Genomic DNA, 72,089 nt, shown 5'->3' on the forward strand with positions numbered 1-72,089 from the left:
GTTGTTGGTGGGCATCTAGGCTGTTTACAATATCTGGTTATTATGAATAGAGCAACTCTGAGCATGGTTGAACAAGTGTCTCGGTGGTAAAATGTGGAGTCTTTTGGGTATATGCCAAAGACTGGCACACCTGGATCTTGAGGCAGACCAACTTCTAGCTTCCTGAGGAAATGCCACACTGATTTCCATAGTGGCTGGGTAAGATTGCTTCCCCACCAGAAATAGATTAGTGTTCCCCTCACTCCACATCCTCAACAAAATGAGCTGTCACTTGTTTTTACTGATCTTAGCCATTCTGAGGGTGTAAGATGAAATCTCACAGTAGTTTTGATTTGTATTTCCTTGATGGTTAAGTATATTGAACATTTATTTAAATGGTCCTTGCCATTTCAGTTTCCTCTTTTGGGAGTTCTCTGTTGGGTTATTTGTGTTTCTTGATGTCTAGTTTTTTAACTTCTTTATGGATTTTGGATATTAACCTACTATTGGTGTGGAGCTGGCAAAATTTTTCCCATTCTTTAGGCTGACGCTTTTCCAAAATGATGGTACCCTTTGCCATGAAAAAGCTTCTCAGTTTCATGAGTTACAATTTATTATTTTTTTAACCTTACTGCCTATGCTCATGTTGTTTTGTTTAGGAAGTCTTCTATTCCAATGAGTACGTGGCTATTCCCCACTTTCTCTTCTATCAGGTTCTGTGTATCTGGTTTTATATTGAGGTCTTTGATCCATTTGGACTTGAGTTTTGTGAAGGGTGATAAATATGAATCTATTTGCCTTCATCTACATGTTGACATCCAGTTTGACCAGCACCATTTGTTGAAGATGCTTTCCTTTTTCCACTGTTTATATTTAAAAAATCAGGTGTCCATAGGTGTATGAAATTATGTCTGAATCTTCAATTGGATTGCATTGAGCCCAACATGTCTGTTTGTGGCAATATCATGCTGTTTTTATTAATATAGCTTTACAGTACAACTTTAAATTGGGGATAATGATAAGTTCAGCAGTCCTTTTATTATTCAGAATATTTTTATTTATCCCCTCTCTCTCTGTGTCTCTGTCTCTCTGTCTCTGTCTCTCTGTCTCTCTCTGTCTGTCTGTCTCTGTCTCTGTCTCTCTCTCCTCTGTGTGTGTGTGTGTGTTTCACCATATGAAGCTGTACATTTTCCTTTTAAAGTCTGTGAAGAATTGTGTTGGAATTTTGATGGGAATTTCATTGACTCTGTAGAATGCTTTTTTGGTAGGATGACTGTTTTCACTATGTTAACCCTACTGCTCCACAAGCATGAGAGACCTTTCCATCTTCTGATATCTTCCTCAACTTCTTTCTTCAAAGACTTGAAGTGTTTATCATACAAGCCTTTCACTTGCTTGGATAAAGTAACCTCAAGATATTTTATTTTATTTAAGATTGTTATAAAAGGTGTTGTCCCGCGATTTCTTTTCAGTCTGCCATTTGTTTACAAGATAGCTACTGACATTTTTGCATTAATCTTGTATACAGCCACTTTGCTCAATGTTTATATCAGCTGTAGGAGTTCCCTGGTGGAATTTTTAGTGTCACTTATGTATACTATCGTATCATTTGCAAATAAAGATACTTTGACTTCTTCCTTTCTAATTCGTATCCCCTTGATCTCTTTCTGTTGTCTTTTTGCTATAACTAAAACTTCAAGTGCTATATTGAATAGACATGGAGAGAGTGGAGAGAGTGTATTGGTCCTGGTTATGGTGGCATTGCTTTGAGTTTCTCTCAATTTAATATCAACATGTTCACTAAGGGTTTTCTGTAAACTGCCTTTAATGGATACCTAATCTCTCCAGGACTTTTATCATAAAAGGGCATTGGATTTTGTCAAAGAACTTTTTTTTATCTAATAAGATTGTTATGTAGTTTTTGTCTTTTAGTTTTTTTATATGGTAGACAACATCTATTATGTTTGTATATTGTGCCATTCCTGCATCTCTGAGATGGAGCCTGCTTCATCATGGTGGATGATCTTTTTGATGTGTTCTTAGATTCAGTTTGCAACTATTTTATCAAGTACTTTTGCATCTATGTTCATAAGGGAATTTAGCCTGTAATTTTCTTTCTTTGTGGTATCTATGTGTGATTTGCTTATCAGGGTAACTGTGGCTTCATAACATGAATTGAACAATGTTCCTTCTGTTTCTATTTTGTAGAATAATTTGAGGAGTATTAGTGTTATCTCTTCTTTGAAAGTGTGGTTGAATTTTATGCCTAAACCACCTGGCCTTGGGCTTTTGTTTTCCATTGGGAGATTTTAATGGCTGCTTATATTTCACAAGGGCTTGTAAGTCAATTTAAATTGCTTATCTGATCCTGATTTAACTTTGGCAAGTGGTACCTATTAAGAAAATTATCCATTTCTTTTAGATTTTTCAATTTAATAGAGTATGGTTTCTTAAAGCGTGTCTTTATTATTCTATGAATTTCCTCAAAGTCTGTTGTTATGTCCCCCTGTTTGTTTCTGATTTTCTTAATTTGGGTGTTTTCGTTCTTCTAGCTGGTTTAGATAAAAGTTTGTCTATCTTTCTGATGTTTTCAAAGATTTCAATAACAGTTTCAGCTCATGCTTGGGAGGACGTGGAATAAGGGTAATTAATTGTGGGAATACAAATTTATACAGCCACTATAGAAATCAATGTGGAGGTTCCTCAGAAAGTTGAGAATCAATCTATCTCAAGATCTAGCTATACCACTCTTGGGCATATACCTAAGGACTCTTTATCCTACCATAAGGACACTTGCTCAACTGTGTTTATAGTGGCTTTATTCATAATAGCTAGAAACTGGAAACAACTTAGATGTCCCTTAACAGAAGAATAGGTTAAAAAAATGTGGTACATTTACACAATGGAGTATTACTCAGCTATTAAAAAAATGACATCAAGAAATTTATACGTCATTGGAAAGAACTAGAAAAAAATCATCCTGAGTGGGATAAAGCAGACCCAGAAGGAGAAATATGGTATGTATTCATGTATATGTGGATATTAGCTATTAAATAAATGACAAACAACCTACAATCCATAGATACAGAGAGGCTAGGTATAGAGGAAGGGACTAGGGGAAGATACATGGATCTAACTGGGAGAGGAAAATAGAGTAGATTGTTATGGGTAGACTAGGGGAAGGTTGTGAAATGAATGGGAAGATCAGGTGGGGAGCAGGAGAAGAGATAGGCTTGAAGGAGAGAATGAGGGAAAGACAGCTAGAATGCAGGGACATTTGAGGGATAATATGGAAACTTAGTGCAGTGGAAACTCCCTAAAATATATGAAGGCAATCTTAATGAGGTCTTCTAATAATGGGTGACAGAGTGACAACTGACCATCTCTTGTCACCAATGAGTCTTCCAATACTGGAACTAGATTGCATTCAGCTGAGTTCTTGGCCAAAGGGGTCCCCTGAAAATCCCCCAAATAACCCAGGCTTTGTCTAAGACAATGGGTTGCTCTCAGCAAATAGACTACAGGGCCCCATTGATGAGGACAACACCCACATGACTTATTAAACATGTAGAAGTTGAGTTAGAGCCTACATGGAGCCTTCACTTCTACATTCTTGTACCTTTGGTGTGAAAGGCGCTCTGTAAGTTACCAAAAAAGAGAAACATAAGCACCAACCCAGCCACAAAACCTTTGACGTACAATATGTTCTATCTGCAAGATATGCTAGGGCAGTGGTGGCAGAGAACTTGTGGGAGTAGCCAACCAATTTTGTTTTGACATAAGGCCCAATCCATGAGACAGAACCCATACCCAGCACCATTTGGGTAATCAAGTATCAGAGACCAGGAAGCACAGAGACCTAGGGTAAAACCAAATACAACTGGTCAAAAAAAGAAAAAAAAAAGAAGTGAAAATGAAATGATTTCTATCGATTTTTGCTATTCTTATAGGTCAGTGCCTTATTCGGCCATCATCAGAGAAGAAGGTTCCTCCTGCTCCAGATGGGAACAAATAGAGACTCATAGCTAGACACTACACAAAAAGAGAGACCTTGGAACACACAACTCTAATTGGAATGTCTCCATCAAATCCTTCCCCTTCAGAGCTCAGGAAACCCCTGCAGAAGACCAGGCTGAAAGAGTGTAAGAACCAAAAGGTTTGGAGGACAAGGCCCTCTGAATCAGCTGTGCAAGGCTCATAGGAACTCACAAAGACTGAAGCAGAAAGAACAGTTCCTACATGGGCTGATAGCCTTTCAGCTTAGTATTTTTATGGGATTCCTGAGTGAATGAACCAGTGGTGTCTGATTCTTGTGCCTGCTTTTGGGCAATTGCTTTTGTTGGCGTTGTCTTGTCCAGCCTCAATGTGATGGTTTCTGTTTTATCTTATTATATTTTATTTTGTCGTGTTTGGTAGTTATCACCTAGGAGCCTACTCTTTTCTAATTAGAGACAGAAAAGGAGTAGATCTGGAAGAGAGGGGAGGTAGGGAGGAAGTGGAAAGAGAAGAGGGAGGGAAAACTGTAGTCAAGATATACAGTGTGAAAAAAGAATCTATTTTCAATAAACAAAAACAAAATAAACAAACAATGAATGTGTAGTGGCCATGGTTTCCTGGTAGGAGTACTTTTGAGTCCCTGCCATGTGTGGCCACTAGAGGTCCAAGGTAGAATGTGCTTCTAGGTATTGGGAGCTGGTACAAAGGATTGCTTCTTTATTTCTAAATCTTTTTTCCGTGTGTCAATTAATAGTCTCTGAAAGTCACTTTTAAATAGATATGGATAATATGGGCTTGCTTGCATTATTCCTCATCTTCATCAGAATGAGATCACTCTTTTACCATTAAGAATAACAATAGCCCACTTTGGCCTCAACAAAGAATTATAGGAAAGTGAGGAATGTTGGGGGAAATATTCTTCAGAGAAGAGCACACCAATCGGTTATCAAATGATCGTCTCTGAAAATACACATACAAATAACATTATATGGACCCAGAAGGTTGCATTTAGGAATTTGTATGTATATACATGCACATACATCACGTAACAACAGTTATCAAAAAAGAAGCCATCAATTTGAAAGACTGAAAGAAGAGATATGCAGGATAGTTTATAGGGAGAAAAGAGAAAGGACAAATATACTTATATTAATCTCAAAAAACAAACAATACTACTAACATCATTGTTAATGTTACTATCCCACTAGTGTGAAGTGTTATCACAAATGCATGCTGAATTGCAGCATATGAATCTAATTAAATTTATATTTTTCTAGTAACCTAGTAAATCTATCTAGTAAATAAATTACTTATCCTCGGCATAATAGCTATAGAATGTGTAGTATGAATGCCTCCCTCTTTCATGAGATTAATAGGCTTCCCCCTTTTATTCTACCATTCACTCATTCATTCATTCATTCATTCATTCAGTTTTACTTTGCTTAGTCTCTTGCAAAGTATCATTGTGCTAATGTATTCTTTATATCAATAAATTATAATAAATACAAATTATAAATAAAATAATAATAAATATTCAATAAATAAATTTTATTCACTCACTATGTTTTTATATCTATACTATTTAGGATATCTTTGGGGTTTATTCACTGCTAGTATATGCACAAACAAAATAGTTGCATGTATTTAGAATTATATTGCTTAACTTAGTGTGTTTTCCTAACTGTATAACATAGAATGCTAGATTATTGATTTCAGTCTTTTCTCCATTTTTTAAAATTTTATTTTATTTATGTGTACAAATGTGTGTGTGTGTGTGTGTGTGTGTGTGTGTGTGTGTGTATGTGTGTACGCGAGCGCGTGCGCGCACATGCATGCAGAAATTCATAGAGGCCAGAAGAGGATGATACATCCCCTGGAGTGGTAGTTACATGAAAGTATATGGTTTCTGGACACCAAGCTTTGGTCGTCTAAAAGGCAGCAAGAACTCCAGCTGTCGAACTATCTCTTCATCCCCTTTTCTGCTTTTATAAGTTAAATGTTTGCATTTTTATCTATACCTCACTTACTATTTTTATTTTTGCTGTTACCATTATTTTGTAAATTTAACATCTTTGCGTGTAAGTACAATCATATTCTTTTTTAAGAAATAATGGGGAAAAAAACCCATATATCATTTGCCCAGTATTTCTCAATGGAAATACTATAATTGGTTAGTAAAATATCACATTTGAGACATAAGATCCTGTAAAAACACCCATTTCTTCTGCCATAGGATCCTTGGGTTTCTATTTAATAGCTATGCAATTGTCTCCTATCTCTTGACCTCACCCCAGCTTAGGTCAAAGCAAACACTAATCTGTGGCACATTTACACAGTTTTAACCTTTGAATATTTCTATATGAGTAGAGTCATATAATATATACCTTTGACTGATTTTTTCCCTCAAGATAATTCTATAGATATTCATGTAAGTTTTGTACATAGTTCAGTATTCCCTCTCTGTGGTGGTTTTAATGAGAATGACCTCCAAAGGCTCATATGTTTAAATACTTGATCTTTAGTTAGTGGAACTGTTTGGGAAGATTAGGAGGTGTGGCCTTATTGGAGGAGGTGTGTCACTGGGGAGTGGCTTTGACATTTCAAAAGACTCATATGATCCCTAGTGTCTCTTTCTCTGCCTCAAGGTTGTGTATAAAGATGTGCTGTCACCAGGGCCATGGTGGCTTATGGTCCCTAGCTGCTGAGTTGGTGTTCCTGCTACAGCTGGGGTCTGTGATGATATCCATGTGTTGTGTTACCACAGGGGGGTGGTGTAGGTCATAGGAACAGTAAGTGTTGAAATCTGAGGGTGGTGCTGAGCTATTTCCACCTCTCACTGGCCTTCATTATGACAGCTGGCCCTGCCCCTCACTGGAAACTGCAGCAGGAGAGCTGGCCCCATCCCCCAGAGGAGAACTGGCTGCTGCACTCAGGAGAGATGGTCCAACCCCTCACCACAGGCGTGGAAAAGCTGACCCCAAAGGCTGGCTCTGTTCCTTGCCTGAGGGGAACAGACCCAGTGCCCCAGAAGAACAGCATAGCTTATTTGCTATGTATAAATGCACCATCTTTGGTGAAATGCCTACTTATATCATTTGTCCATATCTAATTTGTTTCCTTATTCTATTTGTGTTAAGAATTGAATTTTAAAAATAATTTTAAATTACAGAAATTTTGCTTAGGTAGTTTCCCATATAATCTAAACACACTTTACATATTGATAACATCTTAGAAAATTTGGTACATTTGTTATAATTATTGATTCAATGTTGAAACATCAGTTACAACTGAAATTACCACAATTTTGTCATGAGATATCTGAACTAATAGAAGATAACATTTATCTGCCATTACATTTCTATATATTTGGATGTCCACAAGATATTTCTTAATCTTACTTAGTTTCTTTATATATGTGAAATATTTCATTGATTAAAAATTGAGACTCTATAAGGAAGCAATTAACATCAGTTATACCAGTTTTAAGAATTAACATACTCCATTCATTTTAAAAACTGGTCTTTAAATTTTATATAGATTTTCAAGAAATAACTATCTATAGTTCACAGAAATTGACCACTTGATTAAGTATTTTAATTATTAAAATGATATGTAATCATGGAAAAGTTGAAAGCAGAATTAAATTTAGAAAACAAAATATATCTACAGCTGTAGACATCATACCCTCCATCTAAAGACAACAAACATCATACCCTCCATCTATAGACAGCAAACATTAAACCCCTCCATCTAAAAATGACAAACATCATTCCTCTCCATCTATAGATGACAAGCATTATACACTTCTGTCTGTAGACAACAAACATTATATCCCTCCATCTATAGATAACAAACATTATACTCCTCCATCTAAAGATGACAAACATCATATCTGCCCATCTATAGATAACAAACATTATACCATCCATCTGTAGATAACAAACATTATATCATCCATCTATAGATAACAAACATTATACATCCATCTATAGATAGCAAACATTATACCATCCATCTGTAGATAACAAACATTATACATCCTTCTATAGATACTTCTGTCTGTAGATAACAAACATTATATCCCTTCATCTGTAGATAACAAATCTCATATTCCTCCATCTACAGATAACAAACATCATACCCTCCATCCATAGATACTTGATAACAAACATTATACTCCTTCACCTAAATATGACAAACGTCATACCCCTCCATCTATAGATAAGAAACACCATACACTTCTCTCTGTAGACAACAAACATCTTTCACTTCTGTCTAATCAATAAGCAACACACCCCTCTCTGTCTATAGACAACAAAGATCAAATTCCTCCATCTGTGGACAAGAAACACCATTCACCTTTGCTTGGTTTTTAAAACATAATTCCTTATTGATTCTTTGGGAATTTCACACCATGCACCCCAATACTGTCCACCTCCCAGTCCTTTCATATCTACCCTTCACCCCTGCAGTATGGCCCCAGTGGCAGTGAGGCCCTCAGATACCAACATTGTCTTAGGTGGCTCTCCAGACCCCTGGCATCTGCACAGACCTCAGTGGCAACAGGAGCCACAGACATCAACCCAGACCCTGCTGGCTGCCATTTCAGGGACATAGACATGGCCCACAGCAGTGGAAACACCATAGCTTCCTGTGGAAATGCAGGTCACCCAGATCAACATGACTCCAGTGATGGCATGGCCCTCAGACACCAACATGGCCACAGGTTGAGGATCAGGTCCTGGGCATCCTTGTGGCCTTTAGTGGCACCATGAGCCATGGACATCAACACAGACCCTGGCTGTGGTAGAATCAAAGACCCAGACATGGCCTCATCAGCAGCTCAGGCTTGGATGTCACCTTGGCTCCAGGTGGTAGTGCAGGCCACTCATATTGGCATGGCTCCAGTGGCAATATAATTCTCGGACACCAACATGGTCCCAGGTGGTGGCCCAGACCCCTGGCACTGGTATGGCATTTGATAGCACCAGGTGTCACATACATCAACACAGACCTTGGCTGCAGTAGGGCCACAGACTCAGACATGGCCTTCACTTCAAGCCTTTGGCCCAAATATCACCATAGCAACTTGGGGCAATGCAGGCCAGTCAGATCTGTTTGGGCTTGGCTGCAGCATCACCCTTAGGTCACCACCTGGTGTCAGGTGATAGTCCAGACCCTGGGTATTTGCACAGCCTTCAGTGGTATCAGCAGCCATGAATATCAACCCAGACCCAGGCTGCAGTAGGGTCACAGAACCAGATAAAGCCCTACACAGCAGCCTGGACTTGGATGTCACCATGGCCCTGGGTGGTAGCACAGTCCATCCAGATTACTATGACCTCCACTCCCACCCACATCAGCAGGGACTCAGGTGTCAGACCAGAACACAGTCATACCCAAGGCCTTTAGTGGTTACTGAAGCCATGGACATCATCACAGACCCTGGCTGCTGCAGGGCCACAGACCTAGGCATGGCCCCCAGCTGTATCTTGGGTCCAGATATCATCATATTCCCTGGTGGCAACACCGGCCACTCAGCTCAGCATGGCCCCATTGGCAGCATGGCCCTCAGACACCAAAATGGCAACAGGATTCCTCTCTATTTGTAAACAAAGGTAATTCACTTCCACCTGTAGACAGATGCTGTTCACTTATACTTTTATTTGTTGGTTGCTTTTTTCCTTGAATAGTTGACAATATAATTCATATTCAATATCTTAATATGATGCTAGCTTTATGCTAAAAATCAGTGTATAATCACTGGAGAAAATGAGGAACTGTAAATACACTAACATTTTAATAATCATTACTATTTTTCTGTATTTCATTTAAACTGGATAATACAAATTATAGTTGAAGTAAATAAATATTAAAACACTTATAATTTTATTCCTTCTCTATGTATTAACCATATTTCAAGAACTATTCTATATTCACAGCATCTAACTGGTTAGGAGACTGTGACAGCCTCATATTCTACTCACTAAATTAGGAGAAATTTTCTTGTTATAGGTGCTATTACATACTTGACAATCGAACAAAGTATTTTTCTTAAGTCAAATGCAGTTGCTGGATAAAATATTCTTTTAAGACTACCCTTAGGCTGAGGAGATGACTCTGTTGACAAAGTGCTTACTGTGAAGTGTGAGACCATGACTTCATATCTGTAGCACCCATGGAGACAGAAGGATTACTAAGGCTTGCTGACTGCCAACTCATCCTCAGGATTAGTGGGAGACTGAGACTCAGAGGCACAGTGCAGAGAGTGATAGAATGAATACCTACCATCCTGTCTGTCTTCTGCATGTGTGCACAGGAATACACACCCTTGTCACACATGTGCACACATACACATATAAATAAAAATGTAAGTAGAGAGTGAATGATAAAAACACTGGACAAGTGTTGTAGGTAGAAATGTGAAACATATTTTTAATCTGAGGTGTTTTGTCAAACAAAAAAATGAGAATTTGATTATTATGACCTTAAGAATTATCTTAGAGCCAGGAAGTGGTGGTGTATGCCTTTAATCCCAGCACTTGGCAGGCAGAGGCAGGCTGATCTCTGTGAGTTCGAGGCCAACCTGGGCTCCAGAACAGGATACAGGAAAGGCTCTAAAGCTACACAGAGAAACCTTGTCTCAAAAAAAAAAAACCCAAAAAAATACAAAACAACAACAAAAAGAAATATCTTAGTACAAAGGACAAATGTTAAATCCAAAGAGAAAGGTGAAGAATTAGATAAGAACCTGTAAAGAAAATGTTTCTTCTACCTCTGAAGGCAAGAAGAAATATCTTTTAAATAATTTATAAGATATGATATCAAATTTGCTTAAAGTATTTGAAAATACAAAAAATAATGTGAAACAATAATGACTAAATGTGTTTTCAAAATGTGAAGCAAATTTTTAGACAAGAAAACTAAAATAATTAAAATAATTCAATATGGAATTTTCAGTAATTTATACCCAGTTAAGGAGAAAATTACTATACAGGAAACTGTATTTCAGAGACTAATCAGACTTTTACAAGGAAAATAAGGAAAGAGAAATGAGGAAAACAGTATAAAACATAAATAATATCTTGTTGTGGAATATTACTTTAACTATGTAAAGATATGTTATATTTGTTTATGCTGCATTTGTTCAACTAGGTACAGATTTGTTGCATTTGTTTCACTTTGCCTGCCTAAGGCATCTGATTGGTTTAATAAAAAGCTGAACAGCCAATAGCTAGGCAAAGAAGGGATAAGCAGCCCTGGCAGGTAGAGAGAATAAGTAGGAGAAGGAATCAAGGCTCTGGAAGGAAAGAGGAAAAAAACAGTGAGGCAGAGAGAGGGAGAAAAAGAGAGAGAATATTGGAGAAAGAAAGAAAGGAAGAAAGGAAGAAAGGAAGAAAGGGAGAAAGGGAGAAAGGGAGAAAGGGAGAAAGAGAGAAAGAGAGAAAGAGAGAAAGAAAGAAAGAAAGAAAGAAAGAAAGAAAGAAAGGAAGGAAGGAAGGAAGGAAGGAAGGAAGGAAGGAAGGAAGGAAGGAAGGAAGGAAGGAAGGAAGGAAGGAAGAAAGAAAGAAAGGAAGAAAGAAAGAAAGAAAGAAAGAAAGAAAGAAGAGGAGATGCCTGGCACTAGCCAGGCAGTCAGACATGGAGTAGGACATACAAAATGAAAGAAAAGTAAGAAGCCCTTACCTTACCTTCAAAGATGAAGAGAAATAGGTTAATATACATTATTAGAGCTAGTGGAGCAAGCATAAGATAAGACTATGCATTCATAATTAATAAAAAGTCTCTGTGCCATGATTTGTGAGCTGGTTGGTGGCTCAAAAGAAAGCCTGCTATAATATCTAGTATATTTTCTTGCCCCTGCCAAAAATGGCACCACCACTTAAAGAACCTATTCTTAAATAAGTCATTTCTAAAGTATCTGTCATAAACCACAAACAATAGGTGACTCTGTGTGTGTGTGTGTGTGTGTGTGTGTGTGTGTGTGTGTGTGTGTGTGTGTGGTGTCTCAAAAGAAAGCATAGAAAATAATTCCAATAGGCTTCCATTATACTGAAACTACATAACTCTAAAAGAAAAGTTCCTAAAACCTTTATGTGAAGGAAAGTTATATTGAGAGTTGATGTTTCAACTAAATCTTGGGAGGTATAATCAATTTCTAGTGGCATACTGACATTCATTTTTATTTTTATTTAAAAAAAGAAGCATCATGTTTAAAACCAATGTGATCACTATTGAGGAAACCCACAATGACCCTGCATAGGTTTAGATAGGGTAAAACATGTAAGTTGATAAAAATATGAATGATTCTAAAAATATTGACAAAATAACTGTAGACTTAGTTAACAATTGAAGAATAGAAAACAGTTGAGAGGAGGATCCCCAAGTCCTTGTGGTGGTATGAGAAAGAAAAGATGCTAACTGCTTGCTATCCCCTTGCTTCTCTATATGATCCTACAAGACCTTCAGGAACTTTGACTTACCCAAAGTGAAAGCAGAGGTATATGACGAGGTCCTCAGTCCTTCTCTGTCTCCCCATGTATGTCAGAACCTGTAGGGTCTCAGAATGACTCAGAGTGTAGTCAAACACCCTTGAACTGGTTCTCTAGCCTCTCACTCATCTCTATACTCCTGCCAGGATGTAAGATTATTCTAACTGATCCAGTGTGAAGTCAGAGACTCATCACCTAAAACTCCACCCCTTTCTCTACACTTCTGCCAGGTATCATGGGGATTCTCAGTTCCTCAGGATGAGATCAGAGATGTGTCACCCAGAGCCCTATTCCATCAACTAGCTCCAGAACACTAATAAGTCTTATGGAGTCTCAGATTGGTCAGAGATCACAGTCGTCTCTACTCACACATGTCTAGGCTATTGCTGGGCATGTGGAGCAATCCAATCAGCCCTGGTGAGATGTAAAAGAGCCCTATCTCATTTACTCATACCATGGGCCAATCTAATGAAGTCAAAGGTTGTGAAAACTTGGATATAGCATGCCTTCACACACACTTTTGATTCTCTGTGAGCAGTTAACAATTGAAGAATAGAAAACAGTTGAGAGGAGGATCTGTGAGTAGCGGGGCTACACACCCACGCTAGTGGAGTGGCAGATTACCTCAACTACCCCACTCTTGAATCAATATTGAGCATCCCCATAAATGGATTCCAAGCATCACTCAGTCAAGCTGACTCGACATCAAACACCAATCCAAACACCCACTAAACCAAAGGATCCCAAAGGGCTCAGCCAATCAACTCCAAATGGGAAACTCCCAATACAAAAACACAAGCAACAGGAAACACTGTCAATGTGTGTATTCTGAAAACTACCAATACCATAGCAATGGTCCCTAATGAGAGATACTTAAAATTCCAGATGCAGAAGTCAAAGGAATGATTATAAATAGATTCATAAAACTCAAAGATGGTGTAAATAAATGCTTCAGTGACTTTAAAGAGGGGAGTAATATACCCCTGAATGAATTCAAAGAGAACAAGAGAGCACAACTAAATGAAAATAATGTCAATTGAAAATGCAAAAACAAGAGTTCAACGAAGAAGTAAAAACTGCAAAGGAAAATTAAACTCAAGTGAAGTTGGAAAGGAAAAATTGAATAAGTCAACTCAAAGGCTTGTTGGAAAGACCCAGTAATAGGATGTATTATGTGGAGGACAAACTATCAGAACTTGAAAACAAAATAGAGGAATTGAATCATTCAAACAAAGGAGGAAAATATTTGATTAAAGGATACAATAGAACAAAAACATCAGGAAAAATGCTGAAGAAGTAGGCCATAGACTTGCTTTTAGGAATGGCACAGAGAACTAACACCACTGGAGTGGCATTTCTAAGTCAAGACTGATTAGGATGTCACTGGCTTCAATGTTACCCTTCCAGTTTTCTAAAGACACACAGGACAATTCACCTAATAAGCAGATACAGAAAGGAACAAGAGCTCAAGTGTTGGTCATTTATTAAAATGAAAACACAAAGGTGGCTCCGGATGCTCATAAAATGGTCCTTCACCCTTGACTAACTTGATCTGTTCGGACATGAAGTTAGCTTCTTCGTGTTTTTTTTTTTTTTTTACAGCTTGTAATCCAGATGCAAAATAGAATTTGCTAATTGGGTGTCCTTGTGGAATGCAGAGCACACAAATGAGAACAATTGCTGGCATTTTCTAAATCTTCTGCCAGCATCCATAGTAAATAAAGCAGAAAACTACTCCTCAGTGGAACTTTCTGGTGTCAAGATGAGATACCGTTCTACTAAAGAGAATGGGGAGCTGACAGTTGACATTCCTTACCCCAGAAGTTTTACCCTCCTCTCTCAGCACTGGAAAGTACCAGTGGCCACAATTTCCAAGAAGAATGGCTCTCATTCTCCTTCAGCCAACAGCCCCCCAGTAAGGGCTGGGGCCTGAAGATCATGTCCTCTACTTGTCAGGGGTTTTGGCTGGCTTGTACACTGGTTAGTCTTTACAGGGTAATTTAAATTTATTTTAAAGAAGAGTTTTTAACTGCCCCCCCCCAAACTGTGCGTGTGCGTGTGCGTGTGCGTGTGCGTGTGCGTGTGCGTGTGCGTGTGCGTGTGTGTGTGTGTGTGTGTGTGTGTGTGTGTGCCAACAGAAACCAGAAGAGAACTATGATCCCCTGGAACTGGAATTACAGACACCTATGAGCCATCTGACATGGATGCTGGGAATGGAGCTCATGTCTCTGGAAGAATAGCGAGTACTCTTTACTACTGAGAATTTTCTCCAGCTCCTAGGCAATTTTATAAAAACGTAAACAATGCTTTCTGGGAGTTTCTTCAGAGCCCATTGGTGGAATGTGCTTTTTATTTTATTTGTCTGTTAATAATTTTATTTTGATCATATTGCTGATAGACAGTTGCACCTTTTATAGATTTCAAGCAATGGATTCATTCATTCATTCATTTATGTGTTTATTTATAAGCAGGGTCTCATTATGTAGCATCAGATGGCCAGGTACTCACTATGTAGATCAGATTGGTTTGAATCTTCAGAGATCTCAGGATGCTGAGATGAAAAGTGGATGATACTACACTGATTTAGTGAAAAATTATCTTTACAAAAACATCACTACATCATGTCTTAGATCTTAGAATTATTTATATATAATTATAGATAGTTTATAGTTGATATAGTTTAACTTTGGCAGCTTTTAATATCTTCTCTGGCATTTGAGTGGTTTTGTACTGTTTTACTTGCTTGTTTTCTAGGACAAGATTCTCACTGTAGATCAGTGGCTAATAACTATGTATCCCAGGGCCCAACCATTGTATTTTGTCCAAAGTTGATGGTGCTGTATTTTGGAGCTCTAAAATGGGTTATTTTTGGACAGTGTTACTCTAGTAAGTGTTCCTTTTTTTTCTGTCTACTTTCTCATGTTCTGGATTCAGCTTAGTTCCTTGATGGCTATTTTCCATGCTGCTAACAGATTTTCCTGCTATAATATATTCATCAGTTGCATTTCTATGTCATTAAATTCATTTGTGAACCTTACTTTTTTTTCAAACATGGCTGTACTTTCTAAAACAATTTTTTTTATTATAAAACATGTTAATTACCCCAGTAGTTCAGCATTTGCAGCCTTTCTTGACCAGAACTGAGACTTTATCCTATTGTTTGTGCATAATGATTTAAATTATTTGTGTATGTGTTCATTCTACTGTAATCTATGGGAATCTTTTGGGTCTTGTTTTAAATGCATTCTTCCAGCTGTTTTTGTTTTGCCTTTTCCTGGAGTCTGTGGCTAACAACTACTTGGAAGGACTTTAACGACAATTTTCAGGATTTTTTTCCCCCGAAGAGGTGAGAAATAGGACTTACAAGTAGTGCTGGCTGCTGTGAAAACTCTAAGAAGCCGTCATTTTGTTTGTTTCTTATTTAGCTCTACTTACATCAAGGACAGACAGGCGAAGATGTCTACACATCTCTAGCCAGGCTTTGGCTTTCTGAATTGTGATTGTTTAGAGTTTCTGCGTTTCTCTGAATTTCTCAGCACTCAAGTGCTGTTTTGTTAGCACTCTCAATCCTCCCTCCTCTCTCCAAGGCTGATGAGAGGTGAGGTCAGCTGTTGGCCACAGTTTAAAATAAGCGTCACTGCTCACAGGATGCTTGCCTGATCTGAGGTAGAATCTTTGTTGTTTCTGCACTGCGTGTGATGAATGCTGGGAAGCTTACAGAATGACAAGACCACTTTAGCTACACTTTTATGGAAGATGATGCATTTATTATCCAGTCCGCCCTATTGCTAGCAAATGGAATCCTTGGTATTTTTTTTTCTGGTTATTTATTTATTTATTTATTTATTTATTTATTTATTTATTTATTTATTTTGTGTCTGAGTATAATTTATATATAATGCTATTTAGAGATAACCAAAAGAAATAGAAGATAAAAGCCTTTTATATGGTAGTACATAATATCTGATTTTTGATGTTAATCAAATGTTACATTTTGTTGTATTTACCAAGTTACACTATTTTTCTAGTAATGACTAGAGAAATTACTACAGCCAGATTCATGGCCTGTTTCAAAGAGGCAGACTATTTTCAGTTACTTTACATGACAATGGTCACTGTTTCTTCTACTTAATTTTATCTTTAAACCAAATTTAAAAAATGGTTTGACGCAGTATCTTATTCTTATAAGAAATAAAACACACCAGGCGGTGGTGGCACACGCCTTTAATCCCAGCACTCGGGAGGCAGAGACAGGCAGATCTCTGTGAGTTCGAGGCCAGCCTGGGCTACCAAGTGAGTCCCAGGAAAGGCACAAAGCTACACAGAGAAACCCTGTCTCGAAAAACCAAAAAAAAAAAAAAAAAAAAAAAAAAAAAAAAGAAAAAGAAAGAAAGACAGAAAGAAAGAAATAAAACACATAGTAGAGATCGTAGTAGGCAAGAAAACTATAGCACATAACTTTATCTGCACATTAAATATAAGATTAATAATGCCAGAATGGCTACATTAAGGATGCTGCCTAATTATTGTTAAATTTTCTTAGGAAGTTTCTGGGTTTGGCTTATGTTTCTGTGCCATGATGATTCCTTAAGCAGAAATTGTGTATCACTTTGTAAACTAATAGAAATGTTTAGAAGCTAAGATGTAGTGCTATCAATCAAGACAGGCCCTAAAATACTTCATTGTGATTAGTCACCCTTTTAACCTCTCTATTGCAGAACATTTAGTTTCATCTTTTCAATAATCATTTAGAGTAAACTAAAGCTCAACGCTTGACAAAATTGTGATTTATATGTGAAATGCCCCCTATCCACCTATGTGCTTGACTGAGTCCTTGGTTCCCAGGTGGTATCACTTTTGGGAAAGTTATGTAAATGTCAGGAGGCAGAGAATCGGTGGTGGTAGTATGTCAGGAGGAGTGGCATTTGAGATTTCATAGCATGGCTCACTTCTGGTTCTCTCTCTGCTTCTGAACTCCAAATGCAATGTAACAGGTCAGACACATGCAACTGCCACTCTGCCTTCATCACCATGATAGACTGCATCCTCTCTGGAACTTTTAAACAAAACATACCCCTTCTCCCTTCAGCTGCTGCTGTCTGGGTGCTTTATCACAGTACCAGAAAAGTCACCAATGCACAATTTCTCTTCTGTTATCCTATTAGTCTATTCCATGTAAGTACAGAAGTGGCAAGTGTAAATTCCATTTCTTCACAGAAAACAGAAACAAACAAAGATTCCAGAAAAAAAATAATTAAAGTAATTAGCTATAGAACACACAGGAGTTAATGGGTTAGGTAAGCATTGTTATATTATCACTGAGACGCTACTTTAATCATTTAAAAACCACTATATTGTGCTGAGAGATATTTATGAAGACACCATTATACCCATAATGAAAACTGGGAAATTTGTAGTTTGACAAGACCATATGTATATATATGTATATCTTAAATGTTAAGGAAAAAGTTAATGGCAAGTAGCTGGTTACTAGCTACAGGAGCTTCTTGCTTCCAAGCTTCATCTGTGGTAACTGCATCTTCTAATGTGCAGTATTTTAGGACAGTGCTTCTCAAATGTCAGTGTGATATGATCAAAGCGTGACCTTGAATTCCTTAGCTTTAGGATTCCTTGCTTGATAAAAGGAAAGATAATAGCTTTACAGCATATTAAAACACAGGCATCGTGACTACAAAATGAAAAACAGTGCCCTTCTTTGAATAAAGTCAGAAATTTATTAACTTAAAAATAAGTGTCTAGATGAACTTATAATATTTAGCTGTTGAGTTGAAACATGCCATCTTGTTGCCTTTTGGAAGAAATCCATCGGGAGCTTCAGAATTGCTTTCCTTGGTTATGAATAAAAGCATCGGATACAGAGCAGTTTTGATCAAAGAAATGCAGACAAATTGAAAGGAGGTAAGATGTGAATTACATCAGCTCCGCAAGACAAGTGTCAGGTTTATTGAACTCAGCAAGGGCAGCCTGTGAGCATCAGGGCGTCATCTCCGAAGTGAGTGGGGAGTCAGCTATCCTCCTCTCCATCTTAAAAATTAAACATAGAACGTTATTAATTCTTTGATTTTTGAATTTTATCTTAGGGACAACGTGTAGTTGGCCTTTATTTTTCTATTCATTTGAAAACAAACAAATGTGAATTTTAAACACTCAAAATTGTGCTTTTTTTTTTTTTTTTTTTTTTGAGATAGGGTTTCTCTGTGTATGCCTGGCTGCCCTGGAACTCACTCTGTAGACTAGCCTGGCTTTGAACTCCGAGATCTGCCTGCCTCTGCTTCCCGAGTGCTGGGATTAAAGGCACGTGTCACCACACCAAGCTAAAAATTGTGCTGTTTAAGAAATAAATTATAGCCGGGCGGTGGTGGCGCACGCCTTTAATCCCAGCACTCGGGAGGCAGAGCCAGGAGGATCTCTGTGAGTTCGAGGCCAGCCTGGGCTACCAAGTGAGCTCCAGGAAAGGCGCAAAGCTACGCAGAGAAACGCTGTCTCGAAAAACCAAAAAAAAAAAAAAAAAAAAAAAAAGAAATAAATTATAAGGTTGCTCTTCCATCCTCTCCTTCTCCAGCAGTCATTCTCAAGCATCATTAAGACTGATTCCAAAGCATTTGCTATTTAATAAACGAGGCAACCAGAGACTCACTCTGATCAAGCAGACAAGCCAGTGAGTAGGAAAAGAAGGGGCAGAGGAAAACATCCAGCCTGCTTGTATTTTCTCAGAAACTGTTTAAAGTACCAGGTTTCATATGCAGGGGGAATGTCAGGGCTACATCTATTTCACCTTCACTGAGGATTCTTGGGGTTTTGTTGCTGTTGTATGTTTGGGGTGGAAAAGTAAATATGTTGCCAAGAGGCACAGACTGGGACGGAGTGCTGCTTATGGAGACCCTGCTGTTACAATCATCCTGTGCTGCTTATGGAGACCCTGCTCTTGCCACTATCCAGGTGACTGCTGCAGAAAAACTTTACCCTGAACTCCAATGACTGACTTGTACCAACACGAACACTACCATCTTGCTTTGTTTTTAAAGAAAGAATCTGCCACACACTTTGCAACAGAACATCGAACCACATTCAATTGATATAGAAGAGTCTGGATATGATAGATAAGTCATTTTAGCTGAAAGACTGTCACTATGCAATGTCATGTAAAGTCACTAAGTCTTCATCCAGAGGTTTTCAATTGCTGCTGAGTGGGAGGAGTAATTTTTCCTCAGGAGAGCTGTAATTTCACAGTGGTTAGAAGATTAGAAGTCCTTCTTGATATTGTTTATATATTGCTTTTGGCATAAACTTCAAAAGAGCCACTCTAAAGAAATAAATGGCCAGTGATTTTCATCTAATTTGGGTGATATCCAGGCTGCTGGGGTTCTTTGAAGGCCAACAATATTTAAGTTAACTAAGTCTAATTTCAAAAGCAATCAGCCTTAAGGTCAAACACTGTCAGTGGCTAGACAATATATTCTGAGTCGTAGTGTAACATTTATTTAAACTGAGAATTTAAGTATTTTTTATGCTTTTCAAATTTGTCCCTTTCCCCTTAAATGTTAGCCTATTTTATTAATTCATGTCTGATACCCAAGAAAGCATTTGCAGCTCTGAATGTTACTATAATGCTGTACACACACACACACACACACACACACACACACACACACACACACACACACAAACACACACACTGAATAGAATAAAAGGGAAGGTCTAAAGCAACTCTTAAAAGCAAATGCTGTAAAGAGGAGGTTCTAGACGTTCTCAGGAATGGACAAGTTGTCACTGATTTTTCTTTCTGCCCTTCACTCAACAAGCCCCAAATCTGTTGTCATTGAGAGTATGGGCTTAGACATTCTTTCCAAAAGTAATTGATCACTAAATGATGTATGAGTCATATACAAGCTTCAGTTTGTACTTTATAAGCTAAATAAATTATGTGTAAGTAAATATAAATAATGTAAACATTATTTCTTATACTCAGGTTGTATAGATAGAGCTATTATCAGAGAAAATGGACATTAGGGAGTTGTTTACCAATTCTACAATGTCAATGTCATTAAAAGTAATACAGATATATTTTTTTAACAAGTAAAAGATGTACACGACCTGAAGAGAAATGGGAAAATCACAGATATTTTTAGCAGACGTCACCTAATGTTTTCTTTGAGAACACACCTGCTATGCATCCACGTAGATATCTTCACTTTAAAAGTTAATTAGAAACCATGTGCTTCTTTTTCCCCTTTTATTTAAAATAGATTTTTTCTCACATAATATATCCTGATTACAGTTTTCCCTCCTTCTACTCCTCCAAGTTCATCCCCACCTTCCCTCCCACCTGGATCCACCCCCTTTCTGTCTCTCACTAGAAAACAAACAGGATAAGGATAAAATTATATAATAAAAGGATAATAATGAAATAAAATATAAGACCCAAACTAACACATTAATATTGAACAAAACAAATAGATGGAAAAGAGCCCAAGAGAGGGTAGATGAAACAGAGACCCACTCCTTTACGCACCCACAAAGGACCTGGTTGCAGATCCTTGTAGTCCCCATGCATGCTGCCTCAGTACTGCGAGTTTATTTGAGCTTTGCTTGTGGTGGTTTAGAAGGCCTTGTTTTCTTGGTGTCCTCTATCTTTTATGGCTCTTACAGAGTGTACTCTTTCTACCTCTGCTTTCATTGGGGTTCTCTGAGACGTGAGGGGAGAATCTGATGGAGACATACTGTTTAGGGCTGAGTGTTCTAAAGTCTCTCGCTCTCTGCATAGCGCTTAGTTGTGGGTCTCTGTACTTGTTCTCATCTGCTGTAAGAAGAAGCTTCTCTGACGATGGCTGAGCAAGGCACTGACCTGTGAATATAGCAAAATGTCATTAGGAGTAATTTTATTGCTATGTTTCTTTTAATTATCATCATCATCACCATCATCATCATCATCTTTAGAACAGTAGTATTTGTTTTTGCTCCAGTTCCCTGGGCTATCTAGTCTCAGGTTCTAGGTCACCCAAAAAATGTCAGGTAGTTAAGGGTTCCTTCTCATGGAGTAGGCCTTAAGTCAAATTAGATACTGGTTGTTACTTCCACAAGTTTTGTCTCACCATTGCACTAGCATATTTTAGAGGAAGGACACCAAAAAGAAACCATGTGAACCGGGCGTGGTGGCACATTCCTTTAATCCCAGCACTCGGATGCAGAGGCCAGATCTCTGAGAGTTAGAGGCCTACAAAGCCAATTCCAGGACAGCCAGGGCTACACAGAGAAACCCTGTCTCAAAAAACAGAAACAAAAGCAACAAAAAAAAAAAAAAGAAAGAAAGAAAAGAAAAAAGAAAAATAGTAAAGAAAACACGTGTTCCTTAATGATCCTTTATCTGGTCAAGATAGAGAATAATCAATGGATTTAATAGTGTTTTCTTCAAATCCACCCAGAATTAATATTTTGCATAAAATATTTAGAAACTTTTTGCATGTTTTAAACTGTGTATTTTTTCTTACATAAACTAGCTAAACTAAAAAATGTTGATGAATTATAGGCAACCATGACATTTTAGATAGATTGCTTCTCCATCTGGCAATAAATTTTACAAACCCCATCTTCTCTTTTGACCTATTTAGAATTCATGTTTGAATGTAAGTAAGTGTGCTATTATTTAAAGTAATGACCATCATCATAGTCAGTTATAAAGTATAAAACAGATTTTTTTATGCTTGAACATATACCCCCAAACAACATTGTTGGATTACAAAGTGGTTCTATTTTTATTTATTTATCTTGTTATTAAATGTATTTTTCATGTTGTGTAACACAGCAGTGCTCTTGAATTCATACTTCTGATTTGATACTTTGCTTCAATTAACCTGTCAAGTCTTCTTATAACAATCCTAAGGATGTAGGACCATGCATGTGCTAAATAATTTGATATAGACATTCATTGTTCATGTATCTTGTTGTATGCAATAGATAAATGCATATTTCCTTGTTAATAAATTTCAAAAATCATTGACTAATTGGAATGAAGTGTTGGTTATCTCTCCGCTTGTTTCTGTCGCATGGGGCAAGGTCTGCTTCCCTGGGTCTCTTCTTTAGTAAGATAAAAGTTTTGAACCGGATGAACTTTAAGGTTGCTTTTAGGTCCTTAGAAAATCCTGAGAGAGAGATTTTCTAGAATACATAAGACGAAAAAAAGACATGCATACAACCTTTAACAATCGCAATCAAAGATATTTTCCAAAACATATAAATTAGAAATATAAAAATATAAAGAAGAAATACTTGCTTGGGATCAGAAATAAACTGACCACATATTTTCTTGATATTTTTATTTTAAAAAAATCTCTGAAAGATACCTTGGTTTAACTCTTCCATTTTATTTCAGTAAATATTAAGCATCACCACAAAAGGTAACATGAGATTACATAATAGTACATAATGATATATTAAAATTTCTTCATGCTCATCTTGATTATCTTTCATTTCAAAATGGTTACATAGAATAGATGAGAAAAAAATCTCTGTAAGTATGGTTCCTATTATGATAATTCAAACTCAGTGCAGTGGGAAACCAAAGAGCTCCTAAATCCAACAGAAGTTTTCAAAAGTGAATTTCTACTGGGGTGGTGGTGGCACATACCTTTAATCCCAGCATTCAGGAGTGAAAGGCAAGTTGATCTTTGAATTTGAGGCCAGACTGGTGTATGGAGCAAGTTCCAGGACAGGCAGGGCTACACACAGAGAGACCCTGTCTCAAAAATAAAATAAATTGCTAGTTGATAGACCTGAAAACTGAATTCTAAATTGATCATGGTGAATAACCTTTTGATGTGGTCTTGAATTCTTATAATGAATCTAAAACTGTAATTACATATTTATAATACAGTTAGAGAATTTTCTTCCTGTGTTTGATCAGGTTACAGATTAGACAGCTTACCAAGTTCCCCATGGATATCAAAAGATTATTATATCTTCCTTAAGAGTAATTTGATGATGGAATCTGCCATGTTAATCTCTGAAGATTGGTTATTATGATGGCAGTATCAATTTCCTATACATAGAAGGAGTTTTCATGTCCTGCAGTGGCTCCCAAATAAACACACTGAGGCTTATATTAATTACAAATGCTCGGCCAATAGCTCAGGCTTATTACTACCTAGCTCTTACATTTTAAGTTGACTCATATTCCTCATTTATGCTCTGCCGTGTGGCGGTACCTTCATTAGCATGGCACATTCATCTCCTGCTCCCTCTGCATCTGGCTGGCAACTCCCTTATTCCATTCAGCTGTTGTCCAGTCAGCTTCTTTATTAGACATAGTGACATATATTCACACAGTGTAAAGGAATACTCTGAAGCACCCATATTGATTTATTTAACTTCAAATGTACAGAGATTAAAATTAGATAAACATCAGATGGAGGTAAAATAAGCTGGGCCCTCATATAATTCTGGTGGAAGTGTGAATTGGTAAATAATTTTTAAAAGTAAATTTGATGAGCTGTCAAAACTTTTTAAATATTTCACACTTTAGATCTACTAATTTTATTCTTAGAGGGATTACGAAAAAGATAAAAGAAGGTTTAATGTTTAAAAAAATCTAAAATGTTAGTTGAATAATGAGAATAATACAGACAGTTCTGATGGATAGTGCTGTCTCCATTGAATATTCAAGATTTTATATTAGCTTACTGTAGATATTTAATGTATTTTCTATAAGCAGTATGTTCATTTTTATACAAATATTGAAAGACAAGTATAATTCTGCTGATTTTTTTCAACCTAGTGCATGCTAAAATGCCTTAAAAGTTGAGATATTAAAGTTCACTAAAAAATAAGATAAAAATAAAAAGGTAAAAGAAGATGTGAATATATAGTTATGTATAGAAATTTTTACAGTTATGAACCTTAGAAATAAAATAGTTATTGAGCAAAGTTCATTTAAATGTAAATATGAACATATAATCATATAATGCTTTCACATAACTATAATGTTACATTTGCAGGGTTAAAGGGAAACAACTAATCTTATAAACTGATCATTTTATATATATAAATTCATACAAATTCACTGGGAGGAAATTACGTAGATCATTAAGATATCACCAAAATTAAAATGCAAATATGACTTAACAATTTCATTTTTAGGAATTTGTCTCATAGATATTATAATACATACTCAAAAAATGTTTACAGCAACATTATTTCCATTAGGGGTGATAGGAATATAAATATCCTCCCAATAATGAGCATATTGAATAAATACAACAGTTAAGGGAGGATAATCTGCATGTTAATTTTCAAAATATAGTAAATAAAATTGAAAATGTAAAGTACTGTCTGTAGGCAATCTTCATTTATCTGCAATTGCAGAAATAGGTTTGCATTAAGTAGGACTTTCCTGGAAATATATATATATATATATATATATATATATATATATATATATATGAGTTGTGTAGCAGGCAGGAAGGCTAATCATTAATGCTGCATTCTGATTTTTCTCTTGGACATTTGGAAGTCATAATTTTCAATCATTGCAGTGGCCCAGAGCTATGGAACTAGTAAGAGAACATAAGGTATTAGTGGGATTGACAAAAATGACGAGCTCCACTGAACCCCGCCACTCTTGCCTGTGGTGGTATTGTGTTCCCCAAAATATTGTGTACTCTAATAAATTTATCTGGGGTCAAAGAACAGACAGCCACTAGATACAAAGGCTAGAAAATGGTGGCACTCACACCTTTAATCCTAGCATTCCAGAGATAGAAATCCCTCTGGATCTCTGTGAGTTCAAGGCCACATTGGAAATAGCCAAGCATGGTGACACACGCCTTTAATCCCAGAAAGCCAGCCTTTAATTCCAGGGAGTGGTGGTAGAAAGCAAAAAGATATATAAGGTGTGAGGACCAGAAACTAGAAGATTTGGCTGGTTAAGCATTTGGCTGGTTGGTTAAGCATTTGGCTGGTTAAACTTTCGGGCTATGGAGCAACACAGTTCAGCTGAGATTCATTCTGGATGAGGACTCAGAGGCCTGCAGTCTGAGGAGGCAAGACCAGCTGAGGATCTGGCGAGGTGAGATAGCTGTGGCTTGTTCTGTCTCTCTGACCTTCCAGTACTCACCCCAATAAACGGCCTCGGGTTTGATTTTATTAATAAGAACTTTTAAGATTCATGCAATACTTGCCTTATCTCATAGTCTCCCTATGAGGGTCCTGTGCTGAGAAAGTAGAGCTATAAGACAAAGCGAGCTGAGACGGCCGGCTTGGTTATGGGGAGAGCTGTGTGAGGGTTACAAGGACACACGAGAAGTTTGCAGATAAAACGAATTAAAACTTTTACTCTTCCATCCCTGTAGCTTTGGTGTTTTGCAGAATTGACTATCTTGCTTTCTTTAAAGGTTCATTTAGAGAGCCAAGCTATATAAAATCAGCTTCCTGCTATTTTTTTTTTTTCCAAGACAGGGTTTCTCTGTGTAGTTTTGATGCCTGTCCTGGAACTTGCTCTCTAGAACAGATTGGCCTCGAACTCACAGGGCTCCGCCTGGCTCTGCCTTCTGAGTGCTGGGATTAAAGATGGGTGCCACCACCACCCAGCTCCGGCTACAGTGTGTAAACCGCAAATTCTATAATGCTCACATGCACTTGGGGGATGCTCGGCACCATTTGAAATCTGGGATCACATATTCCATACAGCCATTTAGGGATCCAGGGCATTCAAGTTTTTACTATCAGTTCTTAGTGATCTCACGGAAGTATGAAAAGCAGCTAACCCCTGCTACATGCCCCGAAGCCGAAAGGTTGCAAAAGGAGGCATACTGACTTATGTGCCAACTCGCAGTCTCTAAAAGGTTTATCCAGAAAAGCAGTTCCTGGGGATGGTGAAGGCACTCCCTCTCCCTTCCTACCCTCAACACAAAAATCTGTTCTGGGCTCAGTACAATCAATTTTCCTGTGCCCTCTGGTGCCCAGCTGCAGGTTCTCAGGGAAGCAGGAGTGAGGGGTTGGGGTGGGGTTAGATACTCCCAGACCCATAAAAGTCTGATCTTGCTGTTGAAGTCAAGCTTGTTTCTTGTTCTTTCACTTACCTCTCACTCTGCTGTTTCTGACATTTGGTGCTGGAACCCAGGAAAGATTTCCCAGCAGGTTTAGCCTGACTGGGAGCTTGTCTTTGCCGGATGTCTTTCTCATCTCACATTTTCTATCTTCCCTTTATCTTCTGAAGATCCACTCTGTACTCTTTTTGGCATGGACAGCAAGTTAGTTCTTTTTCCTATTATCTAACCTGACCTCCCACACTCAGGAGGGCTACTTTTGTTATTTCTGCAGCTACCTGGAAAACCTGTCACTCTCTTGACTGAACACACAAGCAGCTAGGAGCCCTTTTATACCCAAATGGTGAACTAGGATTTCCATGTCTTTTCAGGCTACAAGGGTCTTTCATTCTTCACAATAGTTCTATTACAGATGACTGAGAAACTTGCTGGAATTTCTTTCCAGCAAAACTTCCAACTTTGAGGACTGCTTCAAAGTAGGAATCAAGCTGATGATAATTTAAACCCATACAATCAACAGTAGGCCCTCTACTTTTAAAGACAACATTTTGCCTATCTCCCAAAACATTTCCAACAACTGAACCTCAAGCCAGCTTTTGTTCTGGTCCAAATATGCCCTGGGCAACCAGAACTGCTGGCCCAAATTTGGTGAGTTCAAACTATGGTCTTGAAGGATCTCTAACCAAAATTCCTCCAATGAAATGACAAAGTCAATTATATCCCTATATATAAGCCTTCTTTCACCTCCACTCTGGTCACTTACCTCCTCTCTACTCCCTTTGTTCCTCCATTTCTACACATCACGTTTTATTAGTTCAAACTTCTAATCCCAATTCTCTGGACTCTGTCAGATTTCAGTCCAGCAGATGAACACTCCCCTATCAAACTTCATCAGGTTCTTCCTCTTTCTCTGCCTTTCCACATATACCTTCATTCCCCCCATCCCCCTTTCCCCACTATCTACCCACCATTAACCTCTTTCTTCCTCAGCATCTCTGGAGCTTGCCCACTCTGTGTCTCGGGGCAAAAATGCTGGCCCATAGATCTGTTACTTTGACTCAAGGGGTCCAATTGAAATTTGTTGACATCCTGGGGAACACCCTAAAATTCTGCCCAATATTGTTGCTGATGGTTTTTAATTATCCCAGGAGTGCAACCATCAGTTTTTATCTGTGCTATGGGACCAAATGAAAGCCACTAGAGCAAGTAGATACAGCAGGAGTAGAGCAGCAATGCCTTCTCACAGGCTACACCCTATTTTTTTTTTTACATCTGTAGGGACCTCAGGAGTTTCAGCAGCTTTGCAGGGAGCTCTACTATAAGTGGCTGTGGAGCAGGGGAACAGTTTTCATTCACTTCTCTGGCAGGGACTGAAGATATAACCTATGACATGGCCTGAATTCTTTTAGAAATCTGGTTTTCAAATCCACTGAATTCAGATATATATATATATATATATATATATATATATATATATTAAATATATAACTTGTGCATGTACATATTTTGTGTATATACATATATATATATATATATATATATATGTCATATTGGCAAATTATCATCATGTATTGTTAAGTTCAATGAGAAACAGGTTCTGGAGATGAGATTTGACAATCTTATGTCAGACTTAAGCGGGCTTGTCTCAAAATGTCCTTCATATCTTATTCTGAGTCAGGTTGGATCCCAAACTCTGTGAAGAAGCAAAAGAGAACAAAACAACCCAAGAGCAACTCACCTGCCTTTATGGACTGCTAATGGTGGACTATTTCCAACACAGGTTACTATTATTTTTTCTCATGACACACAGGTGCCTATGATAAAAACAGCTAATGAGATGTCTAACCTTACGAAGCTCAAAGAGGACCTTCTGCCTAACTGTTGAGATGTCCCATGCCCCTTCATATGAGACAAGAGGTTTCTGCAGTTGACATCACCACAAACAACAGGAACTTAAGACATTGTACTGATTTGGGGAAAAGAAAAATGTCCTGTCTCTTGAGCATCTCTGTAGACCACCTTGGTCTACACTACTACGATGCAGAAGGTTAGTGGGAACCAGTGCCTGTCTCTTGGAATGCAGGCTTTCTGCCCTATCTTTTAGGTTAAACAACAGCCATCTTCATAATCTCATCTGTACCTCCCTAACATGATCACAGCTGGACATTTAAAATGTTAATACACTTTCACCAAAAGAAAAGATGGATGAGGCCATCCCAGCTTTTTTATACAACCAGGCCCTAATTGCACAAGGTCTTAGATCTTGAGGGGGACCTACAGTGAAACTGAGGAAGACCAGAGAGAGGGAGATCTGCCCTCATACACACTGGGTGAAAAGTTTCCAGAGTGAACGCTTTTTGATCACTCACAGTTTTGTCTTTAACCCCTTGTACACAATCTGTAAGTAAGTCCAATAAACTTATTGGCTCCCCAGAGTGAACTTTGGTGAAATTGAACATCACTTTGTCATTAGACCCTTATGCAGAAGCGATAGACATTGCTCAGTTTCCCCCTCTGAGGCACCATGAGAAAATTCTCACAACATATGGTATTTGGTAATGTTATTATGTCCTGTGGTATTAAGAAAGAAAGCTGGAAAGTAAAAGAAAATGTTAACATTTAAATTGTTTTATTAAAGAAAGATTTGTATATGTAGATTGAGATGGCTAAATTTTCCCAGAGTGAAAAAGAGAGAGAGAGAGAGAGAGAGAGAGAGAGAGAGAGAGAGAGAGAGAGTAAAAAACTTAAAATCTTATGCATGATTTAAAGGGCTGAGTAAGTTACTTAAAGTATATAAAGGATGGTATTTAGAGATGACGTATACCGTGTCAAAATTTCTAAGGACAAAGATCAACAGTTACAAAGACTGGCTAAAAATGTAGGCCTAAACAAAATTTACTTAGAAATGCCTGGCTTTTTAAGATATTATAGGGCATTTAAAAGCATCATAAAGGCAATAAAAAGACAGGTCACACAGGAGAAGGTCTCTCTCTCAGGAGTAGGATGGCAGTGAGTAGTAAGCTAAAGGCTATTCACTAGTGCTCTGATCTTTTGGGCTTTTAACTCTGAAAAAAAAGCATCAGATTGATATAATTGATATAATTGATTGATATAATTCAATTCAATTCAATCAAATTGATTGATATAATTGATATAAATGATTGATATAATTGATATAATTGTGATCAATAACTGTATTTGGAAGCCTATACTACTGTAGTCAGACAGATTAAAATTGAGGTAGGTTATTTCTTGCCTTGCTCTCCAAGGTCAACTACATACCAGGAAGCATGGGAGCTCTGAGAGTCCTGTACCTATGGGGAGTCACTTGCTCTCTTGTTCAGGGATGCCACAGAGACCCCACTCAGTGGACTCCAAACACTGCCAAGTCTAGAGAAGAATAGTCAATTCAGATGAAATATTTCCTCCACATTTCCAGTGAAGCAACAGTCAGGCAAAGCCTTTGACTTGTCCTCACAGAGCGCCAAATAGGTAACAAGACTAGAGGAGGCAGATGTTCTTCCAAAGCCCAAGTGAGCCCCAAGGATGAGATCTTTGATAGGTTAGTTAATTGGCTACTGACATGGTTTTAAGTACCCAACAGAAACATATAACCAGGATTAAAATGAGCAGTATTTTTCTCTAACAGTCCAAGGGACCGAACTCCTTAGACATTGCTCTTTATCACTAATGATTCTTTACTAGGAAAAAAACAACAACAAAACAAAACAAAACCTCCAGATACACAGCATGACCTTGGCTAAATTCAGCACTGCAGCATCTTCTTGCAGTTAAGTAAAACAGAACTATCATCTTAAAAACTGAGGTCAAATCCTAAAACTGGTTTTACCAACTATAAAACTCTGTTTCTGGAAAAGTGCTCTTCACAGGTGTGGTATGTCCTTCGACACCCTTGCCACACATGCTCACTGATTAGAGACTTCCAGGTACCCTGTAATTAAACTCACAGGTTTGGGGAAATCATTCAGAATGCCCATGTACATAGGGACCTGCTGGTGAAGCCTATTTTTAAAAAGACCTCACGAGGTTCTATTTCTCTCTAAAATTACCAATTTGATGATGACTTTCACCGATGTCTCTTCCAAATCTTTCAGGTGTTCATTCCTTATACAGGAGTCCAATATAGCAAACAGCTGAATACACGATCTTATTCTTCTACAGGGCTCTGGCACACATTCCAGCCAGCTGGAGGATTACATTTTACATTAATCATAATGTTGAGAAAATTTCTTCATTAATTTTATTTTTTAACATTTTTCATAACATTGGCATAAAGGAGACCTGATGCTTGACTTCTGAACTTACACTGGCTGATAAAAAATGTCTCCAGCACTTGAGCCAAACCAATGGCTTTACATCTTGTAATGGCCAGCAATAACCAAAATAACAAACAAACAAACAAATAAAAACAACAACAAAAAATCAGTTGTTTTGCTAACACCTATGACAAAGCCCCTAATGGTTCTTTAGATGGTTTTCTTGCCTGCTCTCTTCTTTTAATGAGGGCAAAACCTGGCCCAACTGTTTTTTAACAACACTCTCAGTAAACATTTTAGCAGTGCTAACAGTCTCACTTTTTGTATGTTACTGATGACACCTCATTTGCATAGAAGAAACAAGGTTGTACATTGTCATGAAATGGCTGACTTGTGTTTTGGAGCGTTGCCATATAAGCTTTGCTATGGCTCCTTACTTCAGCCCTCCTCTGAGGCACTCTAGCTGCTGCCCTTTATACATCACCATTTTGGTCAGCATGAAAAGGCTAGACTGGTTAGCACCTCCCAACACCTAAAGGCAGTTAGGGTGACCTATGAGAAGTGGAAATGATAGACTAGGGATTAGACAGGTCCATAACAGACAGGAGAGGGGCCATGAATAAGTAATAAAAATGGCAAATTTCCAAGATGACTGGATTCAACTTGAGACAAAACCCTGGCACTTTAAAACAAATGCATGTTGAATTTTTCCCCAGCCAGTTGATGAACTTGGCTAAGTCCAAGGTCAGATCAGGATGCCACAGCTCTAGGCCAAAGACACGATGTCCTTTTCAAACTGACCAACCCTAAATTAAGGGGTTAAAAAATCTTCAAATACAAAAAAGAAGAAAAGAAGAAGCTCCCAAAGAGAGATTGGACTTTGGGGGAAAGGCGTTCCTCAGTCTGATTCTACTTGGTAGAGGGTCTTTCTCTTGGTTCCCCTACTGGCTGTGTCTTCATTGTCTCAAATTTCTAACCAAATATTCCTGTCCACATTAGGGGTCTATTTTTACCTTGACCTCAGGTTTTCACTTCACCTATAAAGATGGTAGTTAATCTTTGAAATGGTGGGGAGGGCTTTCCTGAGTTGTCTGTACCTCTCATCTTTCAGAGAGATCTTTTAAAACTTACTCTTTCCCAATGGCTGCACAGCACACCTCACCAGCTGGTAGTAAGCCTAATTCACAAGGACCCCTTACATGTCCATAGACCTCACTTCTCTGCATCTCTTAGTACCTGTTCCCTCCAACCTATCAATATAACCTCACCAACTTTGCTTTACAAGACTATCTGAAGCATTTCATCATAGGTCTCCCTTCTGAAACTATCCACCACACTGGCCTTCCCACTTTTAATCTGTCTGAGTCCTCTTCTGGCTCCCAATATTTCTGGAACAACGAAAAAGACCTGACTTCCCTACTGTCAGAAAAATCCTTTCAAATATTTAACCGACTCACACCCATTTAAACCTAATGCTGCTGTCCCCTTTTCAGTTCCTTAAAAATCCTTCATTGTCCTGGTTTTCCTGGACACCTTTGTCCTTTTATCTACCTTATGGGGCATCTAACTTGTCCCACTTTTAGTCACTCTGGGCATTCTTTCAGGTCTCAGAAGGGTAACAGTGGAACTGGAGGTTTCTTTGCATCAGTTAATCTGTTTCACCAGCTCTCCTACTGCCTTAAAAAAATTCAGATCAACGCAAGACCTTCAGGGTCAAGTCGAGTCCTTGGCTGCTATGGTACTCCAAAATCAAAGCAGGTACTTTTGACAACAGCCAATGGAGAGTGTAATGTCTTCCTCCAGGATCAATACTGCTACTACACCAACAGATACAGACTTACCTGAGATGGGTTCAGAGACTTAGGGAACAGGCTCAGAGAATCCAACATCAAACTTCTGGATGAGATTTTGGTTTCCTCTCATCCCCTACACATGCCCTTCCCCTTTATTATCATCTTACCACAAGTCCTTTCCCTGTCTTTCAAACTCATTAAAGAAATTGCTCCTGGATTTCATCGTTGGCATCACTTGGTCCACCAGACAGCACCAGTTAAAGATAATGCTTCTCTTAAAGTCATTCTAGACACAAGAACCTCACAATGATGCTGTGCCCTCTCCTGCCACCAGCAGTAAGTATCTAGACAGAAAAAGACACTCCTATCCTTTGTAGAGAAAAGCTCTAATATAAATTCCCCTAAAATCATAGCCATAGGCTCCATAGCTCAAGGCTCTAAGAAATATGCCACCCGCAGAATCCAGAATTCTGGAAAGAAGCCAATGCCTACCACATGCCCTAGAACTCTGGGTTACAAAAACAAGCAATCTGACTTACCTTCCATCTCAAAGTTTGAGAAAGTAGTTTATTTCAGAAACAGTTTGGGGTCTGATGAAATTATGCCCTCCCTGTCCCCACTCTTTACTACAAAAAATTGTTCTCGGCTTTTGACAGTGTTTTCCTGTACCCTCAGATGCCAAGCTACAGGGTCTCAGGGATACCACCTCTCAGATCAATAAACATCTGCTGTTGCTGTTGAAGTTGACCTGAGTTCCTATCCTTTGATTTTCCCTTGCTGTGTTATTTCTCACATTAATTTGTTTCTTATAGAAAGAGCATAGAGTTTCCCACATGGGAAATTTTTATGAAAAGGACTGGAGGTGATACATTACCATTTTTCTTCTGGCCAAGGAACTGCCATGTGGCCATACCTAAGTGCCAGTGAGTCTGTAGATGGGGTAATTTGACTGTGAGTCCAGGAAGCACAGTTAATGAATTTTGCTCAACAGTTAAAAGATGGTACATTGATCAAGGGACTTGCTTTTCAGTATGAAAGCAGTCACTACTATTTGAGTTTAAAACAATGAGTGCCTACTATTTTTTAACAAAAATTATCATAAAAATACCACGGGAAAATGCTCATGCTATGCTTTTTTTAACTTAAATTTTGTGAGTTTTTTGTTTATAATAAATACATAACATTTACAAAAATGTAAATATGAAACAACAACAAAACAACATGAAGATTACCCCAATCCCCACACTCCCATTACAATAACCTTATTAGGGCAGATGAGGTTGGCACACTAGTTTACCGCTGAAGATGCTAACATTGAAGGACTTAATGAAATGCAGAAACTCTCACGGTGGTGTCAAGAGCCTGGGAAGCAATCCCTGTTGGAATGCAAAAACAGAGAGGACTTCTATAGAAAAACACACTAGTTTACCAGTGCAATGCCACTGAGAGAGGACACACAGAATGAGAAACATGTCAGGACAAAGGTAGTGGTGATGTAAGCCATAGGTACTTTTCATAACTGTTTTCATTTACATAACATCCAGGTGTTGCTTCCTAGCAGGCAGTATGCACCTGGGCACTGGATGAACATTGATGAGGCTATTGCAATGTGTGTGTCATAGCAGCAGTGGTTGTAGATATGAATACCAAAACCTAACACACACAACACAATTTAGATGTTTCACAGGGTACTGGAGGCTATAGAGATGGCTTTTGTGTCTGTTCTTATGCCATGGCCCATTTCACCCCCGAAAAGCTCTTTCCAGAATAGTTGGAATCTGATACAACATGATCCTGGCCAAGATTCTAAACAGTGATTATGGCAACCCATTGGCTGCTTTCGATTAAACACATCCAGGTGTTGAATTCTCTTGAGCTGCAAGGCTAACTCTAGTTAGTCACTGTGTACATCCATTGTATCAAAAGGTATGAACTTCAGAAAATGTATTTCACTCTTGAGCCTTTTAATAATTAGCTGAACAGAATAGAAAATTGTCTTTTTAACCTGGTTTATATGTGATTTTTCCTCCTGTCTGAAGAAGAGAAGATACATATTAGTTCTTAACTACTTCCTAGTTCTAAAACCCAGAGTATAATAAGAGTAATTGGTTCTTCCAAATAGCTACATTAATAGTTTTATGTATTTATAGTTAGCATTAATTTCTACTTTATCTGGTAATTATGTGGATAGTTTTAATACTTCTACTCATCATAGGACAGAAAAGCAATTTACTCCTTTGTTTTCCTTGGTATCTAGTACACATAAAAAAACTTAAATGATGAAAAAACAATTAAGTTTTTAAATTGAAAATACAGTATGCTATGCTAATGATGAGTCTCTAAAGTTTGAAGGAATATTCTAGAACCATTATACTTAATGTATGAAGCTCACTAGACACATAGAGAAAAATAAGCTTCGAGTAGCCCCATAATCCTCCTTATTCCTAGCATGACTAATGATTTAAAAAAGGTTTGAAACATGCCCAGGTATCTATGACCTGGAGAAGCATCCTGATTGCAATATTGTATTCAAAGCAGCAATTTTCATTTATATTCACTCCTTGAGTCTTTAGGCCTCCACTACTGTGACAGCTTGTCAGGAGTAAATCTTGTTAAAGAGGGTATTCCCTTTGGAAAACTTCACACAGCTTGTGTCGCTGGTGAGGAAAAAAGAAAAAAACATAGCAAGCCTGTTCCATCCAATTAGCAAAGATGTGGAGGCTGTCTGGAGGTGCAGCTGGGCAATTGGCAATAGAGGGAGGGAATTTTATGGTCTATGAAAGCCCCTCATTTGTGGTGACAAACTCGGGAACTCAAAGTGTACCATTAACTCTCTCCTCACCTCTTTTGTAACTAACGGGGCGGGGGGGGGGGGGGCAAAAAAAAAAACCTTTCCTCATATAAGCAGGAATAGTTGAATTCCTATTTGAATCAACACATTATCAAATTGGAGGTGGTTCTTCAGCACTAATTTAAACTAGGAAAAATATTTTAGTTTGTATTTTCTCTGTGGCATGTGGAATTTCTATTGTTAGTGAAACCCCCTAAATTTGTAGTTGTAAGATCTAGAATAAGACATAGAATCTAACACTTGTAAGCTATGAAGGAAAAGTTCTCTAGTTTCTCACATAGGCGAGGTTCTGATGGTGCTGTTTTTGCTATATTACCACTGGGGAGGTCATTGTATAACAATCTGTGAAATTATGAAATCTAAAGCAACATACAAATTTATGTAGATAAATAGACAGCTGTGGGATACATGCAATCAGAGAAACATCATTTCTTGTATCCCCTCAAAGGCAGTTTTACATTTGTACAGTGTAGGCAGTTAACGAGACGTTTTTATAGATATCACTTCAGATCATTCCCCATATCCTATACTGGTGCATTGGTTTTTTTTCCCCCCACTTGACTTATGAAAAAATGTGCAAACAAATCTCCAGTGATTTTCCTTGCACTACCAGATCCTTCTGTGAATATACTATTTCTGCTTTTTTTTTTTTTTTTTTTTTTTGTTTTTTTTTTTTTTTTTTTTGGTTTTTCGAGACAGGGTTTCTCTGTGTAGCTTTGCGCCTTTCCTGGAACTCGCTTTGGAGACCAGGCTGGCCTCGAACTCACAGAGATCCGCCTGCCTCTGCCTCCCGAGTGCTGGGATTAAAGGCGTGCGCCACCAACGCCCGGCATTTTTTTTTTTTTTTTTTTTTTTTTTTTTAAAGATTTATTTATTATTTATACAGAAGAGGGTGGCAGATGGGTGTGAGCCACCATGTGGTTGCTGGGAATTGAACTCAGGACCTCTGGAAGAGCAATCAGTGCTCTTAACCTCTGAGCCATCTCTCCAGCCCTATTTCTGCTTTTTGTCAGGATGGTTGATGGTCACTGTCTTGGTTGAGATGATGTTTTGGCAGACCGTGGAATGGCATGAGGCAGCCATGTGGATGAAATTGTGAAAGAAGGAGTAAGTGGAGAAAAATGAATGCAAAGGCTCTACACTGGGCCAATATCTACTGCCTTCAAGGAACATGAGGGAATGCAGTGAAATGGGTAGTAGAGAGTGGAAGAAGAGAGAAGGAGAGAAGAGTTGAGTTGCTGCCCACTCCCTTAGAGACTGTGTGGGTGCTGTGCATTTTGTATTCAGTGGAAGGAAGCTGCGTCAAAGTCCAAATAGGACAGCAACATGACCTGATTTATGTTCTAAGTGGATTGTTATAAGTTTTCAGGGGGCAGAAATTACTTTTGCAAAAAGTATGCACTATTGAAAAAACAGGACATTGATTTTTCTAGAGATAAGCATTATTACTTGTAATTTGTATATCTCCCCTGACTTCCAAATTAGTACTGTTAAGAATTAAAATTTGATTCTGTAAAATTCATAATGCCATAAATGCAATCTCTTTGCAACAGCTGTTTCTATAACCAGAGCAGAAAACAGTCTAAATTAATGAGGGAGTTAAAAGAGAGAAACTCCTAAAGAAAAGTAATGAGGAGTGGTACCCTTCAACACAGGGCCATCCAGGGAAACTGGAGAGGCTCAAGATTCAAACATATTATTGCTGTGTGGGCAATATTGCAGAGTATCTCATCATCAGTGAGAAGCTGATCACCAAATAGTAGACAGAATATCTACCACCGACTGCAAGAGCAGACAGCCCAGGATACAGTGGAGAGACAGACATTTTGTATTATCCCATTTTGTGTGTGCTATTCTATGGCACAGCTTTTTAATTTCAATGTCTTGTTAGAATCAAGCCATGAAATAAGGGACGACAGTTATCCATGATCAGAACAAGATCACACAAATAAATTTATATTCAAAGGTTAGCACTGAAGTGGACAAATGTAAGCTAATGATATTTTTTCCCCTGTTCACTATTTGTTTAAAATTTGTTCATTGGAAACATGATGTACAGGACAAAGAAGTTGTAAAAGAGGCTCGATCTTTCCTGAGGGTTATCATATGCTGCACCCAATGATCGCTGTTTTCTGGTTCTTCATACCTAAAATGATTTTTGGATTGGACTGTGGAAATTCTGTTATGATCAAGGCTGTAAATTTTGCCGTCTTGTTTTAAAAGAGGATGCTTTTTAAAACTATGCACAGATCTTTGTTTGCAGTAGTGTATTGTTATAAGATTACATCACTTCTCAGAGCCAGAATAACATAATGATCCTCAGAACTGAGCAAAGAGCCTGATACCTTAAGTCTTTGTTTCAGGTGTAAAATTAATAAAATGAACTGTTCCCTTAGCATACTTGGTTTGTGCAATCTCATCTAAATTCTGAACTTCTTACTCTTCAAAGTGTCACATTCAACAGCATTCTAAATTTAAGGAGAGTTCTAAGATATCAGTTTCAATGCAAATAAAACTATTAAACCAACCAATGGAAGACAAAGTATTTCATTTGTTTACAGATTGGGTATGAGAGGAAAAAATGAAACCTTGGGGTACATATTTCTTGCAAATATAATGATGTGGGGTGCTTTTTTAGTTATGGAAAATCCTCTTGAGACAGCAGAAAAACAAACACAATTGTTGAATATAATCCAAATGTTCTTAAATGTACAGAAATGTAGAAAAATAGTATGAAAAGATACTAATTTTAGTAATGAAAGAATAAGTAAAGCCTCTCTTACATTCTGCATAGCCAGTTATTTTAATGCATTTTTTCATACTACAAAGTGAGCAAATTCTCATCTCTACTATTGCTGGTTGTAGATTTTTAGTAGGAACTGGCAGAGTGCAGGGAAATAAAATGTCTGGCTAACAGCATTTATATTCATCAATCTAAGCAAGACTCAAGAGACAGACATTCTGAGGAGAAGATACGTAGTGCAAAACAACACATTAATAGTTGGAAACATCAAGCTCAGTATTCTTGGGGAGAAAGTGAAATGCATGGCTTTTGAGCATGGATCAGGTATTTAAGCCTGTGGGAAGACAGAGTCACTTGTTACTGAAACTCTTTCCTGGAGGCCTGTCATGGTGAACTCATGTGTTTGTCTGTTAGGAACTCATATCATCTCGGGTGGCAGATGTGCCGACTTTGATTTCGACCTTCAAACCCTAACTCCTAATACTTACAACCTTGCTTCAGGTATCAGTCATTTATAAGCTGGGCTTTCTTCTTTCATGGACTTTCTCTTTCTGGAATCCCAGATTTCTCAAGGTTTTTCTGCTCTGTTTCTCTGCTGAAAAGAGAGTGAGTTTTAACTCAGATGTACAGCCACTGGTGCCTGGTACTGCTTCTGTGATCTTCTGTGCAAAACAACCAAAACAGAAGGTGGCAACCCCACTAGCCCATTATGGGCTCCCAGGTTCAATTCAAATCCAAAGATGATTGTTCATCTTCCAACTCTAGTCCCCCAGGTAGCTGTAATTTTAGAATCAAATGCTCTAATTTTCAGGCAGAATCATTTTGTAGAAGCTCATTTTGTTCTGTTAAAAGTAGTGTCTTGGTGTATATCTCCTATCAGAATCAACATGAATTTGAAAATTATACTATGTGTGATTCCTCTTTATGTTGCAAACCCTAACCCGAGGAAGAATCACTAAGCAACCCTATGAGGATGATGCTTGGCCAGTCATACAGAGGCAGGTTTCTAGCATGATTTCCAGACAAATACAGCACGACTATCACAAATAATAAGTATAGCTATCCCATGGTTTTCCATGAAAGAATCATAATATAGAGAGCATTTTCTTCTCATTCTTAGTTCTTCTCCTTCTCTTCTGGAATAAGATGGATACAGAACTGAGCCATAGGCACTTGGTAAGGTTCATGTGATGGTTAAATCACCAACTTGATGAATTCGGTCCACTTGGGAGATGAGCCTGAGCATTCTTCCTTTATTTTCCCCTTGAGTCCTCTTCCCACTGATCTGCTGGTCCCCTTTCTTTACCCTGGCAGCCTAAATCCCACTTTCATGACCTTTAACTCCCATATGTGCACATATGTAAGTATGAAAGTCTTATGACTCTGCTTATGAAGCAAAACATGTAACATTTGTCATTCTAAATCTGTGTTGTTTCACCTAATATAAATTTCCAGTTCCATCCTTTTTACAGCAAATTCCATGGTTTTATTTCTCTTTACAGATGAATACATTTCCAATGTGTTTTCCTACCCATCAGTTGAAGGACATCTGAGCAGTTTATATTTTCTAGCTATCATGAGTGTGATTAGCATAGATGTTCATGTAAGAGATACAGAATTTAAATATATTGTTAATGAGGATGATAATGAATGAATATGACTGTAACCAAACATGTACATATGGTATATGCATATATAGTCAAATATATATATTTGATTTAATTCTCCCCCCCCCCGCCCCGTGTGTGTGTGTGTGTATGTGTGTGTGTGTGTGTGTGTGTGTGTGTATGTGCATATCCTAAGAAAACTGCTCAGTTCTCATCTTCTCCAGTGCTCTTTGAATCAAGGAAGACAAATGTAGAAAAAAAGAAACTTTCAGAGACAAAGACTTAAGGAGAATAAAATTGCAAATCTTTTACAGTAAGTATGATTTAAGCCAATTGAAGCACATTATACATTTTTAGAATAAGAAATTTCTTAATATTTGTCCAAATGTATTTGAACATCTCTGTAGTTCAGTGATTAATATTAATGTAAATTTCCCCTTTGAAAAATACATTTTAGAATAGTGTCTAGGAGACAAAGAACTTGTATTTTAGTTCATAGGTCTTGGGCCCAGAACAATATAGCATATGAATAAAAAGAAAAAAATTATCATGAAATTCTGGTTGAGGGTTAAATTGGTTGAAATGAGGATATTTTCCTCTGGTAATGAAGCAGAATATTTTGTATGAAACTTGAAAGTGGCAAGTAAGCACTTGTGATCAAGAAAGCAATCGTTGCAGACCACATCATTTTTTTTAAAAGAAATATTAACTTCTACTTCTTTGAAAGAGGATTATGGGTGTTCACTGGTTACTTGTTATAGCCCTTATTGGAGGTATTTACATTCCCAGTGAACTGACATGGTGGTTAGCTGTATAGCATGTGGCAGTCAGATACTACTTGAGAAATTGATGCACTCAATGCAGAGTCAAAGTCTTATAGGCATCCCAAGTTCCTGTCTGCTACTTTTCTTTCTGTCTCCATCAGAATATTCTAACTATACCTGGGAATTGATTCCTCCTCCTGTGTTCCAAAATGAGAAAATTCAAAGAGGAGACATGGAATACACAGACAAAATAAAGAAAAGTCACCGAAGAACTGTGTGAACAAGGAACAAATATTTGTGTAATGTACAAAATAAGAAGAAATGTCTGTGTCTTCCAAAACCACATTTCCACCTTAAATTTCAGTAGAAGGTATGGGATTTTCCAAGACCTGGCTCCTTTAAAAAAGTTTGTTTGTGCTATTTGAAATATACGTGCACATGTTTATAGGCTGTAATACAACTCAGGGTACATATCATGCTAAAATCTATGCAGGAGCAGAAAACAGGACTACATCTCAACCTTATATTTAATGCTCGGTGAACACCCCTCTGTAAATCAGATTTTCTAGGTTTCAGATTCTCCATCTATTAAATTAAAATATGTCCTGTTCTAAAACCCTTGAAGACATTTTGAAGATCGAAATGTATATGCAGTGTCAAAACATTTTATAAGACTTACATTAATATGCAAATTTGCTTAGAAGCAGATGAAAAGATAGACTCTCCAACAACTTGGACACTAGAGAATGCCATTTTCTCCTTGAAAATGGAGTGGTGGTTTGAATTCAGCACAGGTAATGTGTTTGTTGCACATGAATGCAAATATACAAAATTTCCACAAAAAACAATGACAGGAACACACACACACACACTCACCACACAGATAGCATTTGGTGTTCTATATAGATCAGTAAGTACCTTAAATAAAACAACTACATACAGACAGAAGAAACCTATAAATTGTGTCACCTTTAAATGCAGGACAAATTGCAATTCATATAAAAATTCCTAAAGATTTTGTTCACTGATTCAAGCCAACAAAATTTTAATCACTTTGTGAATTTATGAATTTGATCTTTGCTTTTTTCAAAGGAAAAATACTGGAAGAAGAGAAAAAGGTCTTAATCATGCTTTCATCACTCCCGTACCAATATCTCTTTATTTGCAATTATGATGAAAACAGGATGAGCTATTTTACTTCAGTCTTCATCATATTGCATCATATGGTTGAAAACTCAAAGAAGTGAGGAAAACAGAATTGCAATTATGTGCTGAATACTGAATTAATTAAAGTACTTATATGCGCTGGTCATTTATTGTGCAACTGAACGTCCCTTTGAGCATCAGTCATTTCACCATTATTCACTATAGCTAAGGCAGAGGACTCAAGTATGTGTCTATAGATGGATAAATTGATAAAGAAACATGATGCATGTGGCACAGCACAGAATACTATCCAGCCACACAATGCTCCTGTCAGTTGTACAATATTGATGATCACAAAGGACATTATAGTAGGTGCAGCAAGCAAGACACAGAATGAAAAATACTACATACACTTGTGGTTGGAGTACGGTGAGGAAGTGGAATGAAGAGATCATCAAAGGACACAGATTCTCAGTTAGGCAGGGTGAGTAAGTTTGGAAGCAATGTATAGGATGGTAAGTACACTCAATTACACTCTATTGTCTACTTGATATCAGTTAAGAGTGTAGAATTTAAATGTTTTAACACATATAATAACTCTTTGGGGCACAGAAAATGCTAATTATCTCAATTTTGATAACCATTTGACGTTCACATATTCCAAAACCATGCACTTCTCATTTACTAAGAAAATAATGTGTTTGAGGATGTTTTTGCTTTTATATGTACTCAAAAGGCATTTCATAGACCTATGCTAATAATGAGGACTTCTCTCAAGGTGTTAAGGGAAGAGAGAAATTCCCTCTTAGGATATTTTGGTCAGGGGAGTCTAAGAGACCTTCAAAGCAACACAGGCTATTGTCATTGTCCTTGCTTACCTCCCAGAACTGAAGGTAGAGTCCTATCGCTGAAGACATCTTGCACTGTGGATACAGGATATGGTGGAATAACGTGGGCACTCACATGGGGCCTAGCTTCCATATTATTGTGTGTAGCTTCTAAGGGAGAAAAGCAACCAGTAGTCTGGTCTGTCTGTTTTGTTTGTTAGACCAGCAATTGTGTTGTGACCTTTATAATGGACCCCACCCCTTTTCAACACTTTTGGACATTGTAAACACTAGATTTTACTCTTGAATTTAAAATCATCTTACATTAATAAATACTTGCTTTTATTGAAAAATATAACTGTTTTATAACTGAATACTTCAGCATTACTAATACTTTAATATGGATAGAGCTTATGGAGAAAGGTATTTTTCTCTGATCTGAAGTAAAGGGATGTATACATTAAAAGTGATTAAGGAGCAATTCCTTAAATGTCTTTCAGCCATTTGGGTTTCCTCTGTTGAGAATTCTCTGTTTAGTTCTAAAGCCCATTTCTCAATTGGACTGTTGGTCGTTTTGATGTCTAATTTCTTGAGTTCCTTATATATTCTGGATATCAGTCCTCTGTCACCTGTGGGGTTGGTGAAGATCTTTTCCCATTCTGTAGGCTGTCGCTTTGCCTTTTTGACCATATCTTTTGCTCTACAAAAGCTTCTCAGTTTCAAGAGGTCCCATTGATTGATTGTTTGTCTCAGTGTCTGCGCTACTGGTGTTATATTTAGGAAGTGATCTCCTATGCCAATGCGTTCAAGACTACTCCGATACCCCCACAAAAGACTGCTGGCAATGGTCGAGAGACGGCAGGAACTGACCCACTCTGGTGATGGGATGGCCAGACACCCTGTTAGTTGTGCCATAAACCCCATCCAAGGAAGGTCTGAGGAATCTGGATGCAGACATCCACGGCTGGGCCCCTGGTGGAGCACTGGGAGTCTAATTAGTGAGAAAGAAGAGGGTTTATATGAGCAAGAATTGTTGAAGCCAAGGTTGGATAAAGCACAGGGACAAATAACCAAATGAATGGAAGCACAGGATCTATGAACCAAAGGCTGAGGGGCCCCCAATGGGATCAGGCCCCCTGAACGGGTGAGACAGTCATTTGGCTTGATCTGTTTGGGAGGCAGCTGTGTGTTGGTGCCGGGTCCTGGGCTCGTTGCATGAGTTGGCTGTTTGAATCCTGGGACCTATGCAGGGATGCTTGGCTAGGTCTGGGAGGGGGGGACTGGACCTGGCTAGACTGAGTCTACCAGGTCGAGCCCGGTCCTCAGGGGAGACCTTGATCTGGAGGAGGTGGGAATGGGGGGTGGGGTGGGGGGAGGGGGAGGGGGGGCGAGAGTGGGAGAACATGGGAGTCTGTGGCTATTATGTTGAACTAAATGATGTTGTAAAATAAATTTACTAAAAAAAATAAAATAAAATAAATTACAGAAAAAAAGTGATTAAGGAAATTAGCTTTAAAAAATTATCTACCTTTAAACAAATAAAAGCAGATACATGAAGAACTGTCAGAATACAGCATGTTGGATTGAAAGGAAAATGAGATACAGAACTGATATGAGATTTGAGGCTTTAAATTTTAATAAGAAGAGAAGCACTTCCAGAAGGGCAGTGAAAACAAACAGAAACTTGGGAAGGGAGGAAACAGCAGAGACTCCCACAGTCATCTTATTCAGATGTGAGGACAGTTAGCTGGGACTTGAAATAGCCCTGAGAGTGGCATGCAAGGCAAACAGCTGGATCTTGGTAATAACAATGAGTTTCCTGGTATTTTTACATTTCACTCCATTCCTGCAGCACTGTGGTGGCTTTGATAACCAACAGCATCACATCTATGGTAGCTGCAAAACTAACAAGCATACAGCCCATGGAGAAGAGACAATGGTTCTGAACATTCCAGAAGCCCCGTCTTTGCAGAGGTATCATGATTTGACCCCTGGCTCACTGAGAACAAACAAATAAACAAACAACAACAACAAACCCATGAAATTTCATTTCAGCATTTGTCCTTATTTGATCTGGCCTAGAATTCACTCTGTGTGAGTTCTCACTTCTGTGCATTTTTTAGAAAAAAAATGATGAGCATAGTTTTAGCACTTCAATGTCCTGAGATAGCAATATCTCTCAGGGATTGCAAGAGGCTGACTTCAAAACTTCAACACAAAATTAAGGGACAAAATATCCTTGAAGTATTTAAGGATGGTTTCTATATTCTTGGGAACCTAAAAATCGTCATACCTGAGTAAGTGCTGTTCATTGTTCAGGTAAAACCTGATATGGCAGTAATATCCTCCTTCATATGAAAATACGTGGACTCCAGATACTCCAAATATATTGAAAAAGAGCAAGAAGGCTCAGCCCACACACATTCTGATTTCAAATCTTACTTTAACTCTCCACTAACCTTACTTAACCTAAGAACAGGTGAGTAAAATGCTCATATATCTACAAACAAGAATAAGTGGAAAGAAATTTAAACTTTGTAAATAATGTCACACGTTTATGATGCATTATTTTCAACTAGGGTGCAAGGGTAATTCAGTGAAAGAAAACTTTTTCAACAAACATAGCTAGAGCAACCAGATATCCACTAGCAAAGCAATTAAGAGAAACCCCCTATGTCCTATCATCAACAAAAAATGACAAAATACATCACATATTTATATATAAAAGCCAAAACTTTTATAAAGAAATGTAGAAATAAATATTTTAATATTGGTTTAAGCAAAGAGCCTCAAAATCACAAATAATAAAAGTAAGAAAATGAGCTACATCAAATTTGAAACTTGTATGTTCAGGTGATATCATAAAGACAGTGAAGGGAGAGTCTACAGAATATTAGTTGATACCTGAATTTCCTCTATAAATAAGGTATTTATCCAGACTAGACAGTGAGCTATTATAGCACAGCAATAAACAGACAAACCACTGAATTCTCCAAGAAGATGAGAGCATAGGAATTAAAGAAGCAAGACTAAAGGATCACATAAGACCCATAAAATTCAGGATCAAAGAACAAGAGAAGAGAAAAAAACATGAAAAAATAAGGCAAGGAGAGAGAAAAGGAAGTAAAAAGGAGGGTAAAGAGGAAGGGAAAGAGAGACAGAAAGACAGGTACTGAGACAGGAAGTCATGGGTGGAAAGAGGATATTCAGACGAAACTTGAAACAGATCTCTATTTGTGAAAAAGGGTGACATCTGAGTATGTTATCCACAACTTCAGAAATCTCAGATGGAGAAACAAATGGATCTATGACATGAATGAATGAATAGACTTAGAATAGTTATACATGAAGCTTTAAAAACAGATATATATATATATATATATAATAGTTGCATAAATCGAACATTTACTAACATTTAATCACAAAGAAATGCATTTTAAAGCCACCCTTTGCTATGTGTTGAATTCCCTCACTTAATAAAGATGGAAGAGCGTGTGCATACTAATGAGTGAATGTGTTTGTTGGCCAGCACAAGACAATCCAAAGCTAGGCTAAGCCCATACTTACATGCTGAGGAATGATGGTAGTAAGACATGAAAAAAGCTTTCATTTTCTAATTAAGCCATTATTATTATGGGAGCAGAAAATTTTACATGTAGAGTAAAAACCCTGTGGTTAACAGAATAATCTCAAATCTGAGCTGAGACGTTTCATGCAGCCAGGTTGTGTGATGTGAGTGTGATGTGAGGACTTGTGTGGTATAAATGGTGCCGACTGTGCTCAGAACAAGGCAATGGTGAAGTCGAGAGACACAACACGGTTAGCACTGGCGGCAGCATCACAGACTCATTCTGGACTTGTCTTTGAGTTAATTGTTGGATCACTGTATGTTCAGAACATCGAAGCATTTTCAAATGTGTTTTACTCTTACATTTAATTATGTAGATCTCCACCCACAGCTAAAGAAGCTTTGTGTTACAGTACTGAGGGAAAGCTTTTAGCCTATAATGCTATGCCCCTTAAAGAAGCAGTCCAAACAACAGCTTCCTGGAACATTTAAATGTTGAAAGGATGCATTGCCAGTCACATCATAAGTGGTAAAGTTTTCTAGTCAAAGGGTAATAATTGTTAATTTCCATGTCATTCAGTTTAGGGACTCTTTTCTCTCATCTGCACTCCATTAGTGAATAATCTATGTATTTATGTTTTACTTACCATTTGCTTCTTTTATTTATTTTGTATGTGTTTAACACTTTGCATTGTTCTATTTATCCTGCATTTCCCCCTTAGCCTCGGTAGTAAACCTGTGATAGCATTTTTAAGACATTTGTCTGGCAATTCAAACTTGGGAACAAGTTCTCAGTTGGCATTTGTTGACTCTATTGTTAAGGGTATACTTGTTTTTTTGTTGAATAATCTTAGATTTGTCTTCTGCCTTTAATGGTTGAAAGTCTCCCAGGTCTGCTTGTAGCAGGATCTTAAAAGTTCTTATTAATAAAATCAAACCCAAGGCGAGTTATTGGGGTCAATGCTGGTAGATCAAAGAGACAGAACAAGCCACAGCTATCTCACCTTGCCAATTCCTCAGCTGGTCCTGTTTCCTCAGACTGGAAGATTCTGTGTCCTCATCCCAACGGCTCTCAGCTGAACTGCTGCTAGAAGCCTGAATGCTTAATCAGCCACATGCTTAACCAGCCAAATGCTTAACCAGCCAAATGCTTCTAGTTTCTGGTCCTCACGCCTTATATATCTTTCTGCTTTCTCCACCACTCCCTGGGATTAAAGGCTGGCTTTCTGGGATTAAAGGAGTGTGTCACCATGCTTGGCTATTTCCAATGTGGCCTTGAACTCACCGAGATCCAGAGGGATTTCTATCTTTGGAATGCTAGGATTAAAGGTGTGAGTGCCACCATTTTCTAGCCTTTGTATCTAGTGGCTGTCTGTTCTCTGACCCCCAGATAAGTTTATTAGAGTACACAATATTTTGGGGAACACAATACCACCACATCTGCTTCGTTAGAGAATTTCTTTTGTAGCCATCTGCTTCAAAGCCACACAGTCTGCCTTGTCTCCTTCATGGTAGTGCAAATCCTATTTCCAGTGGCTTATACTTCACCAAATGGTAACATTCTGTATTGTGTTGCTCAGCAACTTGACAACCAACTGTGATGATCAATCAATACAGGATCGTTGGATCCCCTTCTCTAAATCTACTCATTGCAGCATTCTCCTCTCCCTGGTTCTGAAGACTTTTCCAACTGGCTTCTCAGGGGAAGACTTTTCCATCTGGCTTCTCAGGGTAGTAACCTTCAGAACTTCAGGAAAGGTCATCGAGAGTTGAACAAAATAAACAAACATGAAATCCTTTTCCACTCAGTCCCAGTGTTTCAAACTATGTGCTTTTCCTACAGTTGGTTTTTGAAGTGTTCTACAACATCTAAATTAGTTAATTTTGAGTATTTTCTGGGATTTCATCTATATTTGGAAGAAGGAATGGCTTGGGATCTGATTCTAACTGTTAGGAAGGGTAATTTAAGCATTTTTCTTGACACTGATTTGTGAGACACATATGACCACACTTTTTTTTACAATGTGTATGCAGAATCACAAAAGATAATAAAAACACAACCATAGAATAGCACTACAAAACAGAAAATAAAATGGAAAAAATAGTGATTTTCTTATTGTTCTGAATATCTTGCATTTATTTGATAACACATTTATATATTTAAAAGGCTGGGCATGATGAGATATGCTGTAATCCTAGCATGTGGTAAGCTAAGACAGAAGATTGCTATGACTATGAGGCAACCCTTGGGTAGACAGCAATAGCTTGTTTCCAAAAGAAAAATTTGGGGAGAGAGAGTATATATACACATCATATGATCTCCAATAAATTATAGGTGAGAAATTATTTTATCTGATACTTCTATTAGATAGTACATACATTTAAAGGTCTGATAGCCTCCCTCTTTCCATACCTCTTGCATTTTATAATTACCTGCTTTTATGTTAAGGGTAAACTGAAGGAAAAGTTAATGTAACACAACAATCTATAATACACAATCTTCATCAGTACTTTTACACGTTGAACAGTCAAGCTCTGTAACCAATGAAATATCCATTTGTAGTTAAATTATTCAAATTGACATGCCAATATTTTGAAGCATTCATGGGAGATACATATGCAACCATGGTAGGAAAAACCATGCAGAGAATACATAAACCTCAGCACTGATTATTCAGATGAACCAGCGAGTCTTAACACCAGACCTGCAGCATGTTGTATGCAAAAGGGAAAATAAAATACCTGATCAATTCAAGCACAGCCTCCAAATGGAATGCCAAAGGAGCTGGCTCCCTGAATTATAGCAATGATTTGCTGTGAAGCAGCTGCTCACACGGGCAGAGCTCCACAATTCACTGGAGGACAAGCACAGCAGTGTGTTTAATCATGTTTCTCAATGTCCACCAAAGCCCTCAGGGGAAAAGGTGTTTTTTAGCACAAGGGTGGGCAGAGACAGCTTTTAAATCTAACTTGCAAAAAAGAAACAATACTGAAAAGCTAAAATCTAAATACAACAAGCATAGAGTATAGGAAAATATCTATATTTGAGGGGAAATAAATGGTATGGGATCAACAAGAAAATACTGGATTAGCAAGAAATTCAAAAGTATTTTTAGAGGTTTAGCAGTATTTATTGTTGCTCATCATATGTTAAACATATTGTTGAATGTTACCTTGTATAGCCCAAAATTTAATAAATTATCATAAGTGAAGCAGGCATAAGGCATGAAGAGGCAAAATGTCATTGAAGAGAAAATATATTACAATAACAATATATTTAACCATTAGGGAAATGTCAAGCCAAGCTTTGGTAAGAACTACTCTTAATCCTTCCTAACTGCAAGCATGGAAGGTTGACTGTCTTCAATCCTGAACATCTAATGCCACATAGTAATTCCCTCTCTCTGGAAGACAGTTTGGTATTTCTGAATAAATTTAATATATAGCAACTTTTGATGCAATGGCTTCTGCACTTATACAAAATCTATATAAATCTTACAGATGTATACCCAGTGACAAATAAACATGAAAGATAATGTTCACAGTTTGCAGTTATTTAATATGATACTACAAATTAAAACCTGATAAGATTTAACTATATAAATACCTATGCTATAGACATTCTATATCTATGGTCATAGATATAGAATTGTACTTGTCTTGAAAACAACAAATTTCAGAACTGTCAATGACATGGAGACAGGCCAGAAGATGTGAATAGGCACAATCCTCTGAATAGTGGGCAATGATGTCATAATGTGGGTGGTGTATAAAAGTTGCTCATTTTATCTTTTGCAGATACCATATAAATGTCCAGACCCTTTTATACTTTTTCACACTTTAATTTGTAAAACACAATGAGCTGGCTGCTCCTGCCAACATATTGTTCTGCACCACACTATGGCTAATATGAACTTAGGAGAAAAAGAAAAGTTAATGACCTTTGTGCTTGATAAATTAACAGTATCACTGCTATGATGGTTTTCAGTTGATAAACCATAGTTACAACCATAGAATCTCCTTTCATGTGATTATCATCTATGGTATTGACTGAGCAGAGACCAGGTCATCATTTCATGGATGATTATACAATCAGAAAGTGTGAGTCTATTCCATAAGCCCACACAAGATTTCCATTAACTAAATAGAATGAGATTGCATGGAAACCCCTTTGCATCCTTCTGATGAGACTAGATTCATCGCAACATATTTACTTCTCAGTGCATTGCTTCACTTTGCCAACTATTTAAAAAGAATTTTGTTTTATACTTGTGAATAAGACTGGCCGAATGTATGAATTTTCCCCTAATTTATGTCTTCATTGCATGACGTAAAACAATATGTATATAACTGTATTAGTTACTTTTCTATTGCTTATAAACAACATAACCATGGCAACTTCTACATTTGGCTGGTTCTAGGGGGTTCAGAGTCCATTGTGTTGGGGAAATGTGACAGCAAATAGCAGACACAGTTGCTGGAGAAAAGATAAAGACTCACATCTTGAACCACAAGCATGAAACATGGCGAGTGACCTAAAAGTGACTCATCTTTAAACTCTGCAAGCCTGCCTCTAGTGTCATGCTTCCCCCAACAAGTCCAGACCTCCTAAATCTATTCAAACAGGGGCATGAAGATCAAGTAATCAAATGCTTGAGATGATGGAAGATTGTTGTAGACTATTTGATCACACTGTGTGAAGTTTTTACTTCACCTGCCTAAAGCACCTTCTGATTGGTTAAATAAAGAGCTGAATGGCCAATAGCTAGTCAGGAAAGGATAGGCGGGATTTATGGGCAGATAGGCACTCTGGGAAGAATCTGAGAGGCAAGGGATTCACCACCAAGACTTAGAGGAAGTTGGACATATAGTACTAAGAAGAGGTAACAAACCACATGGCAGAAAGTAGATTAATATAAAAAGGTTAATTTAAGTTTTAAGAGTTAGTTGGGAACAAGCCTAAGCTAAGGCCAAGCTTTTATAATTAGTAAGAGGTCTCCATGTCATTTTGGGGGAGCTGGAGGTCCAAAGCAAGACCTGTTACAGAAGACATTTCATTCAACCATTACAGAAACCTAGCCTGTTTTTTAAATTCTTTGTTGAACAAATAGGCATTATATCAAGTATAAACTTGAAAATAATGCATAGTTTTCAATTTGGGGGCAAAAGTCCATATGTGAATTTTATATTTTAATTTTATTCTTAAAATATGTTGTTTTACTCTACTGCTATAACTGTGTTATGTACAATTAACTGAAATCAATGCTAAAGGCCATACCTTACAATATTGACTATAAGGATTTCTTAGGATAGCCTAAAAATATTACGTTTGAATCTGTTATGGTAATTATACATTTAGCAATTTCATATTTCCCTATATATTGGCCTTTTCTCATCCCTTCATGATCTGCGTTGCCTCTAATAATCTTTTTTCTTTGTAGTCCAAACAGATGTCATCATGCCACCCCAGCTTGCCTTTGTTTACTGTTGGCAACATGTTTATTTTCCTATGGGTAAGCATTTTCTTTTGTTGTCTTCTCAGCGGCAGTCAGGTATTGTGGTTAAACATGTCAGGAGCTTAGAGTCTGACAAAATGGCCACCAACCACTGAGACGCAGCATGCATGGTACTTAGAAACCCAGCTGCTGGACTCATTCCTTGCATCTGAATCTTATTCCAAATCTTGTGAACCAAATAGTCTTGGCCACCTTGAATAATCCTATTTGCTCGTCTTTAAATGTAGGATGGTATTATCGCAATACCATATATGTGCAGTGTGATGAATAAATATGTGCAAATGGGAAGTATGTGACATAAAAAAGTATTTTATTAAGTGACGTTTTCTGTCATGCTCTTTTTAAAATTAAACTCTTCCATTTATTTTACATACTAACCACAGTTTCCCTTCCCTCCTCTCTTCCCATTCCCTCTCCCCACTGCCCATTAACCCAGCCCCCATCCACTCCTCCTCCCTTCGGAAAGGGGCAGGCCTCCCATGGGAGTCAACAGAGATTGGCATATCAAGTTAAGGTAGGACCAATCTCCTCCCTGTCATGTCTCTTTTAATATAGTATGATACTTTAATTTTGTTTCTTAATCTACTCCACACTCTTGGCATAATAACTGGAGATTTTAGCTCAATTTCAGTTACCAATTGATATGCCGTCCTAAAAGTTTGTGGCCACTAAGTACCAACCATTGTCAGCTTATAAGATTCTCTGGGTTAACCAAGTTGAACTAGGTAGGTCTTCCCTTCCATAGACTCATAAATTCTAGTTTCATTTTTTCAGTATTCCACACATCCTAGATTCCATTTTGGCCCTATCTTTTAACTTTCTTTTTATATAACTCTTAATTATTTATTCATTTATTATTATTACTGTGTGATATGTATGTGGGACCTTGTGCTTGTTAGCATGCTTGCAAGGATCAGTGGACATCGTTGTTGAATCAGTTCTCTCCTTCTACTTTTTTTTTGTGGGTTCCAGGATTGAACTCAGATTATGGATTTGTGTGGAAATTGCTTTAATTCACGGAACCATCTCCCTGACCCTATTTTTAAGCTTTGTAATGGAGTTCTCATCATTAATCTTTCCGCAGCACTCCTTCCTACCTACTGTCTCAGCTCCTGTAACCATCACTTTCTTCTGAACTCCCACACAAATAAAATTCTTTAGATTCTATATCTAAGGGGGATTGTGTATGTATCAGGAGTCTTTATATCTTCATTTAAGAAATGTACATTTAGATCTATTGCTTATTTTTAAATTAGATTGTTGGCATGCTGTGGAGTTTTTGCAGCTTCATACGTATTAGCCATAGCAACTTTGCAGCAGTTATGTACTTTGTCAATAGTTCCTCCTCCCACTCTATGTGATGCTGTCACACTCTGCTTATTGTTTCCATTGTTGTGCAGAAGTGCTGGAGTTCATAGAATCTCATTTGGCTGTTTTGCTTTTCCTTCCTAAGTCTTTGAAGCTTTATCTCAACCCTCCTTGTCTATCTCAACCCTGAAGCATTTCCTTGATAAATTTATTGAGTGCTTTTCTAGTTTCTGGCCTTCTGTATAAATCTATAACCCATTTTCTGGTTATTTTGTGGTTAGTGGGACACAGAAGTCTAACATCATTCTTCTTTGTGTGGATAGACATTTTCAACCATCGCTTCATTTAACTCCTCCCCTTTCTCTTGGGCATGTAATTAGTGGTTTGGGCAAAAAGCATTGGCTATGGATTTTCCCTGAGCCTCTCTATTCTCTAACCTTTCTTGATTTTGTGTGGATGCCATTCAAATTTGCTTGCTTCAGAAGTGACTTGAAGTCAGACACTAGAGTGCTTCTTGCTTTGTCCTTCTTGCAATAAATTAGTCCATTTATATATATATATGTATATATATACACATATATATGTATGTATATATAATATATATAGATGTGTTTCACTAATTTATTCAACATTTTATTGTTGAGAGTTTTCATTATATCTCTAAAATTGTAGATAGAGAAATGGTGGGTTGTATGATCAGTTTTAGTGGCAATGAACAATACTGTTCACTAACAACATCAAATGAAATACAACAGAAAGCACAAAGTGCACTACAGGGTAGAATTGTTTGTGGGAAAGCATTATCCATTCTTTACCCTTTTTCCACAACCATGTCTATTGTACAAATTAAAATGTGTTTTCACTTTGTGCTGCACTAAAGGAATTTCAAAAATGCATTTAAGATATCTAGTCTGTCTTTAGCAATTAATGTATTCTGTGTGTTTTAGTAATCATTCTTATTCGAAAGGACTCAAAATACAAGTGTTAACTGAAGCATAATCCAGAATACTTGAACAAATTGAAACTCTCTAAGTTCTTATAAGATGTTTTTCATTGGATTGTATAATCCTTATTAACTGTACTCAAATGCATTATTTTGAAAAATGATTTTTTAAAGTAATAAAATGATAATAATCATACAATGTGTATTATCCAGCAATGTTTGAGAAACTGTCATGCACATTGGCTGTATTACTGAGGATGTTTTGAAAGAGATGTATCAGACTTACAGGCAAAGCAAGTGATGGGAATCACAGGCAAAGAGCCCAGTGTGAAGTGCTAGCTCCATCATTTCCTCAGCTCCTTGCAAAGGAAATTCCTTTGCAGATGGCATTAGCCCATCACTCCCACACTCAGCTACTATTTCTAAGCAGAAGCTACCAAAGGCTGTTCTATGGAGGGCTGAGGGTTTCCCCCTTTGGAGGGTGGTGTTGTCTCTGGCTGCAAAGTGTACCTTGTGACAGAAGCGTGGGATGATTTTCCCTGGGGTGCAAACTATTCCAAGTAGCCACCCACATCCTCATGAATATTTCAGCTCTGGCTTTGGCAATGCTGGCTCTCTGTGTCCCACTCTATGAAACAATGCATAATGAATACTGCCCATGCCCCTCCCCAAACAAACACAGGATGCCTCTCTGATTTATTTATTTCTGGAATCCATGCCAGCCAGGGGAAAACACAGCAGACTGCACACTTCAGCAGTTCTCTGGGATTTTACAATCACATTTTATTAGTTTTTCTTCACTAAATCCAATGACATTGACCCAGCTGACTCTCTTAATAGAAAATTACGATTTCTTGATACTGTAACTTAAAGTTATGGGGAAAGGAGATTTTTAAACTATTAATTTAGGACTCCCAATCTATGGCTTTGACAGGAATCATTTGGTAAGAAGCGGTGATATTATCCCTTAATTATTATGTTTGTTTTCTCAGACGTAAAATAGGAATAAGGCCCTTCTATTCTTTCACAGGGATATGAGAAGGATGGCAAAATATTGTCAAACAGAAATTTTAATACGAGCTAAAAAGTGAAAAGGCAGACTCTGAGAATGGTTGATATGAGAAGGTAACGGCTCGGTTAATCAGTTCCTCTCTACAATGTGGTACAGCAATATTTATGCACAGGAAGATTACTTTTTATAATCAAATGCATTAATACCGGCACGATCCTTAAATGAGGGCTCATATATAACAGACTCTCAGTAACGGTTAGTTCTCACAGAAGACACATACAAACATTCAGTATTATAATTGTTTTGGGATCTCCAATGGGTTATAAAGATGTAAGCTTTTGGATGACAAAGATGTTTCTATACACAGCGCAGAACACTTTGACAGTGGGAACTGAAAGCTCCTAGGCTTAAAATGGAACCTTAAGCCTGAAGGATAAAATGTGACCCATATTTTTCTCACTGCTCAGCAAAACGTTATTTTTGTTCTTTTCTCAGGAAAGCCCTCTATGATTAGTGCTTGATGGGCTGTCTGTGGATCTGCCTGCAGCTTTGTGACTTGCATTTTCTTCAAGGATTCTTTGACAAGACAGTCTACAAACTCATGTCTTCTTTCATAACAACCCTAGTGAAGCAGTTCTTTGTGGGGTATTCCCCTTTTTTCTAGAGCTTCTAAATACAATCTTTTAATGATCTCAGATCTTTGATTAGCATGATAGACCCTAAGAACTACTAGAGTCAGAGTTTGTATACTGACAGTAATGATTCAGAGTAGAACTTGACTGTGGGCCCATTTACCTACACAGCTGTACTCTTTCTGTTTCTTTTCCTTACCAGTCTCATAAAGTTTTAAGATATACTAGCCTCGGGGTATAGGATCTGTCCATTTTTTTTTTCAGGAATCTGTTTTGCTTTATGACTTGTACAGAAATAGGGAGCATCTTTCTGCTCAGTTACTGTTAAGTAATCTATTAGTATCCTGAACTTCTCTTTCTTGGGGTCTCTCCTACCTTTTGAAAAATAGTCAGCTGTGTATGTCTGGTTCCTTCTATTCTTTCAAGGCACATTAGCCATAGGCTCAGTAGAATACTTTCTCTCTCTCTCTCTCTCTCTCTCTCTCTCTCTCTCTCTCTCTCTCTCTCTCTGTTTCTCTCTCTCTCTCTCTGTGTATGTGTGTGTGTGTATTCCACCATGTCATGGATGCTTGAATGAGCAGCCATGCCTGGCTTTTGTCATGTGCTGAGGTTTCAGACTCAAATCCTTGTGCTTGTACATCAAGCATGCTTACCTGCTGATTTAGCTCCTCAGTCACACGAACTCTCCAAATGTTATATGAAAAACTATCATATTTTCATGAATAGCTACTATTTTTATATGGTCTGCTTTATCGATCTCCGACCCTTGGTCAGAAATATTTGTTGTCTTCTTTTATCTCCTTGTGGTCATGTGAGCTAACATCTCTTTGCGACCTGGTAGGAAAGAAAATAGATGTGAGGTTGAGGAAGCTAAGGAAAACTACAGTTTTATCTTGGTGGCTATGTCTCCTGATGGTCAGAATGTCCTGTTGTTCTGAAAGCCATTGAAACTGCAGTTCTTTTCAATATATGAGAAATTAAGGTAGTAGAGAACTTTCCCAGTGGCCACGCACAAGCACCAATGAAGCTTCTTTGACCTCAGAGGATCCTATCTCATGATAATGTCATTTATTATATGATTTTTTTTTACTTCTTTTGTAGGATTTAACAAAAGGATGGCTCCAAGACATAATCTAAAAGAAAGAGCTGGTCCACCATGACTTGAAGACAAAAAGGGATTACTCTAAACTGATAAATATGCTACCTACATCAGAAATATATTTAAAAAAGTCTGAAATATTCTCAATGCAGAGTCAATAGACTGGCCTCCACCTGGAGTCAGCACACTTTAATCTCTATTTGAATTATATGGTCATGTTGCTTTGCTGAGTAAAATTGTGCCTAAGCTGTCAGTAAGCTGAATTCTTTCCTTTGAAATGGTTGGAACTAATGCGAAATCTTCACTTGGTACCAGCTCTACCATTTCTACTACAATGCACATTGGATTTATCATAAAACAGTAATAAAATAGAATAAGCATGATGGTAACAACAAAGAAAGAGGTAACAATGAGAATTTTCCCAATTGTAGGATTTCAAAGCTAGATGGCACCTTGAGACCTTAGAAAGTGACTGAGAAAAGAAAGGGTCATTGCAAATGCCACAATTTCTTCACCTAGAAAACATCAAACATTTACAAAACATCTGAACCCCACACAGTCCTTAGAACTTACTTGTCTACCTCTCTTGGTCAATTGAAAACTTGGTTCATGCTTGTAACCTCAACATTGTAGATGCTGAAACTAAATGATTGCCAGGATTTGAAGGGCAGCTTAGGTAACATAGCAGATAGCAGGCTTCCAGAGGCTATGCAGATAGACAGACAGACAGACAGGTAGACAGGCAGGCACTCATGCATGCACACACTCACGACTCAGGTGTGCACACACACGTTCCTACTGAGTATTTGTCTGATTATTGGCATAAGAATATGGCACTTAATTCTTTCTGAGGGGAGAGAGACATGCACACAGCTATGAATAGATAACGCAGGGCAACAAAAACTCTTAACTGGAAGCATTTGAATTGAAGCTAAAATAATGAGATGACAGTCACGTTTCTTATTAGTGTTTGTTTTTTTCCAATCTATTGCAGTTCTACTCATGTCCTGGTGCTATCAGATTATGTGAGCCCTTCAGATAGCTTCAGTTGCTTCAGATCTACCCATTGTGCTCCACAGTCCTTATTTGCCCCAGTGAATCATTGAAAAGTAAGATACCTAATTTTAGAAGTGCAGAGAATAAGTGATCTGATTGCTACACAGCTCTATCCATCCCAGCTTGAAATTTCTGCAAGTTTCACCACAATACTGTTTCTTTCCTTTCCTCCTTCACTAAAATGAGGCAGCATTTTGATCTGAATGCACAGAAAAATCTTATTCCAGTCCTGGTTTGATGTTGTCGTTTTGTAAGAACACACATACACATCCATCACTGCAATCTGGATATTAGTAGTGTTGTGCTGAAGTTAGATGTTAAAAAGTAATCACAGGTTTATCTGTATAAAATGAACCATTATTTTAAACACAACCTCATTTACCAGATGGTACTGAGATATGTTGAATCAGGGGCCCTATGATGCTGAAAAATATACTGCAACGTGGAAAATAAGAGGTTCCTTTAAAATGTCCTATTAGAAACAATTAAGAGGCTATTAGTTCTTGCACTGAAAAAATAATGCAACTATTAATCTTCATGCTTAAGTAGTGACAGGTGTGGGGGGAGATGGGCACAGCAGAGCAGTTGTCTGGGGGAAAAGCTATCTTTCTGCATGTTCATTCACAAATTATATAGAATTAAATTTTAACTGTTTTGTTTACTCCCCCCACTCCCAAGTACTTCAGAATTGTGCAAGGTGAGAAGTATAGCTTAAAGCTCAACTCCTGTGGGATTCACTAACTTAGAAATTCCGAATCCAAGCTTTTACAATTCACACCCCAAGAAGGACATCTCAAGGTCGCACTGCCAGCTGGAAGCTGCCAATGGATGAGCAGGGTCAGGGGTTGTTTGAGAAGCTGATTGTCTCTAGACAGTTTTCATTTTCTTCAGGGGTCTAATCTCAGAAAAGCATGGATTAGTGAAGGCAAAGGTATTTAGAACCTCCCATTGAAATAATTGCTAACAAAACACCTGTATCATTTCACAGACACGGCAGGAACATCATGATCTCTTCACAAAAATATTAAGGAGAATAGATGAAAATTACGCCTATTAGATTTCCCATGATTAGGAGATAAACTGGAGAGTGACCAGCTCCTCCTTTGTACTATTATTTCTAAAGGTCCAAATGTATGAAGAGCTACTGACTGAAACTGACTGCTGAATCATCAGACACCTCCTTATGCCTAAGCTGCAACAAGGAAATTCCTTTTGAAAAAATTTATTCCAAGAACTAAGTATTGGAAAAATATTCAGATGAAACACTAGCCATGTTCACAAGGACTGTAGAACACCAAAGTTAACCAATAGAGTATTATCATTTGGACATCATAAATTTGCTAGGAAAGCCCCAGATCAAGTTTTATTAACAAGAATGCTGTTGTTTTTACAATATGTTTTAACTTTTAAATATATATGACTTAATTCTGAACAGAAGAATCATATGCTGACATATTTATCATATTTCCTAAAAGACAACCCTTTATCATACTAAGATAGTGTTTTATAATTCCCTAGGAAATTCCTTCATGTCTCACATATTTGATCTTTTCCAAAATCCCAAGAAGAAGACAAAGCAAAGATTAATACTTTGGTATACACAAAAGGAAAAGGAAATAAACTATAAGAATGTGATGAAAGGTTTGCCACAAATAAATGGAGAAGCTGAGAAAAAAGTTGGACTTTACTCCTCTGACAATTTCAATATATCCTCAAGGAATACTCTAGCTTCAAACTTCAGGCCATCAGAGTCCCAATGTGTTAGATACTGGTGCCAAACTCAGCCTTTTTCTGGGTAGAACAGTGGGTTTAAATAAAATTCTGCCAGATGAAGGCACCTTGCTTTCACTTCTAGTTTTATTGTGGAAAATAACAATCCCTAGGGATTGGTGGTCCATTAAATGACTACTGTCTCTCTGGAGATTTCTGATAATTCCATCAGTAAGACTGTTGGATTGATTCTTCTAGACTCTGTCTTTATGGCAACTGATTCCTATAAAACAAGATGACACATTGCAGCTCAGTGATGTTCCTAGTCAGGCTGGAGACCACCACTACCTCTTTGAAGGCAACACTCACTGAGATGATTCACACCAAAGAGAACACAGCTCTCAGAGCTGAGCATACATTAACACTTAGATTTTCCATCCAAATGCTTAAGGGAATTGACCGTGTCTTTGTTCCATCAAAGTTTCAACCATACAAATATTTCCCCTGCTTTTTTTTCCCTTTCTTGTGTTTATTTATTTGTTCGTTAGTTAAAGATTACATTTTAGCCTAAGCTGCCCTCTAACTTGTGGAGATCCTCCTGCCTCTGCCTCCTGCAAGCTGGGATTACAGGTGTGTGTACAATACCCAGCTTTCTTTGCCTTTCTTACACATCACTGCCACATTAAAAAATATTAACCATGAGGTGGCCTGCAATATTTTACTTCTCTGTTTTCTATTGATATGATTGAATAAAAATTTCATATGGTATTTTTCTTCTGGATGTATCAAAACTCTGTCTTCTGGTGTTCAAGAGGATAATAAACTGTGACACTGAGTCAGCTAATAATAAATGCAAGCATGCTTAAGTATTCAGGAGTATATGAAAACTTTTCTGTTTATACACAGATAATATCAGCATGCATTCTTCATTACCAGGAATGGTTTACATACTTGCTTGGAAAGGGGGCAATATGTATGAGTAATGTGTTGCTTGCTGAAACTATAAGTGTTCTGTCCTAACATCAGTACCTTCCCATGTTATATCTCTACTCACAACTCTGAGTGCATCTATGTACTCTGAGAAATTGTCTTACGTATATTCTACTGGTTTGTAGCTAATTATTTTGGTTTTGGAAAATATTTATGCTAAGAAAGAACAATTAAGACAATATTATGAAGTAAAGTGAGAAAGCAATTTCTTTGAAAATAAATTAGTATTATGAATTATGTGTTGTGAATAGTGATGGAAATATTGGCCTTACTGACAATTTACTGAGTTTTAGAAAGCTAAGCTGTAATGTCATGGGCATCCCCTAAGAAATCTAACATGAAAGCCACTTACTACACACCTTATGATGTATTCAACCAAGAAGAGTCCTTTCTTTCAGCTGGCGAAGTAATTAGAGATTTAGCGTTTACATTTGCCTCTGCTCACAACCCACCCCAGCTATAAGGTCAAAAGAGAATGCACTTGAGAAGAAATACATATAATTCCTGCCTGGCTTCCTGGGCAGCCATCCAAGCAAGGCTTCCTCGGTGCACTCTGAAGGATGACAAAGAAGCAGCTTCCCCAGGTGGTGTCCCAGCAAGATGCCTTCACACTGCAGGAGGATCTCATCAAGGAAAACCAGCTCGGGGAGAAATATTACTGAGGTCATTTGGAGTGATGGCATTCCAGGGGGAATTGCTTAGATAGACTCAAAGGATCACATAGCTCGACAGCTGTGATGAAGAGTCATACTCCTCACATAAACCACCTCTCATCCCTTTAGTACGACCCTCCCAGATCCAGGATTTCCAATATCAGTGCAGTTTGTGTCAGGATTCAACAAATTATGATGCTACATTGAGCTATATTCTTCCTTCTATCTGAAATGTTTTTTAAATAGATTGAAGACCTATTTATTTTTGGTTTTTATCTTATGGTCATCATAATAGAAATTATACAATTTTAAATTCAGACTTCTATTAATTAAAAGATTTGTGAAAGAAATATAGTTCAGTTAGATTTTTTTTTCTCAATAATTTTAGCCTGGGAGAAAACTTACTGCTTCTCTCAACTCATCCAAAGAACATTTATTATCATCTAATTACAACACCACTATTTCTGAAATTCTCCAATGAGCATCCTTTTTTTGTTTACTCTTGCAATTATATTTTAGTTACGACATTTATTCCTTCCATTTATTCTTTCCAAACCCTCCCATATAGCTCACTTTGTTCTCCTTCAAATTCGTGCCTTCCTTCTTTCAATTGTTATTGTGATGAGTATCATTTTTTAATGGGTAGGACTGTTTTCATTTGAATTACTGGGCCCCTATGCTCCCCTGCCAACTCAGACAGACATAAAGTACCCATTTTCTTTCAAGAGATACTTACTTTTAAAATAGAGGAGACTTGGGAAACAATTAACTGTATGAAGTAATGTGTGAGCATTGGGGTGATTTCACAGGTGTAATTTTTGTGATAGAGAATAGCCACCCTGTTAGCATCAGCCAATTTTATCTATGTCTAAGGTGGCTGAAACTTGAGGTGTAATAACTAATATGTATATACCTATCTGCTTTCATAAAGACAGTTCTTCTGAGATGCCATTACATCTCACAGTTGTACGTTTTCAAATGCGAATAGTAGATATATGGACTTCCTCAGGAACTCTTAACCTTCATAGACTTATTTATATTGATCAAGAATATCTGAAATCAAGAGAACAAATATATGTATGATAGAATAAACTTTTTAGAAAATGGAACTCTTTCTCTCTTCATCTCCTTATACATCCTAACCTCTCTTTCTTTACCCCCAGCACACAAACACACACTTACACACACACACACACACACACACACACACACACACACACACTCACACACACTCACACACACACACACAAGATCTGAGGAATGACTCTGATCATTATAATATTAACTTTTTAATTAAAAATTTGTCCTAGAGAACATACACATATAATAAAATATGATCACAACCACCTCTACATATTCATCCAACTCTTCGTGTGACTCCCCTGAACATGCTCTCCTTCAAATTTTATGTCTTATTCTCTTTTGATAACCACTGCCTCCAAACAGAATGATTCTACTTCCATTCAGCATCTATCCCCTGCAAATAGCACCTCAAAAAGGAGTATAACCTAGAGATGACCTACTCATTGAGTAGGGGATTTAACCTGCTTGATCCCCTATAGGCTTCACTCAGGTCATCACAGCTGTCATAAGTTTATGTTTGTATTAGTCATGGCACGGCATGGCAGAAAACAGCACTCAACAGCCCTCTGTCTCATTATCTGCTGTCTATCCCCTTCCTCCTCTACTTCTGACATGGTCGCTGAGCATTGGTAGTAGTGAGGTTAATAAAGATGTCCCATTTCTGTCTGAGCACTCAGTCTCTCACTTTGATCAGTTATACATCTCTACACTGATTGCTGCCCACTGCCAAAAAGAGTTCCTCTGAACAAGGCTGGGAGCAGCCCAGGTCATTGTGTATAAACATAAACATTTAGACAGCAGTTTGACAGCATGACCATTCAGCAAAACAAAAATAGCAGATTTTACCATAGGTTCTGGCCATGGAATTTTTACTAGGATTACAATAACAGACATGAAATTCTCTCTTTAGAGCAGGACTCAAATATACAGAGAAAGTGGTTAGCGACCCCATAAACAGTCTTGCCACTGCTGTGCCAGTAGACACATCTTGTATGGCATTTTGGTATTGTAGCATGCAGGATCCAGTTGCCTTAGAAACATGATTTGTATCTTCTGACACAATGAAAGCTAGCTCGAAGGATGATTCCAGGTCAGTTTGAGGTAGATGTGTCTATGTCCTTGCAGCCAGTATGTGATGCCTTTAGCATGCCATCATAATAAATAGCCAAGATCAATTGTAATAATCTGTGCTGTTTGGGGGACCTCTGGGGCCTTCCTGACTAATAACTGGTATGGAGATATCCCATGCCTTATACTCTTATTTCTGCTTAATAATCTATGTTGTCTGGGAATAATATTGTCTGTTCATGCACGGTAATTCTGTCATTTTTTTTTTAAATTTTAAGTTGCATTTTGAAATTATCTTACTAAATAATGGGTCTTCAGAAGACCCATCCATAAATCTTTAGTTTTACTTAACTTGTTATCCTCTCCCCTATTCTGCCACATTATTACTGTTGAATCCTTTCAGCTTGAGCATTCCCTCCCATAACTTGTTTTATCTGTAATCTATTCTTGCCCCTCTCCTTAACACCTCCCAAAGGCACTTTCATTCCTGGCTTCTACTTCTGCTCCAGGTTTAACAAACAGGAGCGAAACACTTGCAGGTAGGATCTGCAAATGAGAGAGAACATACAGTGTTTGGCTTTCTGTGCTTAGCTTTACCGGGTCTGAGTTTTCAACATTGTTTTATTTTGCCTTAGAGCTGACAGGTACTATATTTGCGTACATTATCACATTTTTCTGCTCCAAACATCTCTGGATTGTCATCTTGGCTGATTCTATTTCCTAATTAAGGTGAATAGAGACACTTTGAACATGGATTTGCAAGTGTCTCTGCAGCAAGATATAAAGAGAAGCATTGGGTGTGTGTCTAGAAGTGGTATAGCGAGACCATAGACAGTCTTATTTCTAGCGTCTGAGGAAGGAACCTCTACACTGATTTCTAAACTGGCTACACTAGTTTACACTCTCATGACATCTGTCACAGCATTTCTTTTCTATTTGTATTCCCGATAATGGCCATTTGATTGGGTTAAGATGGCATCTTAAAGTGATTTTAATCTGCATTTCCCTGTGGCTAAGGATATTGAGTGCTTTTTAATGCTTCCTATTCATTGGTATTTCTTTTGAGAATTTTCTGTTCACTGCTGTAGCCAATTTTAATTGTGTGTTTAGATTTTTTAGTTCTTTCTGTATGCCAGACACCAATCCTCTGTTGGATGAATAGCTGGCATTCGTTCTCTCCCATTCTGTGGACTGTGCATTCACTTCCTGTAAGAAGATTTTTAGTTTCATGAGATCCTATTTGTTAAGATTTTGGTCTTGTTTCCTGTAGTATCGGAGTTTTGCTCAGAAACGTCTTCTCTCTGTCTGTAAACAGGAGTGTGCATCCTAATTTTTTCCTTAGCAGTTTCAGAGTATCAGGCTGTTGTGACTTTGTATAAATTTTGGGGCTGTTTTACCTATGTCTGTGAAAAAATGATTCTGTGATTTAATTTGAATTGCATTTAATTTTTAAATTGCTTTTAGTAGGATGATCATTTTTACAACATTAATTCTTCCAATCCATTAGCACGAGAGGTCCCTCCATCTTTTAAAAGCTTTCTCAGATACGGCTCTATCTCTGAGAAGCATGTGTCTACTCTGGGTTTGTCCTATTGTTCTCTTACATATTTTTTTCTCTCCCACTTCAATACTGGCTCTTAGATCCATATCAAAATATTTGATTATCTTCAGCTTGCTTCCTACAAAATAGTTGAATGCAATATTTAGAGGAATTAAAAATAGTCCAACTAGTTTCAGGAGACTAGAAAGAATTACCTTTGTCCAATACAGGTGCCCTCTTTGCAAATACACATTTAATAATGCATTTCTCTATTGTTTTCTTTATATGAATTTATTATCACTACTCCACAGGCATACTAAATAAAATTGTGGCTTGCATATAGATAGGTGTCAAGTTCATGACTGAGGACATACTGTTCTCCATGTTCACCAGTTTACTTCTAGCTCCTGGTATGGATCAGAGTGTAAACTAGAGCCCAGCTGTCAGGAGAATGGAGGGCATGCTTCTCTTGATTAGTTGACATACTAATTTTTCGAGAATCTTTAGGATTGACCTAAATCTGTAGAACTGATATGGGTTTGACAAAAAACAATCTAGAATTCAGAATAACAAGATCCTTATAATTTTTAGGATAACTCTTTAAAGAACATTTATTTGTGGGTTTATATAAGGAAACAAAACAATTTAATATATCCTCTGGTTTTTGCACTCAGTAGAATACAATAAAACACAGAGTCTATTAAACAAGTTCACAGTGGAGATTAAAAATGAAAGAAGTCTGAGACAGCAGACTGAGATGAAAAGGCAGCTTGCTGAGAGGCTGAAACACATTGGAAACCCCATGAGATGAGAAAGTGGGAAGAAACGGAAATTGATGTCGCAGAAGGGCTGAGTTTCTGTGCATGGGAATCTCACCTGGCTGGAAGAGCCTAATAGATGTTGTTCAACTTTTCACAGAGGAATTTATTAAGACCTACTTGTCACAAGTCTGAACCATAGTGGTTAAAACTAACTCACAAACTTCTGAGAATACAGTTAAGAGATGCTGTTCTAGAGATTCGATGAAGAGGAGCTGCATCTCTTTCTGACTCAGTGGGTTGCAAAGACCTTGACAATCACCGTTACTTTTACCTGGACATTCTTCCTCTCATCATAGTATTGATGTGTTAATGGCTGGACTCCTACTGTTTTATCACAGCCCTACACAATGGCACATATATCCTAGAAATCATGCCTAACTATGAGCATTGACCAGTTATCATTTTATACATTCTCTTTACAAAGATCTTACTCCTTAGAATAAACTAAAACTAATATTTACTAGCAAGAAGCTTGTTTCTTTTCCTTTACATTTTCTTCTGATCGGTTCTGTTTTGGAATATTTGTTTACACTGTAAGGATGTGTCTCTGCCTAAGGCACCTTCTGATTAGTTTAATAAAGAGTTGAGTGGTCAATAGCTAGGCAGGAGAGAATAGTCAGGACTTCCCAGAAGTGAGTAGGAAGAAGAGAGGCTGAGACGCCATTGAGACGCTGAAGAAGTCAGACAGACAGTAGACAAGAGAGATAACTGAGCCACGTGGCAGAATGTAGATTAATAAAAACAGGTTAATTTAAGATATAAGTGCTAGTGGGACAAGCCTACGCTAAGACCAAGATTTCATAGTTAAAAAGAAGTCTCTGTGTAGTTATTTGTAAGCTGGTAGCCCAAAGGAAAGCTCAAGACTACATTCTTCACAAAATCTAAACTAGTGTTTGGCATCAAAAAGATACTTAGTGAATACTTTTTAGTTAAAAGAGTTAATGAGTGACATCAATCTGAGTCTGTATCCATATCTGTGAGTATATTTATTAATTATTGACTTCTCTGAGCTCCCTAAGGTTAAGGTCATGTGCTCTGTCTATTTTGATAACTCCTATATAACTGGACACCAATAGAATGCTTACAGATAGTAAACAATTAAATATTTTAAAATATTTATTGAATGTTTGATAATCAGATAATAATTAGCAAATGCACTAACATGAAGAACCCTGGTAGGTTTGAGTCCCACAAATTACAGCTGGTCAAGAATGATAGATATCCATGCACTGAACAAAGAGGAGAGCAGTCTTTCTGAGGAGCAGACATCTTTTGGGAAGAAGGCTGAGGGTGCATAATTTGTTCACTACTTGAAGTCTGTAAGTGAGGCTTAACTGCTAAACCAATAGAGCGAGACAAAAGAAACCTACTATCTAGTTATTATAAAAAAAAAACAAATTTGTGTGGATCCCACATTGTCTGAGGATGTATGGAAAGGTCTTAGAATGACTGATTCAATTTTTAATTACAGGTATACACCTGTAATTCAAGCATTTGAGTGGCTGAGGCAGGAGCACAGGCAGTTCCAGGCTTGGTTGGACTTGATACTGAAATGTGTCTGACAATAACTTTTAAGAGTTGGGAAGGTCACTCAGTGGTAAATGGCTTACTTTACATGTGCAAGGTCTGGGCTCAGAAAATGGCTTTAATGCCTTCAACCTCCACCCCATAAAAATATTCCATGACTCAAAAGGAAGGTCAGGAGCATAGAACTCTTCTGGGGAGAATACAATTAGTTAGACAAAAGTTTTAGGGAATTCTTTGAATTCTTCAGAAAATAGCACCAGGGCAGCAGTTCTCTACATGTGGTGGTGGAGGGGAGTGTCAAACAAACCCTTCAAAGGAGTCACCTAAGGTCATCAGAAAACACAGATACTACTTTGTGATTTATACAGTAGTAAAATTATCATTATGAACTATCAGTGAAAATAATTTTATGTTTTGGAGTCATCAAAACGTGAGGAATTGTATTAAAGGGTCAGGACATTAGGAAGGCTGGGAACCACAGCACTAGGAGGCTTAGGGGGAAGGCTTCCATAAGTAATGCCTGGACATTAAACAGCAACTTCACGCCACACAAAGGGGCAATCAATTACAAGAATGGCTTATGAAGAAAGTATAATACATAGTGCGAATAATCCAGAACTGAACATGACAAAAATCAAACTCTATGCTGAGGGACATGAGCATCTATACATATCTTCCAAAAATGTACTAAAATGATTTATTGAAAAAAGGCAAAGACGGGCTGTAGCTCAGCTCACAGAATGCTCAAACCCTGATTTTGATCCCCAGTGCTGAAAAAGTATTGGTGTAGTGTAACATGACTCTACTCCCAGACGTTGGGATTTGAAGTTTGATGGAATAAAACCATCCTCTACTAAAAAGCAACTTAAGAGCCAGCCAGGCTACATGAGACCCGTTGTTAAAAACATATAAATAAAATAAATCTGAAAAATCGTAATTGTGGAATTCTTTTTACTGAAAACCAACAAACCAATTCTGAGCATTTTTTTGAAAATGAAAACCCGAGTTAAAATCAAAGAGAAGATTTATTTCTTTAATGTAACATCAGACAATGCTGATCAAAACAAAGTATCTTCAAGTGTAACAATGGGGGAAAATTAGTTGTACCAAATATCCTCAGGCAAAAACACTCAGTTCATGATGGTTTTTATTTTTTATTTTTGAAAATTAAGGCACGTAGGCAAAAACCTCCGACTTTCAACAGCATCAAGCCATAGGGGAAAATATCAATTTTGAAGAGAATTATTGTCACTCTTACCTTTCATATGCTGTGAAGCTGTTCTGTCTAAATCAATGAGACAGAAAGACTTTCTCAAATATTTACTGGCTTAGAGAACACATGCCATCTGTTTCTTTTTCCTCGTCTTCTTTCCTCAACAAACTTGAAATCACACTCCAAATAATTAATAAAGGTCTGGACACACGGTGTGAGCTGCACTCATCTCTGACTATAAGGGTAGGTGTTTAAACTGCAGTGAGGAATTACATTGGCTTGGGAACTTGACAGCAGCAAGTTCTCTTTTAGTGTTGATGACCTCATGGATAGTTGGATAGGTTTACAGTACAAGGCTTGCATTTCTTCCTATGAGTGGGACTTAAGTCTAGTTAGGTGGCTGCTGGCTACTACTATGATATGTGTCACTATTGTGCCCCTGAGTATGTCTTCCAGTGCTGCTCATTGTGGTTCATAGGCTTCACAGCTTAGTAAGACTTTTAATTGCTTTTCTTCCTGGACAGCTTGCACAACATCTTTGGATGCTATTAGGTCTAGTCTTCACAGAAGAGTTCTGGCTCGATTTTCCAAGTGCTATGTAAAATGTGGGTGGTGTCTTCAGCAGGAGAGTCTTAACTTCAAATTCCAGAAGGCACCAAGAGAAACAGCAATGGACTATATCATTTTGTGAGTCTTGTAGACTTCATTGACCTGCAACTTGTAGGATGGGTCCCATGCTTACTATTGGATGTTTAGTTAGATATTCTGTGGCTCTTACTGTAGCATTACTATCAAGTAATGTGTGTGCACGTGCATATATATATATATATATATATATATATATATATATATATATATATATTCTTTAAAATAAATGTAAAATAACATCCCTGTGGGGGCTTTTCACACACCCTTAGTGTTATTTATCCATTTTCCCTCCCTCCCCCTAGCCATTTAATGCCACCCCCGCCTCTGTTTTTCCCACATTCACATTATAGTACCTATGATCCAGTATCTCCCCTGTGACAGCTGTTTCTCCCCTCCTACATGGTCTATTTTTATTTTCCTGGTGTCTGTGTTTAATCTACATTATATGTTATATATTATATATTATACATTACATACAGCTAAAGATTTGGAGCTAGGATCCCCAAATAAGGAAGAATATTCAGCATTTATCTTTCTGGGTCTCTTTGATATCACTCAGTAAAGAATTTTCTCATTCTTTTCATTTACCAGCAAATTTTATGATTAATTTTTTTATGCTGTGCATGTGACCCACATTTTCATTATATTCTCATCAGACATGTAAGTTCTTTCCATTTTCTAATTAATATAAATATAGAGGCACTGAATATGGCTGAGAGAGTATCTGTGGAGTAGTATGTCAAGTCCAAGGAGTAGTGCAGCCAGGTAACACAGTAGATCCACTTTTAGTTCTTTAAAAATGCTCCAGAATTGTTTTCACAGTGGCTGCCTCAGTTGGCAATCCCACAAACAGTGAATGAATGTTCCTGGTTCCCATTTACCCAAATTACCTTCAGCATTTGTTGACATGGTTTTATTGATGTTGGTCCTTCTGATTAGAGTAAGATGAAATTTCAAGGTAGTTTTAATTTGCATTTACCTAATTCCTAAGAGTGTTTGATATTTAACCTTAAGTATTTGCAGGCCACTTTTTTTTTTCTTCTGTTGAAAACTCTCTATACAGATCCTTAGCCTGTTTTTAATTGGGTCATTTGTTTCCTTGACTTTTTTTTTTTCTGCTGTTGTCCTTTGTATAGTCTGGATATTAATCCTCTATTAGATATATAGCTGGCAAAGTTTCTCTCCCATTCTGTAGGCTTCCTCATCATTCAGTTGATGGTTTCCTTTTATGTACAGAAGCTTTTCAGTTTTATGAGGTCTCATTTTTCAACTGTTGGATTTAATTGCTGGGCAAATGGAATCTTATTCAGAAAATTATTTCCTGCCCATGCCTAGTAGAGTGCTCCCTATATCTTCTCTAGAAGTTCCAGAATTTTAGGCTTCACGTTGAAGTCTTTGGTCCACTTTGAAGTTGCCTTTTGTGTGGAGTAAAGGATGTGGGCCTCATTAAATTCTTCCATTTGTGGACATTCAGTTTTCCCAGTACCATTTGTTGAGGATGCTGTATTTTCTCCATTATGTAGTTTTGGCATCTTTGTCAAATATCCAACAGCTTTTCTTAGCTACACTTATGCCTGGGTGATCTGCTTTCCTCTGTTTACTTAAATGTATATTTTGTGCCAGTACCATACTAATCTTATTACTATAGCTCGGTTATACATCTTGAAATCTGGTGTGGTCATCTCTCCAGAGTTATCATTTTGCTCACTATTGATTTGGCCCTCTAGGATCTTTTATGGTTTTATATGAACTTTGACTGCTATGAGAGACTATAATAATCAGTCTTCTCCAGAAGCAAGCCCCTGATAATTTATCCAAACTGATAATTTATCCAAGTGGTCAGTCCTAAGCACATAGACATATGAACAACACTAAATGGACTCAGCAAGGGTTTTTTTGTGTGTGTATGTGTGTGTGTGTGTGTGTGTGTGTGTGTGTGTGTCTGTATGTGTGTGTGTCTGTGTGTGTGTGTGAGAGAGAGACAGAGAGAGAGAGAGAGAGAGAGAGAGAGAGAGAGAGAGAGAGAGAGACAGAGAGACAGAGAGACAGAGAATAATGAATAGAGAAAGGTCATGAAGTTGGGCAGGACTGGGGTGGCACTAGAGGCATTAGAATGGTGAAAGTAGAGGTAGAAATGATGTAAACACAGAACTATTGTCTGAAATTCTCAAAAAGAAATACTGAAATTAATGTTTGTAAGAAATCCCTGCATACACATGACAGAGACTCCAACTACAAAGGTGAACAGCCATGCAGCGATGAGAGCACATATCGTGGCACAAGTTTACAAAAGAAATAAAAGATCGCACACTCCCCAAGGAAAAGCTGGGCGATGAATTAGGAGAAATGAGCATTATAGTTAATTAACTACTAAAGTAAAGTCCACAAAACAATGTGTCACTTTCAACACAGCGGAGGAGACAAGGAAGAAAAGAAAAGTGCTAGAAAAGAATAAGACTGTAGTACCAAACAGGGGGAATGAACACGATGACACAAATGAAAGATGAATGTTTCAACTCTAAAGGTAAGTGAAAATTAAATTACCCCTAAAGTAAAACAAAGAGTCTCTAATTGGACTAAAATTATTTGTTGTGTACATGAGTCATGCTGTAATTAGCTTTCTGAATATGAAATATAAAAGTTTGGCATTGTAATTTCAGAACAATCAGTGCATGCACAGCATAGTACTAATAATGGGAAATGGGTTGCACAGCAGAAGTGGCCAAGTTCTGTCAGTGCCATCTGGGATGACATTGAGCTTACTGCCCTTCTGCCTCAGCCTCTGGAATACCTGGCATTAGAGACCAGGCTCCACTCTAGCATTACATATTCTTATTACCACAGTATCCAAGTTTCTGCTTTGACTAAGAAGATACATGCTCTCTTATTTCCAGGCCTTTATACTTCCTCTTCTGGGCACCATTTCTTTTCTTACTCTTCACTGGATTTTTTTCTACAAGCACAATCTCCTGTATCTAACTTAAATAGATATTTAGGTCACCCAATAACTATAGATATTTAACCACACCATAAACTACTTCTTTGTATTTTTCTAAAATAAGCTAGGTCTCCATATTGAGAGTAGTGGTTTGCATGAGAAAGCTCCCTGTAGGGTCCTCTATTGGCATGCTTGGTCCCTAGTTGGTAACACTGTTCAGGAAGGATTA

The sequence above is a fragment of the Peromyscus maniculatus genome, chromosome 12 (genome assembly GCF_049852395.1).
Source record: "Peromyscus maniculatus bairdii isolate BWxNUB_F1_BW_parent chromosome 12, HU_Pman_BW_mat_3.1, whole genome shotgun sequence".
Lineage (NCBI taxonomy): Eukaryota > Metazoa > Chordata > Mammalia > Rodentia > Cricetidae > Peromyscus > Peromyscus maniculatus.